We start from the raw sequence: 70,800 nt of genomic DNA, 5'->3' as shown, positions 1-70,800 counted from the left end.
GAGAAAAGCCCACACTTAGAGCCAAACACGAAAGCCCTCTAAAATGTGAGTTATAAGCCTTAAAGTGGAACCACTTTCCACATACACTTAAAGAAAAGGGAGGCTGCCACAATTTGCCTAGGGTGAAGTGATCACGGGTAGCAAATACTGAAGGCAGTAGGAACCCCCCCCCCCAAAAAAAAAAAAAAAAAAAAAAAAAACCACCACCTTTAGAACCCTTTTTTCTTAACCTTTTATACCCAGATAAACACCCCTAGCCCCTGGGACTGTGTGTAAGGCATGAAACAAATGGAGCTTACTGGCTAGGAAGAAGTGTGAAAAAAAGCAGAAACCAGCTGGGCAGGAAAGTTAGAAGAAAATCGACCAGGGAAACATTCCAGGTCCAAAAAAAGGAAGGGATAAGGGTGGCAAAGCCACGAAAAAAAAAAAAAAAAAGAGAGAGGAAGAAAGAAAGAAAAGAAGAAAATGGTCAGAGATTTGACCACACAAAAAAAATGAAGGAATAAGGGTGGCGAAGCCACAAGAAGCCTACTAACCAGTTGGAAACTCAAGCCAGAAGCACCAGCTAAGAAAAGCAACTGATCAGAAGCCTGATGCACACAATCCCCCTTCATAAATTAAATAGAAGTTTTTGAACCTTAGAGCCTTAGGAACATCTACCCAAAACACTACAACCCAACAGCCCCGTTACAAGCCTTAAAGTCCTTCAGTAGCTGCACGTGAGATCTAAGTCCAAAGCAATTGTGGTTGAGCATGATGAGAGAATTCAGTCCTAACATTCCTGGTGAGGTGCGAGTGACTGAGTGAATCTAGTGGTTGACCGAGAGTGTGGGCGATCTTGACAAGCAGATGTACTGACTGGGAGAGAAAGAGGGGGGCGGCAGAAGTTCAAGGCTGTCTAAGGCCGGATTGCACCTGATCCCGAGGGGAGGGATGGTTGAAAATGTAGCCCAATCTGTTAGTGTTTTACGTATTTCTGTGTTTGTGTTTGTGTTTTCTTTCTTCTTCGTCGTTGTAGTCTAGAGTCCAGTTTTAGGTAGAGTCGGGCAGGGAAGTAACCAGGCTAGAATGCGACTTATTGCTTTTTGTTTGTTCTTCACGCTTGAGGGCAAGCATGTGGTAAGTGTGAGCAGTTTGATAAGTCGTATTCTAGGCCTCGGTTACTGGTCAGTATGACAGGTTTAAATGATTATATTTGCAAAGCAGTTGCTCAAAGTGTGCAGGATAAGTGTTCTGGCCAGTAGGGAAGTTCCGGAGTGTTCGGGTAGAAAAAGCGCCAGCATGGTCTCATACTGATCCGTATACGTGCTAAAACGGCTTGAGATGAAGAAGACGGATAGCTGGGACGGATTACCCACAATTAAGGGCAAAGAAGTCAAATTGCAGCGAGGATTTACCCTAAAAATCAAGGGTAGCCTCCCTATAAAAGGTAGCCAAGTTGGAGAGAGAAGGAGCAGCCGGGGGGGGATAGACTTCAATTCACCATCATCCTTAGGTAGAGAGTTCTCTCGGTAATTTCAGTCTTTCAGCCGTGTCCACTTCTTGCCTCGCCGAGCCATGATCACCTGACGTTCAGAATGTTCCCGAGTTCCAGTCATCGTCCGTTCCAGTTAGCTAGATCGTAGTTCCAGTCAGAGATTTTATCGCCCGGAGTGGCAAACAATCTTTAAATTGCTTTCGTAGTTTAATTAGTTCTCCGTCTTTACGTTGGATTTCTGTTACATTTTGGGATTTTGTTGTTTTGAAATGCTTGCTTTGGATATCCGAACGTGTTAATGCTATGAAGTTGATTTCCGTTTCGTTCATTGTAGTGTTCTTTTCTTTCCTTGTCTAGTTAGCTTAGATCTAAGATTTCTCGGTGTTTTAAGTGCTAAATCTCTAAATTCTGTTACGTAACAAATTTCTTTAGGATAGGTAAACATGTACTATTTGATCTGGAAGTAGATCGTTGCATGCAAGGCTTCGTTTTATTTTCTGAATCGATCTTTCATGTTGACCAGCATGCAGAAGTCCAGTTTCAGCGTTTGATTTCAGATTTGATTTCTTAGTTTTAGATCTGTGTTCGCGAGTTGTTAATCTGCGTTTGCCGGGTTGGATCTGGAATTGTTATCTGAGTTTAAGTTGTGTTGTTGGAGAAGACGATGTCTACATCCAGATTGGGGACCACCTTACTTTTATTTACTTTTGCTTTCTTTTGTCCTTCACCTCTGGTTGTACCTGCAGATCTGTCAGCCTAGTCACCACTACCTCCACTACACTCTGAATATTCTGTTTAGCCAAAAATAGAAATACCGTCCTTTCCAAACAATTTCTGTTACACCATGTCCCCTCATTTCCACGTACACAGTTGCATTCCATGATCTGCTCCCCCATCCTAGTCAGTAGGACGCCACCCTTTAATTACTCGCCTAGGTAGAAACTCAACCCGAGCGTGGTAGCTAACCAACCCTCCAAAACATCACCGCAGTAGTTTAAACGCACCATCTCTGTGGGATTCGACCCTTACCTCCACTATACTGATCAGTAGAAGTGGGTTGAGGAATCTTTGAAGACGAGGTCTAGGCTTAGTTAGGATCTTTATCCTACCAGTAGGATATATCCTCACTTGAACGACACCTACGCACCTCGTAACCTCTTCACCTATCAGCCAGTTGGATTAATACCATAGTGCTCGATAACGTTACTCCCTTCAGTCGATTATAAACTGACAATGACATAACATTTATAGAAGCTCCCAGATCACACATTGCATGCTCGATTTTTACATCTCCTATAGTTATAGGCAAAGTGAACATACCGGGATCGGCTCTCTTGGGCGGTAGCTTTTCCTGCACAATTGCTGACGCTATCCCTTCCACCATGATCTTTCCATCCTTCCTGACCTTCCCGGCTATGAACTCCTTGACAAATTTTCCAAGTGGGGGTAGCTTCACGGCTTGGAGAAATGGTATGGTGACATCTAGCCTCCCAAAAATCGACATGTAATCCACTAGGTTTTCCATCTTCCTCTTGGTCACGAAACGGTAAGGGAATGGTTTTTTTCCTTTCTCCTCTTCAACCGGTTTTTCAACAGCCTTTCCAGTGTCTCTCTGGAGCACATTCGGGGTTGGAGCCTCCTTCGTGGGTTCCGTTTCCTTAAGAGAGTCTCTCCTGGGTAGTACGCCTTTGGTTTCATCTTTTTCCAATGGCGTTTTATCCGAAAAGAACGGATCTTGTATCTGAGGTAGGGGTCGGTTTAGCTCTTTTTCCAAGTCGACGTCTTTCAGCAACTTGGTCCCACTAGGCTCTCCACTGGTTTTCTTCGGTTGGGGTCCATTATAAGTGGTACCGGACCGCAAGGTGACCTTGCTCACGTTTGCCTTCTCAGGCACATGGACTGTAGACGGGAGTTTCTCTGAGTTGTCTTTCAATTCACCCATCGAACTCGCCAGCTGAGCTAACTGTCTATTCATCATATCCATGTTCTCCTTATGCTCCTTCTGGGCATTCTGCATCCCCTGCACTACTTCATTATTGGACTGCAACTCACCCTTGATACTTTGCTGCGAAGCGAGCAATTCTCCCATTATGTCCTCCATAGATCTCCTCGACCTGGTAGGATATTGGGACTGATTTGGCCCTTGGTGATTGTTATACTGGGGGTTTTGGTTGGGTTGGTAATTTTGGAAGTTTTGCTGGTTCTGGTTAGGTGGGTAGTGGTTATACTGGCCAGGAGGGTTGTACTGGTCTTGGTGATATTGATTCTGGTTCTGGCTTTGGAACTGGTTCTGGCTTTGGAACTGGTTCTGGTTCTGCTGATGTTGGGAACCTTGATTATGCTGATTCTGGTAATTTTGGAATTTCCTCTGGTGGGGTGGTACATAAATAGGGTTCGAGTTCTGGTTCTGTGGGTTTTGGTTGTGGTGTTGTTGATTGTGGGTTTGTTGGTTTCTTCCTGACCAGTTGAATTGGTGGTCGGGAAATGCTGGGCCACGGTTGGAATATTTGTTCAGGTGGGGGTTGTAAGGGTTCTGACCTTAACCTTGGTTCTGATTTTGGTTCCCATCACCCCATTAAAAATTTGGATAGTCATTCCATGGTGCGTCCCACTGTCTTCCTGGATCCAATTCCCACTAGAGTTATAGTACCATGCAACATTGACTTGCTCCATGTTGATGAAGTCATTCGGCTGATCGTAAGTTGGCCTTTGACTTCCCTGCTTTGCATCCTTGTAGCTCCCAGTTGGGGAAGGTGGTGGTGCGTTCTTCTCGATCGCGCTCAGGAGTGCCTTTTTCTTCTCTTCCATTTTCAAATCCATCTTCTGCTCTATCTTCTGCTCCTGGTCAGTAGACGAAGCACTCGCAATTCTTTCTCTGCTGTAGCCATCCCTTGAATTGTCGTACTCCTTCTTTGCGCTCAAAAGCTTCCCTAGGATCTTTTTCACTTCACTGACCCTCAATTGTGTGAAGCTTCCTCCTGACGACGAGTTTGCCAAGTCATTTGTTACATTGTTCATCCCCTCATAAAAGATATGATGTATCTTTATATCGGCCATACGATGGTTCGGACATGCATCCAAAAGACTCATATACTTCGCCCAATAATCACTCAAGGGTTCATCGTAACCTTGCTTCACACTGGTTATCTCTCTCTTCAGCGCACTCATCTTAGATGACGGAAAAAATTCGCCTAAGAAGGCTGACTTGAAATCGGCCCAACTCTTAATGGAGTCGGGTGGCAGGCGTATGAACCATGTGTTGGCCTCCCCTTTCAGGACGAACGGCAAAGCTTTCAATCTGTAGTCATCCTCGGTTGCCCCAGCTGGCCTTCTCTGTGCCCTACAAATTTTACAGAACTCATGAAGGAATTCCTAAGGGCCTTCATAGCTTTTCCCACAGTACATGGGCAGGATTGCAATAACATGGGGCTTCACATCACAAGTCGTCTGTCCTGGGGTGACAACTATAGCTTGCGGCGGTTCTCCTTCGGTATGCGCGTTCAGCGTCCCTATCTCCGGTCTTCATCTATATGGGCAGCCATTATCCTTGGGTTACCCTCCAACTGTAGCACATGTTCTGGTATTCCTCCTTCTATGGTGTCTTGCTCTTCGTCACTACTCGTGCCTAGGTCAGAAAGGGCTGTCGACAGGCCAGAACGAGTGGTCACGAGTATAGTCCCTCGTTGAAGTATCTTCGGTCTCCAATGGTCAGGAGCCGAACTGCTTCTCATAAACTAAAAAAAAAGAAAAGAGAAAAGTTATACACAATATGTACGCCAAAGTATCACACACAAGAACAGTAAATAACGCCATTTATTCCCCGTCAACGGCGCCATTTGATAGAGCAGGTTTGTGCAGATGTCGCGTCAAGCAAATGATGTGTCCTACTGATCATGATGGACGTCCCAGCTAAGCCTGAACCTGGTATCAATAATTCCTCAACCCACTTCTACTGACTAGTATAGTGGATGTAAGGGTCGAATCCCACAGAGATGAATGCGCTTTGGTAATTGTGGTGATATTCTGGAAAGGTTGGTTAGCTACCACGCTTTGGGTTGAGATTCTAACTAGACTGGAAATTAAGGTGGTACTCTACTGACTAGGAGGTGTGAGAGATGATTGATAAGCAGCTGTGTATGTGAGAGTGGGAGAACATTATGTTTCAGGAAATATGTGGAAGGTACGGCATTACTATAAAAGGCTAAACGGAATATCAGAGAATAAGTGGTAGTTAGGTGTCTAGGCTGACAAATCTGTAGAGTACCAGCAGAAAAAGTAGAGAAAAGTAAATGACAAAAGCAAAAAGTAACTAAAAAACAAAAGTGGTCCCAAACTTGGATGTGGATGTCTTCTTCTTCAACATGAATAAACTCAGAATAACAAACCCAGATTCATGGACGAGAAATGAAGATTAACAACTTCACAAGAACAGATCTACAATCTAAACTCCAAATCAAAAGATTAAACTAACAAAACTGAAATTACGCTTATTGGGTAACATGCAAGGTGGCAGAAATCACGTAGATTAGGCTTTCAAACTTACCATTTCAGATCTAAAATCTAACAGCTATCTAAATTCAGAACTCAGATTTATCAATGCGGAAATGAAAACATGCTCGCAACACTTAGAAATTACAGTAACAACTAGATCTAAGCTATCTAGGTAGAAAGAAATTGAATCAAACAGAAAATGATGCACAAAGACAACTTCATTACATAAAAGGTGTTTGGATCTAAACGAAATACTTCAAAAGCAAACGGAAATTAAAAGTGCAACAGGTCCAACGTAAGGAAACACTTAAAGATTAACTAAGAAAGCAAATAAAGATTATTTTGCCACTCCGGGCGATGAAACTGCTAACACTACGAAACACGCTGGCTGGAACGAGATAATGCGGAACTCCGACGAACTGGTGAACTTCAGGTGACCATGGCTGAGGCGAGGAATGAGAAGATGTAGGACAAAGCTGAAGGAATTGATCTACCGAGAGAGAATTCTACTAAGTGTAGAGCTCCTAAAGTTGATTCCCTATGATCGATTTCTTTTTTTTTTCTTCTCTCCAAGTGGCTTCCTTTTATAGGGAGGCCTGCCCTTGATATTTAGAGTAGACTCTCTTCGCAAAATTACCCTTTTGCCCTTACTTGTGGCTGATCTTCCCAGCAATCATTCTTCTCCATCTCGAGCCTTTTTGGCATGCATACTGGTCAGTATAGCAACATTCTGATGCCCTTTTCACCTGAGTTATTCGATACCTTTCCTTCTGACTAGAACCCTTTCCCTGCACACTTTAGCAACTGTTTTGCAGATATATTCCAATTATGCACATTATATGACCAGTTTCCAAGGCCTAGAATACGACTTATCAATATGCCAAGCACATAAATAGTGCTCGCTTATATCAATAAAAATAAAATGAAATATATTGATGCTATAGATTTAAGACTATCCGAAAATTGTTGGAATGTTTCATGAATATATTTTTTTTGGGAATTCGAAAATAAATCGAAAAACACTGCATATATATTTTATGGTATATTTTATGATACAAAATTGTTGAAGTATTTATGAAAATATTTTTTTTTTGGGAATGTCGAGCATAAGTCCCGTGGTCGGAATATTCCAAGCACGTACATAGTGCTCGCTACATCTATAAAAGTAAATCGCCTACAATGCATATACTATTTTATGATATATAATTGTTGGAAAAATGCAAATATATATTTTTTTTGAATGCCGAGCACCTAATAGGTACTCGCTATTTCTAAAAAATATTTATCCGAACTAGCATGACATATATTGAATATTTATACAAGTCTTCTTTTCCCGACCACATTTGAGGTGGTCGGCTTATTCCTAACACACATATATTGCTCGCAATATCTATAAAAAAACGAATCCATTTCCTATGAGAAAGTTGTTTCAACCATATTCTTTTTTTCGCAATGCCGAGCACTGGTGGGGTGGTCGGGATAAGCCGAGCACCTAAAAGGTACTCGCTATTTCTGAAAAATATTTATCCAAAAGCATGGCATGTATTGAATATTTTTTCCCGAGCACATTTGGAGTGGTCGGAATGTTTCGAGCACAACTTGAGCCAACTTTAATTGCTACGCCGAGCACATTGACCGTGCTCGTATTACTCGCAAGTTAACGCCTCAGCTAATGATATTGCCGACCACCATCAATTGTGGTCGGTATGGTTCCGAGCACAGTTTAAAGTACTCGCTATTTTCTGAGCACAAATTAAGTGTGCTCGCCATTGGTGCTTGGTAAACAATCTTTTTTTTGTTGTGAGTATTTTTGAAATGTTACTATAATTTAATTATCTTAATTATCCGAAGTTATGACAAAACCGGCAATGTAAAATAAAATATTTAAAAAAATTCTAAATGCAAGCCTGATTAGAGCTTGATCAGGAGCTGTAGTTATATGCATCCACCCAAATTGATGATGCATACACGATACCAACTGACACATAATAAAACCAGATGGTGGGAGTCATGATTCTTAGTATGCGGGGGTATTTTGATGTCAATCCAGTTGCCAATGAGCAAATTGTAAACAGTCCCCCAAATAATGCAAAAAAATAGCTGCAAAAATTGGTTCTTATCGACGCACAGATGCAGAATCGTCCCTTTGCCTCCAATTTTTGCAGCTAATTTTTTGGTATTATTTGGGGGAGTGTTTTCAATTTGCTCATTGGCAACTGGATTATCATCAAAATGCCCTCGCATAGTAAAAATCATGACTCCCGCCTTGTGGTTCTATTATTTGTTGGTTGGTATTGCCTATGCATCATCAATTTGGGTGATGCATACATCTACAGCTCTACCCATGCTTGCGTTTGGTGTTATTTTAAATATTTTATTTTACATTGTCGGCTTTATCATAATTTTTCTTAAAACTAAATACTTTTACAAGGGTGGCTTGTTAAATTTACTTCAAAAAATTTTCTAGAAATAAAAACATGCCACTATGGTTTGATAAACAAAAAATATACAGTATAAAAAATGTTATCAAATTATCTATAAAAAAAATGTTATCAAATTGTTGCATATCAAGTAGTACAGGTTATCAGATGGCGCCTTAGGTATGTTATCTTCCTTCTCTTGGCTCCGGAATGTCATATACTTTCTGATTTTTTTTCTTAAATGCATGCAAGCTCTTTAATGAACTACTACGTGTTTATTTTGATTTTTGTATGTCATTTTCATGTGGTGCATTTGTATAAGAATTTCCAGTAGTATTAAACACGAATACCGAAAATCTCTACTACAATCGAACTTTCGATATACCATCGCATCGACCCCAAAACTATATTGGCTTCTCCCTGACTTTGGACTGAAAAGGCAAAAAGAATTGGCTAAAGATGAATGATCCTATCCTAGCCCTAATAAAAATTGTAGAAGCCAACAATTCCCTACCTTCTTTCTCTTTCAAATTGATGTCCGACGATGTTGCATTGCCGAAGTCTTTTGTTTGAGTTTTGAGAGAGAATCGAGTGATAGATAATTGATTTGAATTCTATATTTTTGATTGTTGAGTTCGAAAATTGTGATTCTTGATTTGTGATGGAAATTAACGAATTTAATTATTGTGTCGTTCAAGTGGAGTCTTGTTGTATGATTTATATTGTTTGTTTTTATTTGAAGTTTGTGACTTATATTGGCAACTTGTGTGAAGAAATTAATGAAAAAAATTAATATTTTGGTATCTAATAGGAGTAGTATTTTTTATGCATGTGATTGTGAATTTTTAAGCTAATAGATAAGTTTATTGTGAAAAAGCCTTGAATTTTTATTGACTTTTTTTAATTTGCTTTTGAAACAAGGATGTGAGCTGCAGCCCGTCCGTCCGTGCCATCGGCGCGGCACCGCTGTCCGCCGCTGGCACGACGCTGCTCGATGCATCGAGCACGTCTGTGCCAGCGAGCAGCATATGTGGCAGGCGGTGATTGGCCAATGGCATAGTCGTTGACAATTTGATTTTTTTTAAAAAATCAGATTTTAATTAAAAAATCAGATTAAAAATAAAAAAAAAATATTTTCCCACTTCCCAAAAAATTATATCCGTTTTCTACCCACTTTAATTTATTTTTCAATTTTTTCCCCCAAAAATACACATTTTCATCTATAAATACCCTCACTTTCACACCCAAAAATGCACACCACACTACACAATTCTCATCTACATTCTCTCATTTCCATTCTCAATTCTCAATCTTTCTTCCACTCCTACAATATAACAGTGTCCGGCCACGGCGATCACTCCCCGGCTCCCACGGTTGGAACCCCGAGTGGTTCGGTTCACAACTGTTTCCTAGTCCGGAAACGGAATATTCGGCCCCTCCTCAAACCCAAGGTTCGGAAGTTCCGGGTGGCTACCGGCCTTACCCGATCGACGACCAAGATGCCCCCGAAGGGCAATACGGGTGGACACCCGAGCCTAGAGCGAGGTCGAGCGGCCCCTCCCAAACTCCGACTCCTCCTACTCGCGGTGTCCGCACACCATACACTCCGGTGGAGATGGAGCAATTGTTCAAAGCGTGCTTGTCAATCTCCGAAGATCCGGAGGTTGGTACGAACCAATTCGGCGATCATTATTGGTGGCGCATCTGTCGCCGGTACAATGAAAACCGGTCGGCTGGAACAATCCAGCGCAACAAGAGTATGGTGCGCAACTCCATATACAGAGCCAACGAAGAAATCCAAAAGTTTCAGGGGTATTACCTCCAGGAAGAATGGTCGGCGGAGAGCGGCCGGAGCGAGGTCGACATCATCAGTTCTGCCTTGTCGACCTACCAATCCATGAACTACAAGCCGTTCAAGTACCTCAACATTTGGCAGGAGACGCGGTCGCATCCGAAGTATAGGGGAGGCGTAACATCCTCCTCTAGCGGCTCCTCCAAACGGTCAAGGTCGGTATCCCTATCTGACGCCGGCTCTGAAGACGTGGCTAGCCAACTTGTAGGAGCTAACTTGAGTAGCTCCGACGCCGGCCCGAGTGGTTCCCAACGCCGACCGCAAGGAAGGAAGAAGGCGGCGGCCAACCGCCGTCGCGCCGCGACTCCATCCGCCCCCGATCCCGAACCCGCTCCCGTTCCCTATGTGCCACCTCAACCCCCCACCAACTCGTTGTAGGGGGTTTTGGCCTAACTCAATTTGGCCGATAGGTCAAATATGACCCCCGAGCAACTTCGATCGCATGTGGCGATGATACGGGGTCTCCAAAGAACGTTGGGGGTATTGCCGGATGATGACTAGTCTTCCCCGGATGTAATTTTTACGCTTAAATTGTGTAATTTTTATTTTTTAGTAGTTTAATTATGTAATTTTCATTTTTTAGGATTTTAATTATGTAATTTTTAGTTTTTAGGATTTTAATTATGTAATTTTTATTTTTTAGGAATTTAATTATGTAATTTTTAGTTTTATTGTAATTTGTAATATTATTCCGGGTATTTTTAATGAATTTTAATTTTGTGGAAATGTTTTTATTTAAATTGAATAATAGAATGATGGAACCTTTGTGCTCGTCCTTGCGGAAGAGCACGGATGTGAGTGTTGTGCTCTTGCCTAAGAGCAGGCAGAAAAAGTGGGGTCGGGCCTATATCCGTGCTCGCTAGCAAGAGCACGGATGTGGATGCTCTAAGAATCAACTATTTCTTCCTACTACCTCAATTCCACAAATAAATTAATTAGTTTTACAATTTTGGGTCGTCCACGAAAATTAGACTAAGTCTAAATATGGAAAATTTTCAATAAATAATAATCCTACACATTATTTATAATATGGACCCCACAATCTACTAACACTCATTCCACACATTTTCCCTCTCTCTTAATATTTCATTTTATCTCTTACTTTACCAATTCTACATTAAAACTTGTACTATCATTTATAATTTTGTTTATTTTTTATGGACGGAGATAGTACTACTTAAATAATTATATAAATATTATATTTATTGTTGATTCGTCCGACCCCACGTTAAACATTTTCTGCATCCATCTTTGTTTAAGATTACGGTGGATGATGGTGATCGCATTTTCACATATACTCGTGATCATCCACATAGTATGTATAAATATTTAGTGATCCCATAAGCCATAAAGAGTGATGGCTTTCGGTAGTGATGATGATCGAATTGATAAGCTCATTTCGCAAGCCTTGTGGATGAGTTGTGTGCCGAGATAAACCGCGAACTGGAATGATGCAGGCAGGTAGAGTTGGAGGCTGCGGTCCCTCGACCAATCCAGCATCGACGGACAGTGATCCGCGACCACATCAGGGCTGCCCAACGGCTGGTTGCTAGCTACTTTGTCGAGGAGCCGCAGTGGGGACCTGCGGTTTTCCGTCGGCGTTTTAGAATGCAGTTAGATCTTTTCGTGTACATTGTGTCGGCGTTGACAGCGCGTTACATGTACTTCCAGCAGCGATCTGATGCCAACGATAGGCATGTATCGTATGTCGTAAATCCAAAGTTGTTTTTTGAATTTACAAAGTAATTTTCTAATGTTTGTTTGATCTTTGTACCATGTCAATTGTATTTTTTTTAATCAATATTGTTTGACTACCTTGAATTCCTTTTGAAGATTAACTAAGAAAATTAAGTACTCCACCAGTGTCGGTAGATTGAGGTTAAAGATTTTGATGGTAACGCGATCGTGCTTGGTTGCCAATAAAGAATAAGTTTAGTCAGTAGTGTTGACTAGTAGTATAAATGAAAATGAAAGGAATTGCAGCAAGAATGGAAAGCAAACAAAAAACGTCTAGAAAAATACTCTTGAACTTTATTGAAAATTCAAAGAATATTTTAGATGTTTTACCTTCTAGAACAATCATAAAAAAAGAGTATGAGCAAACAAAGCATGGGTATTTTATTATTTTATGTTATACTCGATCGTTCTATCAAAGAATTGAAGATGATCCATTTTCATATTTAGTCTGTACAAATAAAGATCCATCGTTATTAAGAATAATTTTTTTATTATTTTATTCTCTCAACACAAATCATCATTGGTTGGACGTAGAGGGTACTCCTATATTTTCCACTTTAGAAAATAAAAAATTGAAAGAGACATTTTTTTTTCTATAAAGAAGAAGCCAATCTCAATCCTTAGTCATTCCGTCACAACTTTACTAGAGAGAAACAATTCTCTTTTCTTGACTCTCTTAAATCCGCCATGGCCGGAGCAGCCGGGACCACCATCCTCGCATTCACCATTCTCACCCTTTCATCCCTTCTCCTTCCCACAAACTCGGATCAGTTCTCAAGAAAACTGAACAAACGAGAAATGGGGATATCAACGAAGCGAGAGAAGCTAAGCCACCTCCACTTCTACTTCCACGACATCGTCAGCGGCCGCAACCCCACCGCCGTTATTGTGGCCGAGGCCGCCGCTACCAACTCCTCCGCCACCGGCTTCGGCATGGTGGTGATGATAGACGACCCCCTCACCACCGGCCCCAACGTGAGCTCCAAGATCGTGGGCCGGGCTCAGGGGCTCTACGGCTCTGCCGACTTGACTGAGTTCGGCCTTCTGATGGCGCTCAATTTCGTGTTTTTGGAGGGAAAATTCAACGGCAGCACGCTGAGCGTGCTGGGCCGGAACGCGGCGATGGCTGCCGTGAGGGAGATGCCGATCGTCGGAGGCAGCGGCGTGTTCCGGTTTGCGAGAGGGTATGCTCAGGCGAGGACTCATTTCATTAACATGAAAACAGGGGACGCTATTGTGGAATATAATGTCTATGTTTTGCATTATTGACCATCTTTTTTTCCTTTGTTGTTTTAATTTTCTTTAGTAGTCTTACATGTGTTTGGACTTTGGACTTTGGACTTTGGAGTCATACCAAAATTGTAACGAATAATCTTGTCTTGTTTGTTGGACTAATAAGATTGTTGGATGTTAATTTTCCGGAGTACCAAATGAATATGATAAAATTAACGTGAATAAATACAATCGTAATGGGTAATGTGTATACATATTTATAAGTTGTGGATTTAATTACAAACATCTCATGTATAGTAGTGGTTATATGATTATCAGTCTATGATTGATTAAATTGTAAGATTATTTTAGTTGGAGAGGATTGTTATCATTCATTATCATATAATTATTTATCTATAAGATTAAATTGTGAGATTCAATTTCAGAACCAAACATCATACATGTTTAATCATAAGATATAATCTTTTAAATCGTGCTGCTTATACTATAGTATTGCGTTGGTATTATGGATTTATATTAAAATGATGAAGCATATTATGAATGGGGAAAGATGGTTATGTGATCGAGTAAAGTGGTGACTGGTGAGCTACACTGGAAAAATAAATGATGCACTTAATGTACCGTTCATCTTTTTCTTATTTTCTTTTTATTTTCATTTTTTAATTGAATTTTGTATTATTACTAGAAATTTATTGCACTAAATTAGGGTGTTTAATTATTTTTGGAATGGATAAATCGTGTTATACTTGCTCAATATGGTTAAAGGTATACAGTGTTTCAAATAATTTTTAATTCTGATATTTTATGATATCCTGCGAGTGAGAGACATGTATGATAAGGAATTTTCAGTCAGTGATCCGAATATTTTCTAATTCATTTAATTATTATCGGAGCTGTATAAATTAATATTGTGAGCAGGTTTGTTTAGTGTACATGTTCTTGTCCCATTATCATAAAAATGTGTTCATGATTGAGCTGTTGATTAAAATTTAAAGTGGGGTTGATAGGAGTATCAAAGTAAGCTATATCGATCGGGCCGTGGCTTAAGACAATGCATATAATTAATTAAACTTAACTTTTATGGTATAAAGTTATTAATTATGTTGGAAATTTAATTTCAATATTAACATGATATTATTAATTTCCCTAAAAAGTACTTAGGACATCAAAAATACCCTAAAAGTAAAAAAGGTCACACATTCCACTACCTAACTCCATTTATTATACCACACATTCAAACACTTCCTTAAAACTCGTTCCTGCTCAAAGAGTGACTCCTAATTGGTCCTAATCGGGGACGGAGGGAGTATTTATTTTCTTGCATACTGTGAGCCTCGTAAGTCGTAAGCAGTAGGTTGGGTTGGAATTTTGCAACTTATCCCACCGACAAACTCCAATAATTGACTGAGCAGGTCACTAGTCATACGTTCCCACGAAATAAACAAAAAGGACACAAAAGCAGAGCTATTAAATAGAGAAAGGAATTCATACTAAAACTTTTACTGTAATGAATATTTATGAGTAGGATAAAGTATGGTTTGAGTAATAATACTATTCGATTTCTAACATACTGGGTCAAAAATGACATCTTCAAACCATAAAGAAAGAGGAATGAAAATGAGTAATATTCTTTTTTAAACAATTAAAGTTGTCTCCTCAGTTATTTTTTCCTTTGGAGGTGATCTTTGCAATATTATGTGAGCTGAAGTGTGTATAAGAACAATGTATTTGACTCACTTTTTTCCCTATTTTAAGTTTCTAACCCTTATTTTACTCACTTTTCCCTATTTTAAGCCTAATCATTCTTCTTCTTGATACGATATTGTTTCCGTGTGTCGTTCCACGTCTCTCGTCTAGGGTCTTTTTGTGTTTTATGTCCAAATATATTTCATATCTGTGTACTTGTGTCCATTTTATTTGTGAAGAGTGAGAATTGTATCTCGTTGGAATTCTAAGAAAAGACGACTTAACTAATTATTAAAGGTCCAAATAAGAAAACAAGAATCCACAAATAGATATACAATTATTACACCATATCTACCTATTATACAAGGTATAGATATACAAGAATCAGATATATAAAGCGTTATAATAAATATAAATACATATAAGGCTTAATATCACACAACAGAGATGTGAAAAGGTCTCGGCCTTTACTAAGGATCTCAACATGTGAGACAACTAGTTAATCGCATCCACAGTGGTGCGGATGTCTCGGCGGACATCCCAAAACACCTAATGCCACGTCATAAGGACTTCCCATTGCACAGTGGCGGACATCCCCAAGGACATCCCGACGGACTTCCCACAATAATAAAAATTCACAAATTCACCAAATTAAACAATTTACTGAATTAAAATTCCGCCACGATTACGGAATAAAAAATTCATTAAACAAAAAAAGAAAGGTACATTTCAACAAAAAAAACTAAGAAAAGTACACTTCAATAAATACAATTTCCATCAACGGCGACCCCTCCGCTGCCATACTTCTTCAATTATATCATTATGAAGTCGAATATGGGCTTGTTTTTGGCGCATGTCGGCAAATGCACGGACTCGCTCGACCTCGTCATGGGGTATCCACATACGTACATTGCCGGTGGCCATGTCGTGGCTTGGACCCGCAGCATCAGCATCATCATTGGCCCAATCCGTCAGTGCTGGACCTTCATCTTCGACAATCATGTTATGCATGATAATGCATGAGTACATCATATCGGCGATGCTGTCAGCATACCACAGCCGTGATGGACCCTTCACTGCCGCCCATCGAGCCTGGAGCACACCAAATGCCCGCTCCACATTCTTGCACGCTGCCTCCCGACGACCCGCAAAATATACCTTCTTTTCTTCTGTTGGGCATCTGATCGTCTTCACAAAGACTAGCCACATAGGGTATATCCCATCAGCCAAATAATAGCTCATGTTGTGCTGGTTGCCGTTGGCGACGAAATTGACGGCCGGACCGACGCCCATGCACTGGTCCTTGAAAAGGGGCGACGACTGGAGGACGTTGATGTCGTTGTTCGACCCGGCTACTCCAAAATAGGCATGCCAAATCCACAGTCGACAGTCAGCTACCGCTTCAAGGATCATCGTGGGATTCTTGCCCTTGAAACCCGTAGTGTACACCCCTTTCCAGGCAGCGGGGCAGTTCTTCCACCCCCAATGCATACAATCTATGCTGCCTAGCATCCCCGGAAACCCGTGCTGAGTCCCGTGCATATCCAGCAGAGCCTGACAATCTTCGGGGGTAGGCTTCCAAAGATACTTATCCCCAAATTTCTCCCTAACGTCTTGAAAAAAATACTTTAGGCAATCGCGGGCACTCGTCTCGCTGATGTGGAGGTACTCATCGAACATGTCAGCCGCGCCTCTGTATGCCAGCTGCCTGATTGCGGCAGTGCACTTCTGAATCGGAGTGTGGCCGGGTTTACCAGCCGCATCCTCCCGCACCCTGAAATACTCGTATCGACGCTCTAAAGCGCCCACGATATGCAGAAAGAGCGGACAATGCATCCTAAAACGTCGTCGGAACATGTTCTCCCCAAATCGTGGCTCCGGAGCGAAGTAATCCTCGTACAACTGACGGTGTGCAGCGAGGTGGTCCCGGGGTACTATAGATCGACGATGGATGGGTCGAGGTACCGCCGACGCCAAGGCCGCATGTATCTCTCTCTCTGTTGCCTCCCGCACACATGCATGAATTCGCCTCATTATGTCATCATATCCCCCACCACTACCACCCACACCGCTACCGCTCGCACCAAAGCCACTACCAGCCATTCTGGATATATAAAAGAAGCGTAGAGAGAGAGATACTCGTTAATACAAGTGATGCGAATGAAATGAAGTTCAACAAGCCGTATTTATAGAATTTTCAAAAAAAATATAAAATAATCGGGACTTCCGCGCGGACGTCCGCAAGGACATCGCGACGGACGTCCTGGGAACGCCGCGGAACTCCGGTGTCCGCAGCGGATGTCCGTATCCGCGTCACAGCTGCGCAATGGCGGATGTGTTAGAAATAATGGGAAGAAATTCTCAAGCCGTGTACAGGCGGTACTCTAACTATTACAATCAAAAGGAAACTTGCAACAAAAAGAGGAATGAAAATTACAACGGAAATAAAGCAAACCAAATTTATAAGTCGAGTCGAGGAAAGCCCTCTTTCCGCAAGACAAATTACGCCCCGGCTAGTGCTCACGGAATGGCGTATTGCCCCCAAAGATAAAACGACTTCCTCCTAGCGTGTAGAAGCACCTCAAACCCACTAGGCACCGGCGAACTTGATAGAGTTCCGAGAATCGAGCTAGACAATGCTCCTAAGATGCACACTATGATGTAGAGACCTTAGAGAGAAAAGATGATGATGTTTGTTGTTGGTGTTCGTCTCTCTACAACTCCGTGCCTTTTATAGGCATCAAATGTGGACATGGAAGGTCATGGAATTAACCACCATAAACCACAAAATTAACACAAGAACATGAAACACCAAAGGACATGAAAGTGAAAGGTTTGAAACCTTTCAAATGTCACACGTTTCCAACAATCCCCCACATTGGTTAGAGCATTGCAAGCTCAAACCAACACAAGACGTGTATGCATGCATGCAGACTCTTTGCTCAATTCTCGAGAAACAATATTGCATTTGGAATAGTAGCTTGGGGCTTTGAACTTTCCATAGTCAACACTATCGGGCATACCGGCGGCCTGGTGGACGTGATGCCTTGAACCATTCCTCCTTGGTGTATATCGAGACAATAATATTGATACAATATTATTTACAAACTCATCAGTTCTCACGTTTGTGTCCTTTACTGGCCATGGAACACCACTTTGGATTCATAAGTGATTCACATGTTGAAGCGGCCCACACTTCTTCACTTACATAGGTGATTCTTTTCTAGGTATCCTGCAATACTCACCTCCTCGAGGTTTCTAAGAATCATTAAAAGTCAAAACTTAGCCTCTTACCACAAGCAGGTTACAACACTCAATGCTTTCTAAAGAATGGGCGAAGATAAAAAATCTTCCGAGTGTTACAACTAGATTCATATAGCTTCGTTTTCCCATTGAACCAAGCCCATGGGATCTCCAATCGTATGGTTGGGTTACCACTATAATCATCTTTTAAGATGTGGTTTTCAGTCCCATTCCTTTTAGCAATTTATGCATTTGATCACGGTTTAAACCTTTTGTTAACGGATCCGCTAAGTTATCAACTGACCTTACATAGTCAACTGTGATAACACCACTTGTGATCAATTGCCTGATGGTATTATGTCGCCGACGAATATGTCGAGACTTACCGTTGTATAAGCCACTATGTGCTCTCCCTATAGCTGCTTGGCTATCACAGTATATCACTACTGTCGGCACTGGCTTCTTCCAACATGGAATACATTCTAGGAAATTTCTGAGCCACTCGGCTTCTTCCCCTGCTTTATCCAATGCAATAAACTCAGATTCCATGGTGGAACGAGCAATACACGTCTGTTTCGTTGATTTCCACGAAACAGCACCACCCCCAACAATGATTACATAACCACTCGTCGAGAACAAGTCTTTTGAATCAGAGATCCAATTTGCATCACAACACCCTTCAAGTACTTGGGGATATCTTGTGTACAGCAGCTCAAAGTTAAGAGTATACTTCAAGTATCTCAAAACCCTACGCAGAGCTTTCCAATGTTCCTTGCTTGGGTTGCTCGTAAATCGGCTCAGCTTATTCACCGTACACGCAAGATCTGGTCGGGTGCAGTTTGTGATAAACATCAAACTCCCTATGATCCTTGCATATTCTTCTTGAGCTACAGGCTCACCCGTGTGCTTACTCAAATGCACGTTGGGTTTCAATGGAGTCTTAGCTGGCTCACAATCGAATGAGTGAAATTTCTTTAGCACTTTCTCAATATAATGAGATTGTGTCAGAGCAATTCCCTCATGATTCCTTTTAATTTTGATTCCGAGAATCACATCAGCTAAACCCATATCTTTCATGTCGAAATTTCTCTTCAACATGTTTTTGGTTTCATTGATAATGGCACTATTGCTGCCCGTAATCAACATATCATCTACATAAAGACACACAATAACGAAACCGTTATCTGTGTTCTTAATGTAAACACACTTATCGCACTCATTGATAGTGAAACCATTTGCCAACATCACGTTGTCAAATTTTAAATGTCATTGTAATGGTGCTTGCTTCAACCCATATAATGACTTTACCAGTTTGCATACTTTACGCTCTTGCCCAGGCACAACAAACCCTTCGGGTTGTTCCATATATATTTCTTCTTCCAGATCACCATTCAGAAACGCAGTTTTCACATCCATTTGGTGAATCTCAAGATTGTGCAAAGCAGCAATCGCAAGAAGCACCCGAATGGAAATTATTCTCGTAACAGGTGAATAGGTATCAAAAAAGTCATGCTCTTCTTTCTGCTTAAAGCCTTGGACAACTAGGCGAGCTTTGTACTTATATATAGTACCATCGGGCTTATATTTCATTTTCAGAATCCACTTGCACCCTAAAGTCTTACAGCCTTCAGGCAAGTCTACTAACACCCAGGTGTTATTTCTCATGATGGATTCAATCTCACTGTTGATAGCTTCTTGCCACCACGCTGCGTCTGGGCCAGACAAAGCTTCCGCCACTGACTTTGGTTCGTCATCCAACATAAAAGTTATGAAGTCGGGACCAAATGTCTTAGCAACTTTAACCCTTTTACCACGTCTTGGTTCTATATTCTCAGGACTTGACATCGTTCTTTTTGGAGGATTAGAACTAGTTGACTCATCCATCATTCTTTCACTAGAACGATCTTCCTGCTTCTTGCAAGGGTACACATTCTCAAAAAATATAGCATTTCTTGACTCAATTGTTGTTCCTTCAGCCACGCCAGGTGCAGCTGACCTATGGACTAGGAAACGATATGCACTACGATTAAGTGCATGGCCAATAAAGATGCAATCGACTGTTTTAGGGCCTATTGCAACTTGTTTCGGAGGAGGCACTTCTACCTTCGCTAAGCACCCCCACACTTTGAGGTATGAATACGAAGGTTTCTTGCCTTTCCACAACTCATAGGGAGTTACATCCCTATTTTTTAGTGGAATTTTGTTCAGGATATGATTCGTTGTTAACACAGCCTCCCCCCACATGTTCTGGGATAAACCAGAATTCATCAACAGAGCATTCATCATCTCTTTAAGTGCTTGATTTTTTTGTTCAGCAACACCATTTGACTGGGGAGAATATGGAGCCGTTGTTTGGTGAATTATACCACTTGCATGACATAATTCTGCAAACGGCGCTACATACTCACCACCTCTATCACTTCGAACACACTTAATTCGACAATTAAGTTGATTTTCAACTTCATTTTTGAAGTCTTTGAACGCTTCAATTGCCTCATCTTTACTTCTTAATAAGTAAAGGTAACAATACCTTGTGCAATCATCTATAAATGTGATGAAGTACTTTTTACCACCTCTTGTTTGCACAAATTTCAAATCACATACGTCTGTATGGATCAATTCAAGAGGTTTTGTGCTTCGCTCTACCGAATGGAACGGCAGTTTAGCCATTTTGGCTTCAACACACACTTCACATCTTTCTTGTGAGTTAAACTTATCTACTTTTAGTAAATTAAGATTTACTAATCTTTTTATAGCATTTAGATTTACATGTCCCAATCTATTGTGCCATAAGTCATAGCTTTCAAGCAAATAAGAGGATGTGTCATTTTCCTTATTGCTTATTCCTTTTCCACGGTGAATGACCGTAACATTCAGCTCAAAAAGCCCATTCACTAGGTGACCTTCACCTATGAACTTTTCATACTTGGTCAATATAACCTTTTCACACTCAAATTCTAGTGAAAATCCATGATTTACTAGAAGTGAGCCTGACACCAAATTATTTCGGATGTCTGGGACATGCAGTACATCCCTAAGGGTAAGAACTTTTCCAGATCCTAATTTTAGGAACACATTACCCACACCAACCACCTTAGAAGAGGCTTGGTTTCCCATACGTACTTTTCTACCTCCAACAGATTTGTAGGTAGAAAAAACGCTTCTTTCGGAGCACACATGACATGTGGCACCTGTATCAACAAACCATTCATTTGGATTGTTACCATGGTTCACATCGGAGACCCTTGCGATCACCTCGTGATCTTTGTTGTTTATAATAACACGTTCAAATAATTTGCACAATATTGTCTCCAACAATAAGTACACAATTATATTGAACCATATGTGCATTGGTATATTCAACAACCCATGCATCCAAATTATTACTACCAAGTCAAAATTGGTCTTGCTTGTCAACTGACAAACGATAAACACAATTCTCAAGAGAATAGATCTCAAGGAATTAACCATTTCGTAGCTCATGAACATTGGTACTGTTCGTTTCTTCATTCCAGCTTTGGTGCTCATGTTTCCTCCAACTTCAATTGGTATAATCCTGTCTTAGAAGAGTACACTAATTTGTCTTGCGATTGTTAGAAATAATGGGAAGAAATTCTCAAGCCGTGTACAGGCGGTACTCTAACTATTACAATCAAAAGGAAACTTGCAACAAAAAGAGGAATGAAAATTACAACGGAAATAAAGCAAACCAAATTTATAAGTCGAGTCGAGGAAAGCCCTCTTTCCGCAAGACAAATTAAGCCCCGGCTAGTGCTCACGGAATGGCGTATTGCCCCCAAAGATAAAACGACTTCCTCCTAGCGTGTAGAAGCACCTCAAACCCGCTAGGCACCGGCGAACTTGATGGAGTTCCGAGAATCGAGCTAGACAATGCTCCTAAGATGCACACTATGATGTAGAGACCTTAGAGAGAAAAGATGATGATGTTTGTTGTTGGTGTTCATCTCTCTACAACTCCGTGCCTTTTATAGGCATCAAATGTGGACATGGAAGGTCATGGAATTAACCACCATAAACCACAAAATTAACACAAGAACATGAAACACCAAAGGACATGAAAGTGAAAGGTTTGAAACCTTTCAAATGTCACACGTTTCCAACAGGACGTCCCGCGCAGAACTCTGGCACGCCGGCCGGACATCCGCCGGGACGGGCGCCATTGTGGATGCTCTTAACTCTGCTCGCCAACCCATTGACAAACAGTACACACGTCCGCACGCACCGACATGTTATAAGGCATAAGCCTCTCATAGCCCCTCAGAAATCCTAGTTCCTCGAAGACCTTCAATTCCACAAGTAACTAATCATGCAATCCTCGAAACTTGATTGCCTTCTAATGGAACAATCTATTTCACACACTCACAACGAAAAATAAGTGAGATGATTTGATCAAGAGGACTCAAAAAAATAAGTTTCTTATCTAGGTCGAGATGATTTTCAAGTAAAAAAAAGAGAGAACCAAAGAGTGAGGGATAAAAGATTCGAAAAAAATCGAGAAAGTAAGCCTTTGGGCCAACACTAGGAGTGGTTACTAGGTCATTAGGTGGGATAGTATCATAGTTGGGTCACGAGTTTGGGGTTGTTGGAGTTGGGCTGCTACAAACAACTTAAACCTTTAACTTAATAGCCACTAAATATCCCACAAAGGAAAAACAAAATTATTCAAATTTTATTAAATTAATTTGGTAAAATATTATTGGAATATGCATGTTTTTCATCAGCCAAACAATATTGTATTGATTTCCACCGCTTTTAACTAAGTGGATAAATATGACTAGATTAATAGTTTTATTTATAGTACTATAATAATAAAAAAAAAGGTAAATATTTGTTGAGGCATTGCTTGATTTATTTGTTTTTAGCTCCACATGCCATAAGTTTTTCCTTTCTAATCTTGATATGATAGTTTATAGTAATAGTTCTACTATTTAAGACAATTAATCCGCATTATCAATATTAAAAGGCCAAGAAAGAAAATCAAGGCCCGGTTACAATGAGGCCGATATGCCCTTTAAATAAGTAATAAATTTAAAGGACATTAATTTGCAGGCCCAATTTACGGAATTGTTTTCTACAACTAAACTATTTTTATACCCCTGTTATGCCTAAATCAAAAAGAACTTATGCAGTTATGCCCATTTTTACTTTGTGCTACATCATCTTCATCACTCCTACTCTTATTTTTATTTTATTAATTTATCATTTTCTATTTTATATACTCCACATGACTAAAACTTGCATAGGCACTAACTAATGCGCATATGCACAATGCTCATATTCTCCGGTCCCCTGCCTCATCTGGCGTGTCCCTCACCGCGTCCGCCTCCATAGCCTGCCGCCGTCGCCCCCCTACTTTAACGTCCTGCCTTTGCCGTTGCACCATCCAATATAATCGAGAGAGGAAGGGAGAGACACAATGTCTAGCTTTATTTAAGATTTTGGATCGGATTCCGGTTTAGTACCTGCGCAACTGTGCTCATAGTGAGTGCGCGGTCACAAGAATACATCTCTACGTGCATCATCCAAGTAATTGATTTGTGTCATATGCTACTTTTGTTTTTAGACAATATTAAAATATCATCGATTTTTATGTATCAATATTCTCTATACTCCCATTTGTGGTATTAAATATTTAAAGCAATGAAAACACAACTTTAAAGCAATAGTTGAGAAATTGGTAAAAGAAAAAGAAAAAGAAAAAGAAAAAGAAAAGAACAAGAAAGATATCTTGAAATACAGAAAAGGAATCAACTCAAAATTTTACTGCTCAAACTTGAACATGACAATTTGAAATCTAAACAAACTTTTACTCGAACTTCATTTTGATTGTTAAAACGTAGGAGTACTAAATAAACGTGAATGTGGTCATCATTTTCAAAATCCAAATTAGTAATAAAAATGATGTCCACGCCATTTACTCATTTAATTGTAGTAATTTGACGTCATTAAATATAAATTATATTACCAATAAACGTTATTCATTTAAAGAAAATAATACTGTGTCGTTATATTTTGAGGTTTAACTTGATAGAAATCTATGGGTTCCATCATAAAACCAATTGGTGATAGGAGGAGAGGCCCATAAGACTTATATAGTGGATTAAGCTCTTTGTGTACAACTATGTGAGATATTATTATATTCATTTTTATGTTTCAATTGCCAACATAACTTTTGTTTGTAAGTTAACTTCATGAATAGTGTCATAGAGATATGATCCATTATATCAAATATTCACTACTACATGTATGTATAAAGAATCATATAATCCTAAGCAACCTTCAAAAGTAACTTATTCTTAATAATTTCACAAGTCACCTCAAAAATAAAAATAAATAAATATTAAAGAGTCCTAATTTCCTGCACTCTTCGCATATACCCTTCTTTTTGCAAATAGGAGTCTCATTTATTTTCGATACGGGTTCTAAGACAATGTTAAGATCAACGGGTGAGAATATAGACTCACTTATAGGGGAAGTGTTATATGTATTCACAGGTGGCGGCACGTTACCCCCACTCGTCTCAACGGGGATATCCTCATAAGCATCAAAGTTAATGCCAGTATTCTCCTGCTCATTAAAAGCAGGCTCTGCTTCAGCGTCCACATCATCATTAGCAAAGGGATTGACTTCCCTATCCCTGCCACCCCAACCACCTCTCCCTCCCCAACCCCCACCACCACCATACCCTTGTCGTCCATAATCAGACCTAACACCACCCCACCGAGACCCACTAGTGGGTCCACCAGAACCAGGCCTATTGTTAAAAGACTGCGGTCCACCAACTGATGCAGCATGTGGCTCGGATGCCGGAAGTCTGTTCCTAAGGTGTGGGGGAACATAAGCAGGCTTAGCGGCAACCAATGGCCGTTCATTCCCACCACTTGTCCCAGCATTATCCGATGATCCACCAACCGAGTTCTCAACAGCATCTGCCCATGAAGACCTCATTTTTCCCAGCAATTCTTCAAAAATATGTTCCCAGCTCTTAAAGATGGTAATCGAGAGAGGTGTATCAAGATTGGTAAGACATAATTTATGTAAAGAGTAGATAGGAAAAAGTTTGTATTTTCTTGTGTATTCCAAATGTTCATCACCCTAGAATTTATAGGGTGAATGATAAAGTTCTAGTACACTAATAAATGTAATTGGTACTCTACACAACTTAGGAACTCTCCATAAAGAATGTGGGCGGCATAATGAATGTGGGCGGCATATTAATGTCGTCTACTTTTCCAACACTCCCCCTCAAGTTGAGTAACGGTATCCCCGATACTTAACTTGCCAAGGAATTCTTTGAATTTTGTAGGACTCAGCGCTTTGGTGAGAATGTCTGCCAGTTGTTCTTCGGATCGGATAAATGGGAACTCGATAATCCCGCTTTCAAGTTTCTCTTTGATAAAGTGACGATCGACCTCAACATGTTTAGTCCTGTCATGCTGTACGGGATTTTCTGAAATGCTGATTGCAGCTTTATTGTCACAGAAAAGCTGACTTCTCCGTGTCGGTGGGAATCCAATTTCTGTTAATAATCTTCGAAGCCAGAGTATCTCCATTAGACCGCTTCTGATCCCTCGAAATTCAGCTTCTGCACTTGATAAGGCAACCACTTTCTGCTTCTTGCTCCTCCAAGTGACTAAATTACCCCCAACAAAGGTAAAATATCCTCCAGTTGATTTTCTATCAACTGGATTGCTTGCCCAATCTGCATCGGTGTATCCATCAATTTCCAAATCTTTCTTCTTTTCTAAGAATACCCCATAACTGGTTGTTCCCTTTAAATATCTCACAATTCTCATGACAGCATCCATATGGTCTTCCTGAGGCTGATGCATGAATTGACTGACGACTCCAACTGCATATGTGATGTCGGGCCTGGTATGAGAAAGATAGATAAGTTTACCTACTAACCGTTGATATCTTTCACGGTCTGTAGGCTTAGCTCCATCCACTATCTTCAATCCATGGTTGGGTATCATTGGAGTTTCAGCAGGCTTGCAGTCTAGTAGTCCCGTTTCAGCTAGCATGTCAAGTACATACTTCTTTTTCCTTAGGAATATTCCGTGCTTGGATCTCAACACTTCAATTCCTAGGAAGTACTTTAAAGCTCCCAAGTCCTTCATTTCAAACTCTCTGAAAAGATTCTCCTTTAGATTTTGGATCTCTTCGGCATCATCTCCTGTTATGATCATGTCGTCAACATAGATTATTAGACATGTCATTTTGCCGTTCCTCTTCTTTAGGAATAGTGTGTGATCTGAATGGCTCTGTTTGAAGCCATGTTTGAACATTGCCTGGCAAAATCTTCCAAACCACACTCTAGGGGATTGCTTTAACCCATAAAGGGTCTTTCTCAGTCTGCACACCTGTCCTTTTCCAAATTCTTCACAAAAACCTGGGGGGACCTCCATGTAGACTTCCTTGTCTTTCTCAAGTTCTCCATGAAGAAAAGCATTTGTAACATCAAACTGGTATAATGGCCATTCCTTACATGCAGCTACAGATAGAAGTGCTCTCACTGTATTTAGTTTGGCCACAGGGGAGAAAGTTTCTTCGTAGTCTACTCCATACACCTGAGTATATCCCTTAGCAACCAATCTTGCCTTGTATCTCTCGATTGAACCATCTGCACGTCTTTTTATGGTGAAGATCCAACGACATCCTACTGGTTTCTTTCCCGGAGGTAGAGTACACTTCTCCCACGTTTCATTTTTTATCAAGGCATCAATCTCCTTCTTCATTGCTTCCCTCCAGTGCTTGTGTTTCATTGCCTCTTCGAAGGACTGTGGAATCTCTTCTTCTTCATAAAGTGCAGCTTCGAATGCCCTAGCCATTTCGGTGAGGTGTCCCAGGGTAAGATTTGCAACACAGTATCTAGATTTCCGCCCTTTCCAGTCTGGCGAATATCTCCGAGGAGGAATGCCCCTTGTACTTCTTTGGGGCAATCTGTCGTGCCCTGTTTCTTGTTCCGTCGGTGGCTCATTTGTATCACTTCTGTTTTCCATGTCACTGTCAGTGGTTTCAAGTAGGGTACCAATATTGGGATCAGAAGCATTTACCTCAGGATTCAAGGACTGGTCAGATAGCTTGGCAGTGTCCTGAACCGGCATGTTCTGTTCCTGTGGATTTGACTGCCCGGTGGTACTGCTAACTTCCTCTGTTGGACCGATTTCTATAACAGGATTTTGGTCTGGTAGGGTAGTTTGGTTGTTTTCCCCCTGACTGTCCTTCCCCTGAATGGTTTCTCCCCACAGAGGTAGCCAATTTAGTGCGTCACTGTTTGGATTTTCCGTCTCACTCTCCCCCTGACCGCTAGATTGGCTATAGAAGTATTCACTCTCAACAAAGTCACAGTTCATAGTAACATACATTCGATCTGTTGACGGGTCATAACATCTATACCCTTTTTGATTTTTTCCATAACCCAAGAAGACACATTTGACTGCACAAGGTGAGAATTTGTCACGGTCATGTTTGGGGATGTGGACAAACACGGTACAACCAAAAATTTTGGGGTCGAGATAGAAGGACGATGGTACCGAGTTTTGGGAAGAGAAGACCTCTAGAGGAGTTTTGAAGTTAAGGATCCCTGTGGGAAGACGATTTAAGAGATGGCACCGGTCATGTTTTGATTCAATGAGGAGGGCACGGGTGATTTCTAGGATATATCGATTTTTCCGCTCGGCTACCCCATTTTGTTCTGGTGTATAGGCACATGAAGTTTGGTGGAAAAGGCAATTTTCAGTGAAGAAAGATGTCATCTTAGAGTTCACGTATTCCCTCCCATTATCCGTTCTAAGGATTTGAATTCTAGAGTTATATTGGGTTTGGACAAGACGATAGAACTCAGTAAATTTCTCAAAAACTTCTGATTTTGTTTTCAAAAAATAAATCTAAGTCATACGCGAAAAATCATCAACAAACAACAAAAAATATCGAAAACCTTGTCCTCCAGTAACCGGAGTAGGGCCCCACACATCAGAGTGAACCAAAGCAAAAGGGGATTTTTCTCTAGTTTTGTTTAATTTGAAGGAATGTCTATGACTCTTTGCTAAAACACAAGTTTCACAATTCAAAACATGCGTAGAAGAAACTAACTCAGGAAAGAGTAGACGAAGATAACCTATGGATGGATGCCCTAACCGGCGATGCAAGAGCCAAATCTGTCTGTCAGTTAGTCCGTGAGTTAGCATCGCAGTACTCTGTTGGGCTATCTCATCCACATAGTACAATCCATATCGCTCAGTGCCACGCCCAACTATCGTTCCCGTCTTGATATCCTGTAACATACAAAAATGAGGCTGCATTAGCAATTTGCAGTTGAGATCTCTTGTTACATGACTAACAGACAAAAGTTTGTGGGATAATGAAGGAACATAAAGACAGTTCGAGAGGCGAAGTGTTGGTGAGATAGTGACAGTTCCCGCCCCCTCTACTTGTGCTAACTCCCCACTAGCTGTTTGGACAAAATTTTTTGTGGATTGAGAAATATCGAGGAAGTCCGATGCATCAAAGGACATGGTATCGGTTGCCCCACAGTCAAAAATCCAATGGTAGTCTTTAGGACCTATGTTTGAGGAAGATGAGTACGCTAAAGCTTGGAATGTGTTTGTACAAGTAATGGAAGGCTGAAATTCAAAATGTTGGGGTGTATTTTCATTTTTCTCAAAAGTTCGGGGTGTATTTTCGGAAATTCGGACACAAGGGGGTTTTTTCTGCAATTTTTTGGTCAACTGGGGCGGATTTGGTAATATCAGAATTGACTTGGAGGGGTTTTGGTAGGGATTTTTTGGGTGGGGTTTATTTTGGGATTTTCTCAAACTTGAGGGGCTTATTTGCAAACTGTTTTTAGAAAACTCCAAAATCGGACACTCCATCCTAGTCGCCTCCCCTTCATTCTCCTTCACTTCTTCCCCCTTTCCCATCGCAAAGCCGCCGCCGCCGTTGATGCTCTTCCTCCTCAAAGCTGTCGAAGCTGCGGGCGCAGGCGGCGACTGCGCCACCGCAGCTGCTACACTCGCCTTCGGTACAGGTACGATTCCAGCAGCTTTCTCCACATCCTCCTTATGCTGCTTCGCCAATTTCTTCGCAAACGACGTCGCCACCACCTTCCTCGGTGCCGAAGCAGCTGCAATCGGAGCAGCAGGAGCCGGAGATTCAGCTATCAAAATAGCAGGAGTCGACGGAGGAGGTTTAGCCGCCGACGCTCCTTTGCCCTCTGAGAGTTCTAGCGTCGGCGCCGCCAGCTGCTGACTGAATACTCCGAGACGTCGATTGGAAGGAGGTAGAGGGTTTAGGGTGGTAGGATCGCCACTGCTGATCTTCTTCGGAGTAGTGGCAGATTCGCCGCTGCAATCGTCGATCTGCTGCATCAGCCGCTTCTCCCCCTACTGCCAAGCGTGCCTGTGGCTGTCGAAAATCTCCACGACTCTGGCGTTGGCCTTGGAGTCTTTCCTCCTTGAGTGGAGCTGCTTCAGCTGCTCCTCCGCTTGCTTTAGCCTAAAGGTGAGAACTTTATTCTGGGTTTGGTAATTGGAGAGTAATTGGATTGAGTTCTTGGGCAAGAACCCCAGGAAGATTGTGAAGCTCAGGCCAAGATAGGTGGAAAGGAAATGGAAGCTTTCTACTTTTCCAACACCAGCTAGTGCAAAAAGAATCTGCGATCCCAGAGACTGTTAGTAAACAAAAATTCCAACACTCAAAAAGCTCCTTTTCTTTTCCAAATGCACCACTTGAACCATATCGATCTCACATATCGAAAATTATAAAAGCAAAAAATAAGGAAAAAAACAATTTCAATTCTCCTCGTCTCTCCGAGTCAAATTAAGCACGAAAACAGCTCACCACTTCGAAAATGTAAGCAAAACAAAAGTTAATAAGATTCATACAGCTGGAAAAAAATGCACGGGCAAAAAGATTTTAAAAAATCGACTTTCTTTTCCCCCTTCACACACATACCGGAGGAGAAGAAGAAGAAGAAGAAGAAGAAGAATTCTCAAAAACTCGGATTGAATATGCAGAATGCAGAGACACAAAGCAACAAAATGAATGCATGCGGAAGAGAAAACGCAGTAGACATCGAAGTGCGTGTAAATGGAGGAAGTACCTGAGGTAGATCAGCAAAAGATTTGAGTTTGGAAGAGAGACGGTGACAGCAGAATTATTGAAAACCCTAGATACCAAACAGTAATAAAATTGAAAATCGAGGAGAAAATATAGCAGAATAGTAGGATTTGGGGATTGTTTTATTAGAGCATCCATAATGGCGGCGAGCGGACCGGCTAGCCGATTCCCGACGCTGGTCGGTTTGCTCGCCGAACCATTGCAGGCGGCGAGCGGTAATTCGACGAGAAAATCGGCGAGCGCACGCCGATTTTCGGGCGCTGGCTGATCCGCTCGCCGGTCGACTGGCTGCCATTGCAGGTTCCCGATCGGCCAGCCCATTTTTTTAAAAAAATTTCGAAACACTATATATACGCGATTTGCACGTCATTTTCATTCGCATCACTTGTTTTAACGAGTTTTCTCTCTATCTTAATTTATGTACAAGATCAACAACGCGAAATGAGTAATGCGGGTGGTAGTAGTGGTGGGGATGCTGAGGAGTACGAACGGCAAATGAACGAAGAGTTGGAGGCCTATACGTCCAGTGAGATAAACCGGTTGATACAAAGGGCCTTGCAGTCGGCGGTACTTCGACCTCGACCCGTTGTCCACCGCCGAGCAATGATTGAACGGGATCACGTAGCTGCACATCAGCGGCTATATGAAGACTACTTCGCACAGGAGCCGCGGTTTAACGCCAACCTTTTCAGGCGGTGTTTTAGGATGAGCATGGCCATGTTTATGCGTAATGCTGACGCTTTGGAGCATCAATATCTGTGTTTCCGCTTCAGGCACGATGCGGCTGGCAGACCCGGCCACACACCTATTCAAAAGTGCACTGCGGCAATCAGGCAGTTGGCCTACGGAGGCGCGACAGACATGTGGGACGAGTACCTCCACATTGGTGAGACGACTGCCCTTGAATGTATGAAGTATTTATGTCAGGGCGTGGTTGAAATATTCCGTGATCAGTACCTTCGAAGCCTTACCCCCGAAGACTGCCAGGAGCTGATGCAGATGCACGGGGAGAAGCATGGGTTCCCGGGTATGTTAGGCAGCATAGATTGTATGCATTGGGAGTGGAAGAACTGTCCCGCTGCCTGGAAGGGGTTCTACACGACCAGCTACAAGGGAAAGAATCCCACGATGATCCTCGAGGCCGTAGTTGATTACCGGCTGTGGATTTGGCATGCGTATTATGGGGTAGCCGGGTCGAACAACGACCTCAACGTCCTCAACTCGTCGCCCCTTTTCAACGAGCAGTGCCAGGGCGTCGGTCCGGCCATCAGTTTTGTCGCCAACGACAACCAGCATGATATGGGCTACTACTTGGCGGATGGGATATAACCTAGGTGGCTCGTTGTGACGCCCCGGATTTTAATCCTTTTATTTTTGATTACGTCGGATTTATTAGCTCGAGTAATTTTCATTTAGCAAACGTGTAGACGTGTGATTCGATTGTAATCTCCGACGTTGAATCGAATTAAGTATTTTGTTGAGAAGGAAAAATTTAAGTGCAACAAAGATTCTTATTTCAATAGCAAGATTGAAATAAATGATATTGGAAATGATAGAGGAAATCAAATGCACATATTACATGCCTCGTTTTCTGCACTTTGAAGACAAAATAACAACTAATCCTACACTACACCTTGTGGAAGGCCAACATCACTTAGTGACTAAACTAGAGCTTAGTCAAGAGCTACACAAAGCCTAATGTCTAACCAATTGTTAAAGCTAGCAATAAAGTAAGTGTGTGAGGTAGTAGATTCTTCTCTTCCTCCCCTCCATCTCTCTCGAAAATCCCTCCACCAAGCTCCAAGAAGGCAGCCACTTACCTGCAAGGAATACACCCAAGAAAGGGGTTAGAAAATAGACTCACAAATAAAGGGAAAAGAGGCACAAGCTCAATTAGAGATGATGAATAGTAGAGCTATATAGGTCAGCCATTAGGCTGCAAATTAGAGCTAAGAACAGCTCCTTCCCAAGGTTTCATCTAGAGGAGAAAGCCAACAAATGTACACGGTGAGGCATGCTCACTATGCAACTCAAAGAAGACAACCCTTTGCCATCACCAAAGCTAAGAAAACAGTCAAAAGGGCAGCCCAAGACTTGCATCAAATAGGTAAGATTCCCTTAATCAATAAGCTCAAAAGGGGGCTGAGCTTGACACCGAAAATAGGAGCCCAATGCCCCATGAGCTGCCACAAGAAGCCAAAGGAAGGGCTTATAAATACCGCCACCTTCTCCCCACTCCACACACATATTCTGCCAAGTTCTCTCGCAAGGCAAGGGAGTGCAGCGGAGTGAGGAGCGGCGGCGCGGAGCAGCGGCAGTGAGAAGGGCAGGCCGAAAGAGTTCATCGATCAAGGTAATCCCCTCAACGACCCCTCTTCGCATCATATAGAGCAACCACTCGAGTATCAAGAACATAGAAAACATAGAGATATCACCAACGATTAGACACTGTAACCTTAGTAGATCAATCGAGTTCATGCACCAATAATCCCAATATCACATAACTACTGCTCAACTCACAGTAGCAACCAAGGAGCAAAAATTCAATTTGGATCACAACTAGACAAAGTCCCTAATCACCAAATACTGCCGTAACCCGATAACAAGAAAACGAACGGGGAAAGAGGGGAAGGGACTTAGCTTAGGCGACGGAGCCCCAGAGAGCTGACGGGGATGGCGACGGAGGAGCTGCTGGGCAGCTGGACCGTCTGGGCTCGGCATGGCGCTCGGCGGAGGAATGATGGCTACTGCCCGGTGAGGCATCGCCGCTGGAACGGAGAGCTCGGCGGAGCCCGGCGTCCGTCGAGGCGGCATCTCGTCGGAGCGAGAGAGGGTAGAGGCGACGCCTCCCCCGAGTCGGTAACCCGCCGTGAAGAGAGGGAAGACGCCGGAGGAAGACGTGAACGACGGCGACTAATTCTCGCCGGAGTGGCGACGAGATGAGGGAGATGGAAGGGGAATTTGCGGTTGAAATGAGGGATGAATAAATGGGATTTGGGGATTTTTGATTCTTGAAGGAAGAGAGAGAGATTAGAGCCGAGAATTAAGAGAGAGAGGTAGGCTCACTTGTTGTTGGGCCACAAATTAAATTCAAAGTTGGGCCACTAAATTAATTCGAGATTGGGCCGATTTCAAGTTAATTAAGAGGATTTGGGCCTGGAATTTAAATGGAGGAAATTAGTGGACTTGGAATTTAATTTTATGTGAACGGAATTTAATTAAGGGTTGAGTTGGAGCTTAATTAATTAATTCCCGATTAAATTACTAAGTTTCCGAATATGGAAGAATGTTGAAGTTGGAGACGCGAAGGGTCGACCGGCGTTGCCCCGCGACGCCATGGGCGGCCTTAAGAAAAATCCGAAGAAGAAGGATTTTAAGGAGGGATTTTAAGAATCCATATATTTTTGAGATAATAGAATTTCTCCAAGATAAGTAAAGCGAATAATTAAATGCGGCCGCATGATATAGCCGAGTTAGGATTTAAGGAAAAATCCTATAGGCCGAGACTAAGAGATAGATGCTATCCTATAGGTGCATGCATTCTTTTCACAGAAAAATAGTTCAAGTACTAATTAGCGTGTTACGCTATTTATTTCTAAAGGAGAATTATTTCAAGGGCAAGTGAGGCCAAACGAGGATTTTAATTGGAGATAAGCATACCAGGCGGACTTTCTTTTAATATCCAGCACTATAGTGTGGATATAAAGCAAATATTTTGAAGTTATGAAATACCATTTTTCTCAAAAATGGTGATGTGATTTATTTTAAGGTTGTTGTCATGCCATAAAATGTTTATTTTCGAGACCTGTCTGTGAGGGCTATATGCCGGGAGTTTGGTGATGGCAAAAATTTGGTATTTAATTCGGTTTCCAATAGGACCGCAAATCCTATTCGGAGTTACGTGCACGAGCGCTGTGAGCCATCCTAGAGAGAGGTTGGCCGGCGAGGGTGCTTGTTGAAGACGGCCACCTTCACGGCACACTGGATTCTCAGACATGGAGGAATACATCGAGAACTTAGATTGAAGTCGGATTTTTAAGATCACAGAAGAATTTAGTATGCTCGGGCCTTTTAAGAAAACCCCCGTGTGATACTGTTGATGGATGACAACTTATAATTGTATGTTTTGTTTTCGGCACTTGTCCACTGAGTACTCCTGTACTCACCCCTACATGTATTTATAAATGTGCAGGTTGAACGTCAAGATGGAGAAGATTTGATCGGAGTCAATGCTATTAAATAATCGTGTGGACTTCTCGACGATTCGTGTCTTCATACACGAAGTCGTTCAGTAGGGACCTATTCCGCTGTGTTTTGTTGAATGAGAATAGTAATGTCTCATCATTGAACTCTGATTCAGTTGACATGTCAAATTATTCTATTCTGAGATCGTATCAGATACTTAACTGTTATTTTGGTAATATCACCTTTGGCCTTCGGCAAGTTCTTCAGATTCTACCCCTTTTCTATCCCCGCTTCTTTAATCCCCCATTAGTCGCGAATTACTCAATCTTGTTATCCTTAACGAGAATTGGGTCGTGACACCCGTCTTTGTGAAGACGATCAGATGCGCATCAGATGAGATGAGGCCTACTTTGCGGAACGGCAGGAGTCGGCGCGCAAGGACGTGGAACGCGCATTTGGTGTGCTCCAGTCTCGATGGGCGGCAATTAGGGGTCCAACGCGTTTGTGGCGTGTCGACTGCATTGCTAATATAATGTACGTCTGTATTATCATGCACAACATGATTGTCGAAGATGAAGGTGTATAACTGACTAGTTGGGTCAACGACGATAATGAAGTCGGTCCAAGCCACGGCGTGGCCGCCCCCAACGTACGAAGCGGGGTACCTCACGATGAAGCCGGCAGCCTCCAAGCACATGCCGACATGCGCTAAGTGGATGCTCATATTCGACTCCAAAGGATTTAATTGAAGAGTTGTGGGCGCGGAGGACTGTACGACGTTATTTTTTTTTTAATTATGTAGTTTTTTTAATCTACCTTTTTAAATTATGTAATTTTTTTTAATTAATGTACTTTTTTTAAATTAAATATTATTATTGAATTTTCCCGTATTTGTGTCGTAAATTTAATTCCGTATTTTGTGTGAGTGTTAATTATTTATTTTTTATAATTTTGTTTATTGTGGCTAGCCTATTGCTTGTCCAGTTGTTTGTCCTGATGATGTGACAAGATGATTTTTTAGTGCTGATGATGTGACAGGAGGAGTTTGTGACTAAGCTATGTCTGGCCTATGGCTGAGCTATTGCTATTGGAGATGTGGCCTATTGCTATTGGAGATGGTCTCACATCATGGTTTTTACTTTTACCCGCTTCTTCTGCTTTCAAATTCCACCGGTAAACTGTAGTGAAAAATCGCTCCTCCTACTTCAAATTTCAATGCGTATGAGGATTTGAATCATATGGTTGATTGCATACTTTTGTAATTTACATTGAAAACTTTTGATTGAATAATTGTATAACTTGTGCCTTGTAGAGTGTGAATGCATATGCATAATAGTATTAAATTAAATGTAATTTAATGAGGATTTCAATAAAAAAATCTTAATTGTATTGCTTTTGATGAATGAATTTGTAAAAAAAATACTAATATTATTCATTTATAACTAGATCGACATTGTGATGCACTTCATATATAATGTTCAAGTGAATTTCAAATTTGCAAATAGTTATTGTTTAATGAGGTGTATGATACAGACCGTGCAGTGGTGTGATGAACAAGTGCAATATATATAATGGTGTAAATGATATAGAAAAAATATCTATAATTTTTAATTGTTTATGTGCATGTAATACAATTGTCAATCGGACCATTTGACCTATCAATGATCTATTCGCGGGTATATAATGAACATAGAAAACCTAAATCTACATCATCCATTTTTATCTAATGGTCCACATTTTGCTTAGTTTTGATATAAATTTTGGATTTACGTTAACTTTAACTCAACCCTATATACACTAGTATATGGTAATTTGACTATACGTGACCCCATTAAAAAAATAGATGGTGGAAATTTAATTATTACATGTTCATTATCCACACACAAATAGGGCATTGCATACAAAAATGTTTCGACTGACAATTGTATTATATATACATGTACTATATTCCACATTGTAATTGAGCCATTAAACCACTGCAACAAATTCCATTAAATCACAATTGTCATTTTCATTATTGCAAATTCAAAAACACACTTCATTGGGCATTATATAATTGAATTTAATTATTACTTACATTGACCTACGGCATTAAACCAAAGCAATGAAGAACATTATATCGTAGATTGTTATAGATATATACAAATTATATTTTTTTTGCAAATTTATTCGTCTGAATATATTCTATTGATACTTAGTTAAAATCCTTATAAAATTACCTTTAATCTAATACTACTATATTGTATGTGATAATATAACTTAAATCGAGAGTTATGCAAAATTTTATTTTTTTGAGGTTTTTTGAAATATTTGAGTATTGTTAATTGTCATTGAAAGTGGCATGCGAGTGTAAAGATTCGAAATATGTACAACATTACAACAACAAATTATTTATCAACATCGCACTATAAAATTATTTAAATTCGTCAACATCGTTGATTATTCCATAACTAAAAAAGAATTGATTCATTAATTTACTTTTTATGCAAAAAAAATAAATCTCATAAACATGTCATGCGACACAATTTAAGCTATCAATCACTCTGATTTAAGAGCTCTAGTTTGATATTAGTTTTGGTGTGAGAAATGATTATATGTTTTTTTCACTTTCATATATATATGTGTATTGTCATATTCAAATGTAAACAACTTTTTCATACATCTGAAGTAGGACTAAAATATGGAACGGATAGAATTGATGTCATGTGGTATTCGAATTTCATCAGTGCTAACCGTCAAGAATAATTATGTCATTACTTACTACATTATCAATTGTGGTATCTCGTGATTCTTGCTATATTTGGCATAATTAACACAATTTGACTGATAATAATATAATTTTCATTGTTATAATATTATAGATTCAATATTTATTATGAAGTCATGTGGGACATTGAAACTAAAACTTCTCAATAGTTTTTTTTAGATGTCATAATATTACTATTTGAACTGGCCCAATTAACTTGAAATTATAGATTATAGTAATAAATCACGGATAAGAAAATGCAAAGCTTATCGAGAAGAACATATGTTATTCCTAGGTTTGAAAAGGCTTGGCAAATTAAGATTTAGATAACTTTTAGGGGAAGATTAGTAGCATTGAGCAGCCCATATTACAATTGGAATTGGAAATTCTTGCAATAATCAGGTTTGTGTCTCACTTTCCATGCATTCAAATTGAAGACTTGCAGAGAAATAAAAGAAACATATCAGACTCAATTTCAAAGTCTTGATGTATCTTATTTTTGACATTTATCAATTAATAATTGAATAACATGAAATCATCACATAACCTTGAAGGTTTAATTATATTATTGATTACAAATGAGTCAATTTGTGCAAATGAAAGAAGATTTTTGCTGAATAGTAAGTGGTCAAAAGTCGTGTTCGGTTGTTCCATGAGACTGTTTCATACTATCAAGTTGCGAAAATTAAATAAGTATTGTAATCGAATGAAAATTATGCTCCAAAGTCCACCGCATACAACTCAAATGCTGACAATTTCTGAGCCAATTTGAAAATTCTTCAACAATCTTGATTTCTTCGCCTCTTATTGTTATTTCTCCATACCTAGTGCTTTTTCAGGAGAAAGAGAGAGAGAGGGAAAGGGGAGAGAGATGGAAAGCATAACAACAGGGTGGCAAGTAATTTCATTATGTGGGGTAGCACTTTGGATTGTGATTTCTTCAAAGTTGAAGGTGACTCAAAAGCTCAGATCTTGTACACAGCCATGGATCTGTCAACGTGTGATTTCTGGAACTCCCATTGTTATTAGGATTCAGGTTTGTTATCTGAGGTGTGTTTTTCTTGAAGAAATATGGCTAAAGATTGTATTTTTACTGTATTTTTTTCTGGGCTTTTGCAGAAATACCAGCACAGATGTTTGGATGCATTTTTTTCTGGGTTATCTTGTGTTGTTTCTGTACCTTTTTATACTGCCTTTCTTCCCCTGCTTTTCTGGGTAAGCTCTCTCATGCCCCTTTATATGCAAGGTTGTGTGTATCTGATTTGAGTATTTATGTAGTGATTTGAGAGAATTACAAAAAATTGGCTGTTGGTTTTGTGAAAAGTTCCTTTCCTGGGGGCTAATGCTATTGGTTTTGTGTTATGTATAGACTGGGCATTGCAAATTGGCTAGGCAAATGACACTCTTGATAGCTTTCTGTGATTATACTGGAAACTGCATAAAGGTGACTTATTTTGTTATCCATAAAATTAGATGTGCTTCTATAATTTGTGGTGCTGTTTCTGATTCAATTCATGACTATGTGCTTGCTTATAGGATGTGGTTTCAGCACCTAGACCCCAAACTCCACCTGTCAGAAGAATAACAGCCACCAAGGACGAGGAAGATAATGCGATGGAATACGGATTCCCATCGTCGCACACTCTTAATACTGTCTGCTTGTCGGGGTATTGAGATTTTCTCGCATTTGTTTCCTAAGTATTGCATTTTGTCATTTAAATTGCCCTGATGCTAACTTAGGAAAAAGAAGAAAGGGATATGTTCTGATTCTCAAATATGTAGCTGACTATTTTCTCTGGAGTCTGATCTTAAAGTCAATTTTACATGTTCACATGCCAACGCCTCGTAGGTTGGCTATCCGCTGCTGGTTAAATCTCATTGTGTGTTTATATAGGTACCTTTTACACTACGTTCTTGACTACAGTGAAAGCAATGATCTCTCCATTAGAGTGGCTGGAATCATTCTGGCTTGTCTGGTTGTTGGTCTCATTGGTTTTGGTAAGTTTCTAAATATTGTGTGAAATTTGTAATGTTTTTTCATATAGTTTAAAATCATCAATTACTCCCATTAAAAGATCACACCATCATTTGGAGAGATTTCCTTCAATCAATTATTTACGTTTATACAGATAGGTGCTTGCTGTACATCAAACAATGAGAATTCAAGGCAACAATTAGTCTTAGGGCAGTTTATGTTTGAACGGGGCCAAACCACTTTTTCATTCTTCTCTCCTTTTCAATTCTGCCACGTAGTTCAAACGCTTGACCTGATGCCTTCGTCCTTTATTACATTGCCAGGAAGGATATACCTCGGGATGCACAGCTTGATCGATATTATTGGTGGTCTGGCTTTGGGACTAGGAATCTTGGCAATTTGGCTTTCTGTGTCAGAATACATAGATAATTTTGTAGTTTCTGGTCAAAATGGTAAGTGTGATGGTTCCCTTTTCCAGAGCATGCACGTGCACCAATCAATTTGAGGAAATTACTAGCAAGCACCATAAAAAAGCAAGAAAATAAATCCTTGCAAAAATGGAGCAGAGGTTAACATCAGTTACTGGAGATAAGGCAAAAATTTATAGAGAAATGATGATTTTAGTAAATATTCAGTGGTAATGTTACTGCTTGGATGATGGACCTAAGTTGTCCCTGTTCTTTCAAAATTTTAAGAACTGCATCTCTCTCTGTGCAGTTGTATCTTTCTGGGCCGCCTTATGCTTCTTGTTACTGTTTGCATACCCCACTCCTGAAGTTCCAACACCAAGTTTTGAGTATCACACAGCCTTCAATGGCGTTTCCCTGGGTATTGTAAGTGTGGCTTTCCTTTTTCTAGTGTGAATTTGTGAATGTGTGTGATAGACCCTTAATCTATCGTAAACGAAAACTAGAGCACACGATCGGAAAATTAGAGTGAAAATAAAAGAATGAGAAAAAGGGTTTGATCTTTGTTTCTCAATGATTTATGACCTCTAATGGTCCTATTATTTATAGGATTCTGACCCTTGATTCAACTCTCTTTTCTACATGGGAAAGAATCAAGAAGAAACCCGAGGATAATAAGAAAAACTAATCTAATAATATCTTACCTTTTGGGTAAGATAAGGTGTTTCTAACAAATCCAAAACTTAACTAATAACAATAAAAGGTAACTAAAAGATATCGATTAATGCAATCAGCCGGTGATAGGGACGTTGTCGGCCTTCCTTGCTCGGAGTCCCTATCAGTGTGTTATATCTGTTGAGATCTATTTGAATTGTCTGGGTATAATGGGATTTATGTAGCATGAAAGGATCTCTGAGCTAGATCATCCCATTGTTGCGCTAGCAAACTATTGATTCTTACACTTGCGTAATCAGCAAAACAACCTGATGAAATTGCCATTTTACACTTTCAGCTTTTTGTTTTCTATCTCAAGTCTTGAGTCTCTTTGCAAGTATCATTAACAGGAAATTGTATGACCCAGGTGATAGGAATCCACCAGACGTTCAATCAGTTTCACCATGAGGATGTCGCTCGTGTATTTTCCCCTCAGCTTGCACTTCCTGCCTTTGTGGGTAGACTACTACTAGGAATCCCGACAATCCTTCTTGTGAAGTTCTGCAGCAAGGCTCTTGCCAAATGGATTCTTCCAATTTTTTCAAATACTTTGGGAATCCCAGTAAGATCAACAAGCTATATACCTAACTTAAATGGAACCGATAAGAAATCTGATATATTGAAGCAGTCCGGTTATCTCCAGAAAATGTTCTCCAAGCAGACGTCATTTGATGTCGATACCGGCATCAGGCTCCTTCAGTATGCTGGTCTTGCCTGGTCTGTTGTTGATCTTGTACCTTCAATGTTCTTTCACATAGGATTGTAACGCCATAATACTGATGTATAATAGCAGCTGCATTTTTCTTTATTATCTTTCTACTTAGTTTTGTCTTTGCGTTTCCCAGGTAGGGTAGTGGTGGTGGTGGTGGTGGTGGTGGTGATTGATGATTAAATAGGCTGTATGGGTATTGCCAAAGCTACTGGCATTGCTATATTCTTATTGTATAGAGACATCTTCAAAATTTATTGCAAATTATGATCCATTAAGGTGGAAGTTGTTGTTATATTTCGCATTCTGAAAACTCTTCCAATATAATCCTTTTTCATCTGAAGCTCCATGGTACGTATGCAAGAGAAGTTGATATGCTGAGTTCTCCATCAATGAGGGCCCAAGGTATATTCCATTTTCTCTTCTTTTTCACTTGTATTGTCCTGATATTTCAACCTGTCATCAACTAGAAATTGGAATACCTAACATTGGCTTGTGCATCTTCTCTCAATCAGAGTTGCTGTATTCTTGTTGGACTGCGATTTTGGTAACAGTTTGTTTGCAGGATCCATTCCTATCTAGTCAAAGCATTTTTTCTAGAAATTTAGGTGTTATATCATCTTCATGCATATTCATTGTTAATCGAACTGATGAAGCCTTATACATACGTGCTACTAAAAGTCTTAAATGATGTTGAGCTTCTAAAACATTGATTATTTCATTGCCTTGGCAGATATCAGAAACTGGAGAATGTATTAGTACAATTTATCCTAAACGGACGAGTGACTGTTCTATAAATATTTTGTGAACTGGCAAATTGCTGGCCTCTTCTTAGTGGATTGTACATAAAACATGAATAGAAATAGAGACAAAGAAAACACCCTTTTACAGTTGGCTACAGAAACTAATGATAAGTCTTTTGTGAGACTGAAGTTGCATTAACTCTTGCCTCTTCCCTTCATGACATGCCTCCTTAACCCTGGAATGTGCACGTTAACGATGTAGTCTTTCCAGTTGATGTTCTCCACATCAAATCCAAATTGTTGTCTCTCTTCCTTCGACATGCATCCCATCAATCTCTGGGTGTTTCTGTTGTCGAACCTGCCATTTTACATGACTTTTTACTATTAATATCAAGCATCGAAGAAACACAGGATAACATCGAGATTTAGTTGATTTTTACCTTCCGCCATAGAATGTGTATGATTCATAGATACTTGCTAGATAATTTGCTTGTTCCACTGATTTTCTGCAGATGAATTCGAGCTTTTGAGACAATTTCCCATCAAGGTTGGCCAGAGCTCCTAATCCCGTTCTATTGATTGTGTCCCTCCGCAGGTGGTTGGAGAAATCGTCAGTAGAGCTGAACAGCTTCATTTTTGGAACACAAACTGGAGTACCAGTTGAATCCATGACGGGAGAGGAACTTAAGTGTTCATGGAGCAATTTGGCTAGGTCCCTAAAAACTAATGGGTTGACAACAGATGATGCCACCTGATAGATGCTACACTCTGGTTTCCCAACTGTCCCGTGCTTTGCCATGGCTGCTAAGGTTGCGTTAACAACCATATCAGCTGGAACCTAAAGCAAGTCATTCTTTCAGTTACCTGATATGAAGTCCCAAACAGGTACCAGACTTTTATGTCTTTAAACTACTTAGAAATCAATATAGGTTACTCACTACATCAAGAACTCCATTGGGGTCGACAAGGAATCCTGTGAGCTGCCCCTTTCCGTATTGCAATATGATAGGATCCATCATTCTGGTGGTCATATATTTTGGTTAGTAGACATTGAAAAACTAAATTAAAATATTGCAGAATTCTTCAGCAGACGTACCTGTTTCCTTTCATCCATCCAGGGTATGGTTCTTTATGCGTGCTCTCGATGACACTGGGTCTAATCACAACTACTGGTACATCGCCCCTTAAATTATCTATCATCATTTCTCCCATAGCCTTTGTGAATATTCACGTATCTTGCCATCCAAATTTCTTAGCCCTGGATGAACACACGCATGTTTTCGTTATCTAATAAAGGATGACTAGACGAGAGTTTGATATCCTTTGCTTTTCATGATAAATTGAGTTTACCTCTGCATCCCTAATTCTTTCATTGCCTGAAGCAGCGGATCATCTCCAAGTGTTTTCTTTGCATCCACAACTATCTTTATTTCATCTTCGACACTCAATTTGGGGAGGGGGACTTGATGGTTTCCGTTGACAGTCTCACCTACTATAGTTTCACCAATGCATAAAGGCTTTTCCATGATTCTGCCTTGCCGTTGTCCATTTACATAAGCTGTTACAAATAAAATGGAAATAAGCATGATGGAGGTTTCATAATTAAACCCCGACGAAGAAAGTGTGAAACTTGTTAGGTATATACCTATAATATGCAAATGTAACAGACTAGAATGAGTTTGGGAAGGAAGTTAGAAGTTGTTTACTATATTAGGACACATCATTACTTGCACAATGAGATTAAACTACTTTTTACTTTCCTGTTAATACTTGCACGAAGAGCTTCAGTTTCAGGCATTGTGTGGCGAAGCTCATGAGTCGAGTCGAGTAGGGCCGCCTGTGTTTATGTCAAGGGCTGTATCGTACCTGAGATCATAAAATCATTTAAGTACTTGAAAAATCATCAGTAACCTTAGAACTGAATGAGATCAACAACTAGTATGGATTTCATAACCTTTAATCAAAAGTGGTATTTGCTGCAGAATTTATGATAACATCAACCCCTCTGGTCATGAACTCAGCTGCATCTTCATCTAATCCGAGATTAGTTTCGCAGACATTTCCAACCACAGGAATTAACTTACTCAACATGAAAGGTTGATATGATTTTCCGTGAATTTGTTTCAGATTCTTGAACAGCTCGGCATTGATGATCTACAACACACACGTATCAGAAGCTTATACAGAAAAAAGAAGTTGATGAGAGAGAGAGAGAGCGAGAAGAAAGGAACGCTCTCCATACTTCGTTTTTCAATCTCTCTTCTACAGCTTCTTTGTTCTTGGCCTTGATCACAACAAATATCTTATGAACATCAGGAGCCGTCCGCAGCATTTTCTCGATGAGGACTGAAAAATCATGCAAGGGACAGCTGGAGGAGTTAAACGACGTTTCTGAGGAATCTGAAGAGGTAAGAAAAGACAACGATACCTTTGCCAAGAAATCCAGTTGCACCAGTGATGAGGAAGGTCTTCCCTCTTAGAAATTTGACAATGCCGATACCCTCTTTGTTGCTGTTAGGGCTCAAGACTAGGCTCCCGGTTTCCATCCCTTGATCTTGGGTGATCACGGCCGACGACGTCTCTGTGAGAACAGAAGAGATCCCGGTAGACTTGATGGCATGACTACCAGTTTGGCAGCAGACCATGCTTCTCCGACCGTGCGTAGAAAGCCTCGTGTGGTTGAACTTGGCAGCATAGGAGATGGAGGAATTCAGAGAGAGAACCTCCATTGCTGCAGAGGTGAAAATTAGTAAAAAAAGGATGCTAGGTGAGATGAAGCTCTTTTGATGAGGAAAAGGTTGGTTGGGAAAAGTTAACTATTCTTTTTTCAGTTTTTATTTTTTTCTTGCAACAAACCATTATTAAAGATGTGAGTTTGGTTAGATTAAGAGGGGTGTGAATGAATTTTTAATGATTTTAAGGAGTGGAGATGAGAATTAGGAGGATAAGGAGAATGCCCCCTCTCCACATATGTTCATTTGGAAACCACTGATTTGGTGGAAAGTTGATATTTTATTATTTATCTATTTCATCTCATGCACCAGAATATTTAACTGAGTAAGACCAGAGTAAAGGGTGTGAGGTGCTGATTAGCTTTTTCAATCTTAACAAAATCACATTGCAAATTTCTCCATCTTTAATTATGTTGGATACAGAAAATATTCAAGGTTGTATTTTTAGTTGAGAAATTATTCCAGAATATGGGTCCCAGTTCGCTGGCCTTTCGAAATTTGGGATTAAATTCCTTTCAAAATATGGATTGAAAAATGCGAATTTTTTAGAATAAGGATTTTTTGGCTATTTCTTTTTTTTTCTCTCTTCTTTTTCTTATTATTTCTCGCCCAAATTATATAAATGGACAAAACTATCCTACAAAATCTCAATTCAGAGCTGCACCACTTTACACCATCTTCCCATGTAAATTTTTTTGGCAAGCGAGGAATTGCTATGCGAATTGCTGCTGATTTTTGTTGCGGTGATATTTCTTCTCCATCTGAATATCCTTGATTGTCTCTTCTTTGTCGCGAGTTCTCTAGAATTGTAGAGTATTTATTGCGTAGTGTTCAATTTAAGCATGGGAAACAGAATTTTGTTTTAATTTGAATTTGTAGCTGTTTGAATTGCAGCTGAATTATACGCTAACTTGAGAATTTTTTTCCTATAAATTTTGTTTAATTTTAACTGGATATTCCTGTTTTTTATGTGGGGTAGTTTGGTCCATTCATATTTTTTTTGAGGGAAATAATAAGAAAATACGAGAAAAACAAAAAAAATCCTTATTTTGAAAAATTTGCATGAACCCTATATATTCGGAAAGGTGAGCGAATTTAATCTCAAATTTTGAAAAAACAATGAATTGAGACTCATATTCCGAAATTTCTCTTTTTATTTATGGGAAGAGCCTTTGTCTTCAAGTTGACAAGGTGGTGCAACATAAAAGGGTGAAAATTATTAAGTACAAAGAATTCCTATTTTAAATGAAAAGAAAACAACCTTTGTATTTTAATAAAACTAGTATTAACCCACGTGCGATGCACGACGGAATATATTTTCATCATACAGTTTTAAGTTATTAATTAATTAAAATAAGAAATAATATAACTATGTAAGATTGAAAATTGTAAGATTGAAAATAGAAAAATATACTATAAATAACAATTTATTAAATATACGCTCCTCCATTCATTTTACACTTAAAAGAAATAAAATTACTATTTAAATGGAACCAAGACAAATACAATTATTTGGACAACGAAGAAGAGAGTATCAAGTGTTGACAATTTTGAAAAATATGTTTAAAACAATTATTCATATCTCTCTATCAAAATAATGTAAATAACAATTTTAACAAAGTAATGAATCAAAAACTCATAATACTCAAAATGTCAAATTTATTTGACCATAAAAATATTCAAATGATAAACTACATAAAAATAATATTACATTAATTGGTTTAATTAGCATTATTACATTAATGAATAAGGATATCCCTTTTGAATGTTGGAGCTTTTATCTTTATTTATTGCATTTTTAAACGTGGCTTGTTGGAACATTATCTAGATAATTTTTTATGCTAATTTACAATTCTCAATACTGCAAATTCTCTTTTTGTAAAAATATATACTTATATATTTTATTCAGCATGATCACCTATAGATAAGATAATTAGATTCTCCATATAAAATCAGTTGTATCAGGTAATAATTATGTGCTAAATCCTAATTTCAGCAATAGTATTTTTAGTAAATCAAAATTTGGTAGCGGACTATTTTATTTTGTTTAAACAACTAATTGTTTGATCGACTCGATTTTCCTATGTTTAATTATCTCATTGCAAATATACATATATGGTCTAGTTAAAATATACATGAATTTGTTAATTCATCATGTATAGGTGATCAAATACAATTTTTATTAACACCACTTAATATAATAATAGAGGCAGTGACAATATAAATATACAAAAATAATAAATTATGTAAAGATGAAAATAAATATTATGCAAGTCTCGAATTAAGAATGTTATGATTCTTCCCTCTCTAAGAATTGTAAGAAATATTGGGATAAAAGTCTTGAACCATATACAGACGCAGTACTCTAACTATTGCAATCAAAAGAAAAAAAACAACAATAAATGAAATGGAAATTACAATAAAAATTATAAAATAAACTGAACTATATAAGTCTAGTTGAGAAATCCCCTATTTCTGCAAGACGAATTGCATTACGGTTAATGCTCTCGGATTGACGTATTATCCTCAAAAATGAAATCCTCCTAACGTATATAACATCTTAAACCTGCTAGGCACCGATGAACTTGATGGGGCTCCAAAAATTGAGTATTACAATGTTCCTAAAATGTACAATAAAATGTTGAGAGCTTGAGAGAGAATGAAGAATGCTTTTGTTGGTGTATGATTCATCCACAACTTTATGCCTTTTATAGGCACAAAATTACTCCATGAGAGATCGTGAATTAAAACATCATAAATTATAAAATTAAGACAATAGAGATTACAAATTTTGTTTAATGCTTATTATCTTATTTAAAAGATTTGTAACCGCCGATTAGTTATTGTAGTGCTTGAATTAGTCAAATTGCTTATTAAAATATCTAAATAAATATGTAAAATATTTTCATTTTCCAAAACTCCCCTTTTATTATATGTATATGCATAAATAGTAATCGATTATGATAATCGGAAGGAATTAAGATAACATGTACATATTTAGAACTTTAGATATCCATTGTAAGATTATTACATTTATATAATTAATTTCTTAAACAATTAAAGAGTACTATATTTATATGTAATTATTCATAAATTTAACACAAAATATACTACTCTCCCAGTCTCACAATAAGAGTCATATTTAACTTATATCATAAATGATATTTAGGCCTCACATTTCACCAACTTATTCCACTCACATTTTATTATTATAAAACTAATATATATAAGTAGGACTCACTTTCCACTAATTTATTTAACTCACTTTTCTTTACATTTTATTAAAACTCATGCCCAAACCAAATATGACTTATATTGAGGGACTGATAGAGTATAACATTTAGTATTAGATGAATTATATGTGACATATTTTGAATTATGGTATAGTGGTCTAAAGAATTTGTTAAATGCTCATTATCCCATTTAAAAATTTGTAACCGCCGGATTTTCATTGTTGTACTTTTAAGAATTAGTCAAAGTGCTCATTAAAATATCCAAATAAATATTTATGAGAGTTACATATAAATAATCAAATTGATCCCCTAACTTATAAATATTATAAAATGAGGGCAAAACTTATATATAAACCAGTCTTTTATATATATATATATATAGATACTACTACTCCACATTGCATGTTTTATCTGTTAGGTGGCGGAAGTGGCAAGGATTAACTGTTAGCATGTTTTAAAATCTGTATGATTTTCTATGATACATTTATTTACATTACATGATAACATCATAGTAAAATATATGGCATGGGTTGTCCACAAATTTATTTCCATGACTCTTTATAATTATAGGGATGGTCTGAAAAAATAAAAAGTATATTGATTAATTGAATCATTAGATTAATTATATTGATAAGAAGTAAAAATACAACTAAGAGTAATGTAATTGGACGATAGTATATCTATGATAAGTAGTCAGTTCTATACCATTTGCATGTCTATCATGTATGCTATTGTCGTAGATGAATTTTGAGTGCACAGCCTTCCACCACCTCTTAAGCAATAAAAGGTGGGGGATAGAGTAGATTGGTTGTGGGTAATGGTTATGGGTATACCAGAATCCAAAAATTAGTTAAAAAATAGAAATATTATCATTCAACCTTAATTATTAGTAATTTGGCAAAATTAAAAGTACTCCGTATACAATTATATGCAAAAACCTACATACAAGGTCATGGAAATGGAAGACGATGTTAAACTCTCTGGTGTTTCATGCAAATGACTCTCATATTGAGACCACGTTTACACTGGCACGGTGCCCTTCTGTGGAGACACAAGGAGAATATAATTGGACAAAGTTTCTGTTCGCGATGCTCTTTTGTTGTGTCGTGGTCAAGATGGATTTTAACCGTGTGGAGTTGATACGAGACCTGTCTTCTATATCAACGGTTAAAAAAAAACTACATGGAAATTTCGGACAACCTTATCAACAACAATCAACTTGAGCATCATTAATCATTGTTTATTAGTGGATTGCTGTATTAATACACAAAAATCAACATCTTTCACCTACTCATCTATTTCATTTATTCAAGACTTTCATTAGCAAATATGGCAATGGTCATAGTATTGATTAAATTTCTTTTGGACACATTATTAGTTATATTAAATTATTAATAGAGTTAAGAGTTGACATTGTGTAGAACCAAAATTGAGATCCCATCAAATTCATGTCCAACATCATTCATAGAAACTTTCTATGTTTGCATTACACCGTGTTCGAGAATCAACTATAGAAAACATCCAACACCATCACTCCCATCCAATTTCTCTAAAAAAAGGATCTTATGCAGCTCTTGTTTCTCTCATGAAGATTATCCATCAGATCGAGCATCATCCTTCCCTTCCAATTTCAATGGGAAAAAACAAGTGAAATCTCTCACTAAAATAGTTGCGTTGTTCCAGGAATTTCTCGAAGGTTACAAGTCTCCTTATGCTGACGGCGATGAAGCAGATCCGTTGGAGACGCGCATCTCTATTGCAGTTTATGCGGCTGAAGATGTCATCGAATCTCACATTGTGGATCAAATTATTCCTGGACTCTATCTAGATAAAAGGGATCGGATTGGGTTCTTCAATTGCTTTCGAGGTCTAAAGGAGCATGTAGAATTATGGTTCATATGCAAGAGGCCCAACTGTGTTAGTCCCGGGCCCAATATTCACTGCCCATCTATGCTGACCCAGCTCCTAACCCTAGTTGCGTGTCAGTGTGTGATTGGGTGTTGTTTCTCTTTCATATATATATACTCCCTCTCTTCTGAACCGCCTCACTTTTTACTCTCATTCTCACTCTCTACTCTCTCGGTGTAACTGCTTCTTCTTCCTTACAATCTAGGGTTTCTTCCCTGAGATTGGGTTGTCTTCTCTCTGTGAAAGCTTGAGAGATCTTACCTCTTCTTTTGTCTCTGGCGTGAGTGCAAGGTGTGAGGTAGTGTGAGGCTGTGTGTGGACACCTTTGGTTTCTGGTCTTGTCACTTAGACTAGTTGTTGGCTTCTGGTTGGAAGGAGATCATCCGAGAGTTGAGTGTTGTTGTTGTAGCCGGTGTGAAGCGGTTGGCTGAGTATATGGTATGCGGTGGTGGATCTAGGGCCGGTGTGACTTGCCTTGATTGACTGCGGTCAATCTGTGTTCTCCCTTGGTGCAAATCGGAGTTGGCTGGATAGTTGAGGGCCGTTTATATAGATCTGTGTAGTTGTATCTGGTGCAACTTGAGCCACATCAAAACTTTGTTTTCTCCGTTTATCTTTGATTCTATTTGATTACTTTATTGCTTTGATAATTGTCTTGAAGTTACTAATCCTTTACTTAGTGTTTCAGGATTGTCTTCTTGGGGTACCCTGAAGGGGTTAAAGGGTACAGGGTTTGGCTTAGAGATGAGCCAGGGTTCAGAGTTGCTATTAGCAGAAATGTTATCTTTAATGAGTCTGAGTTTCCTTGTCTCTCTAATTCTGCTACCTCTGAGGCTTCAGACTCCACTGGTGAGGTGGAGGTAACTTCAAGTGAGGTAGAGGTGACATCAAGTGAGGTGGAGAGGCCTCTGATCCAGGAGCTGGTTCCTACTCCAGATCACCCTCAACCTGTTATTGAAGATGCAGATATCAACAATCCAATCCTCCAATTAGGGAACAAGTTCCAGTTTCTAATGATCAATGTGTAGCCCCACAACATGATCTGACTGATTACATTTTGTGTAGGGACAGGGAAAGAAGAACAGTCAACAAGCCTATGAGACTTGCTGATGAAATGAACTTGGTTGCCATGGCCTTTAATGTACATGAAGCTGATGGGGATGAGCCTCAGTCATACAAACAGGCTCTCAAGTCAATGTTTTACCCCAAATGGCTCTTAGCTATGGAAGAAGAGATGAAGTCTTTGATTTATAATAAGACTTGGATTCTTGTTCCTGAACCTACTGATTGTACTATTGTTGAGTGTAGATGGCTATTCAAGTTGAAACAGGAGGTCAATGGCCCTAGGTACAAGGCCAGACTTGTAGCCAAAGGGTTCACTCAACAAGATGGGGTGGATTACACTGAGATCTTTGCCCCTGTGGTGAAATTTACAACTGTGCGGTTGTTACTTGCGTTGTGTGATATTTTCAACTGGGAACTCAAGAAAATGGATGTCAAGACAACCTTCCTGCATGGTGATCTTTACAAGCCCATATACATGAGGCAGCCTGAGGGATTTGTGGATCCTAAATTCCCTAACCATGTTTGTCAATTGAAGAAATCTCTATATGGTTTGAAACAATCACCAAGTAGATGGAACATCAAGTTTGATCAATGCATGCAATCCTTTGGTTTCATTAGGAGTGCTTTTGATCACTGTTTATATTATAAAAATCTTGATTATGCTCCTACTTTTCTTCTCTTGTATGTTGATGATATGCTTATCATGAGTCCTAGTCTTAATACTGTTAAACATGTGCAGGATATGCTTTGTTCTAACTTTGATATGAAGGACTTAGAAGATGCACAGAAGATTCTGGGAATTGGTATTGTTAGAGACATAAAGAACTCCCAGATGACTTTGCACCAGAGTTCCTATGTGAAGAAAATATTAAGCAAGTTTAGTATGGCTGATGCTAAGCCATGTACTGTTCCTTTGGAAGCTCACTTTGTTCTTAGTAAAGATCAGTGTCTTAAGAATGAAGATAGGTTAAGAAAATGAAGAACATTCCATACTCTAATGCCATAGGATCAGTGATGTATCTGATGGTGAGTACAAGGCCAGACATAGCCTACTCCATCTCTTGCCTATCAAGATACATGTCCAATCCAGGACCACCTCACTGGGAAGCCTTGAAATGGCTGCTCAGATATCTTAAGCATACTGCCCATTATGGTTTACATTTTTCTAAATATTCAGATATGACTAATCTGTGTGGTTTTGTAGACTCAAATTATGCTAATGATAGGGACAAGAGGAAGTCAACAACATCTTATGTCTTCACTCTAGGTGGTTCTTGTGTAAGCTGGAAGTCACAATTGCAACATATTGTGGTTCTCTCTACTACTGAGTCAGAGTACATTGCTATCACTGAAGCAATGAAAGAGGCCCTCTGGTTAAAAGGGGTTGTGAGTGAACTGAGGTTCCTCAAGCAGCCCATTGTTGTATACTCTGACAGCCAGTCAACTATTCAAGTGTGCAAGAATCTTGTGTTTCATGACAGGACAAAGCACATTGATGTCAGGTTTCACTTCATCCGAGATGTTGTGGAGAAAGGTGAAGTATTGCTAGAGAAAATTCACACAGACTCCAATCCAACAGATATAGGTAAATCTGGTACTCAGGTTGAATTTCCTTTGATTGTGTTGTTTACTTTGTTTGGTTTTCCTTGCAAAGGTTTTAAAACCCAATCTGTGGGATTGATGCTTACTAATGTCTGAAGACATTGTAGGCATCTTCTTGGCAATGATAAAATACACATGATCAAGTCCAAGTCTTCTCCTGATAAGGCCCAAGGTAGAGAATGTAGAATTATGGTCAATATGCAGGAGTCCCAAGTGTGTTAGTCCCGGGCCCAATATCCACTGTCCATCTATGCTGACCCAACTCCTAACCCTAGCTACGTGTCAGTGTGTGATTGGGTGTTGTTTATATATATATATATATATATATATATATATATATACTCCATCTCTTCTGAACCGCCTCACTTTTTACTCTCATTCTTACTCTCTATTCTCTCGGTGTAACTGCTTCTTCTTCCTTACAATCTAGGGTTTCTTCCCTGAGATTGGGTTGCCTTCTCTCTGTGAAAGCTTGAGAGATATTACCTCTTCCTTTGTCTCTGGCGTGAGTGCAAGGTGTGAGGTAGTGTGAGGCTGTGTGTGGAAACCTCTGGTTTCTGGTCTTGTCACTTAGACTAGTTGTTGGTTTCTGGTTGGAAGGAGATCCTCCGAGAGTTGAGTGTTGTTGTTGTTGTTGTAGCCGGTGTGAAGCGGTTGGCTGAGTATATGGTGTGCGGTGGTGGATCTAGGGTTCCGGTGTGACTTGCCTTGATTGACTGCGGTCAATCTGTGTTCTCCCTTGGTGCAAATCGGAGTTGGCTGGATAGTTGAGGGCCGGTTATATAGATCTGTGTAGTTGTACCTGGTGCAACTTGAGCCACATCAAAACTTTGTTTTCTCCGTTTATCTTTGATTCTATTCGATTACTTTACTACTTTGATAATTGTCTTGAAGTTACTAATCCTTTACTTAGTGTTTCAGGATTGTTTGCTACAACTTGCAGCTCTAGTAATAGTTTTTGTATCAGATCTGTAATATGAGGGTTGATCTCCTCAGAATTGTATTAGCTATACCCAGATTATATCAAGCCTTCGGCTGATCTATATCTAACCGAGCCCAAAAATTATGGCCCAAAAAAAATCACTTCAACAGACTTGTATAAGAGTCTGGTGAAGGTGATAAAAGATTTGGATTTGATCAAGAAAGAAGTGATTGCGATCGTTGCAGTCAAAGATCAGCTGCAGAGACAAGTCTCTACATCGGCTAGTTTCTCAACATCTTCGAATAAGTTGATGTCGTGTTTTAACTCATGGAGATCGTTGCAATCAAATATGGAAATTGTTGCAGTCAAATATCAGCCAAGGAGACAAGTCTCAACATCTGTTGGTTCCTCCTCTAGGCTGAACAACACAACCATGGTGGGCTCTGATGATGTGATGCTTCAGCTCATGGAGAACCTCACTTATGGAGAACCGGGTCGCCAAGTCATTCCAATAGTAGGAATGGCAGGAATTGGTAAGACCACTCTTGCCACTAATGTTTATGCAAAACCACGTATTGCTCACCATTTTGATATATGTGATTGGGTTACAATTTCTCAACAATATAACACACAAGAACTTCTTTCTAAAATTCTATCTCAAGTCAATAAGGAAGAGAAAGAACGGGTGAGTAAAATAAACGAAGATGAAATTGGATTGCTACTCCACAAACATTTATCGTATAGGAGATATCTAATTGTACTGGATGATATGTGGACTATTGAGGCATGGGAGGAGATACAATGCTATTTTCCTGACTATGGTAATGGTAGTCGGATAGTTGTCACAACTAGGTTATCGAATTTGGGATCTCAATTGGATAGCAATTTTGGCATTGAAATAAAATTTATGGATGATGAAAGTAGTTGGGATTTGTTCTGCAAAATTGTGTTTAGGGAAAAAAATCGCCCGTTGGAATTGGAGCAGATTGGAAAGAAGATTGTAAAGAGTTGCAGAGGACTTCCATTATCAATTGTTGTGATGGGAGGTCTTTTGGAAAAATTGGAACGAACTGAAGAATGTTGGGAATCACTAGTGAATTCACAGAATAATGAACATTGCTTGAAAATATTGAAGTTGAGCTACAAACATTTCCCCGTGTATCTTAAGCCGTGCTTTCTATATATGGGAACATATGAGGAGGATAGTCAGATTCGAGTCTTAACAATAATCAAGATATGGGTTTCCGAAGGATTTTTAAAACCAACGAGCGGCAAGGGATTGGAAACAATTGCAAGGGAGTATTTAGACGAACTAGTTGATAGAAATCTAGTTCTTGTTTACAAGTTTGGGAAAACTGGAAATATGAAGTACTGCAAAATCCATGATTTGTTTAGAGACCTTTGCTTGAGAGAAGCTCGAAAAGAGAGGTTTTATCATGTGGTTGGGAAGCTTAGTCCTCAAGGCACGTGTAGCCAACGGCGTGTAGTTATTCCAAGAAGAATTTCAAAGAAGGAAGTCATTGATTCCATGATATCCACATCATATTCCCATTCTTGTATAAGTGATCGTAAAATAGTTCCAATGTTATATCAGACTTACGATTATTGAGGACATTAAAAGCATGATGAAGATTTCTATGGAGGATATGCATATACCATGGGGAAATTGTATGGATTAGTTAATTTAAGGCTTCTTATTTTTATTGCTCATAGGTTGTTTGACCAAATTCCTTCTTCAATTAATCTCTTATGGAGTCTTGAGACAATAATTGTGTCTAGTCCTGAAATAGAAGTTAATGTACCAGTTGAAATTTGGAAAATACCTCAACTTAGGCATGTTTATTTCCATCTCATGTTTGGAAGACTGCATCTCCCAGATATACAGAGTGACAGTATTGTCATTATGGAGAATCTACAAACCCTCAAAGGAGTAAAGAATTTCAAGTTTGATGAGATGATGGTTCGTAGAATTCCCAATATCAGGAAATTGAGAGTAATTGAGGATATTGGCTCTCGCGATGATGACTATTGTGTCCACAACATCAAACGTCTGCAAAAGCTGGAATCTCTTCATTGCTATTGCAACAGTGGTTTTTCACGAAAGCTTACCTTTCCACACTCTCTCAAGAGTCTTAACTCTTTCAATCAACGATGGTAGAATGGAAGATATATTGGAAAAGTTAAGTAGATTACCTCTTCTTCAAAAGCTCAAGCTATATGATGGACATTTCACAACAGGCAAATGGGAAACAATGGAAGGCCAGTTCCTCAGTCTCAAATATTTGTCACTTTCATACTGTCATAAATTGGAATGTTGGATGATGGAGAGCTCCCACTTCCCATGCCTCGAGCACGTTCATCTTTTTAACTTGACAGATTTGAAGGAGATACCTGTAGAATTTGGTGGAATTCCGACACTGAAATCCGTGGTCTTAGAATTTTGCAGCGAATCAGCAGTAAAGAGTGCAAAGAGAATGGTAGAGGAACAAGAGGAATTACAAGGAGAAGAAGAACTATCCTTTAAAGTTGCAGTTAGGCTCGGAGCAGAGAACCAAGAGCTGCAAAGCTTAGCAAATCCCAACTTTCAAGTCACTGCACGCTAGCTAGTGACTGGTAGGTTACCTTTGATTGTCAATAATAATTAATCAGTTGTTTTGTGTTGTTTGTGTTTGGTTCATGGGATTGAATCTCATGACTTAATCTCATGGGATAGTCATTGGAAAATTAGTCGTAGTCAACCCCCTCCTATTAAATAATCTCACAACTTAATCGTAGATTATATTTTGCTACTATTTTATCTAGTAAACCAAACACCACCTTAGAGCATTCTTCAAAGAAAGATGTAAATAAAGAGGTAGATAAAAACAACAATTGAATTGACCATTATGTAAATCAAACCAATTATCTTCGATCCTATCATTACCCTTTCGATGCAAATCAAAACTTTTGATGTCGTGATCAGCCATAATGTATTTACCATTCACCCATAGCCACTCTAAAATTTGACCTATTCATACAATTTATGATTTCAACAAGAGTAAAGGTCAATTTTTGTACTAAGTATATGACCAAAATACGAATTTAGTCCAAAACATTTACTTTTTGAAAAACAGGTTCATAACAAATGAAATCCTTGTCGGAGTGGCCCTTTTTACGGTTCCGTAAAAAAACTTACGGTCATGACACTGTGCTATTAGCGTTGACCATTAGTTTTTGACAGAACCGTCCAAAAAATGACTACTTCGGCGACATTTTCATTTGTTATGGACCCGTTTTCTAAAAAGTGAATGTTTTGGGTCAAATTCGTATTTTGGTTATATATTTAGGACTAAAATTAAATTTTACTCTTTCAATAAAAGTGATGTTAAGTAGGTAGTCAGTCTTAGTCCACAATTTATCGTAAAATTTAGTAATTAGTAAAAAATATTAACTTCAAATAATTATCAACATTGAAGCATATGCAAGTGAAATATAGCTAGGGATGTCAATCGGGCCGGCCCACCGGGTTGCGGGTCAATCGGGTGCGGGCTAATCGGGTTGATATTTTTTCGGGTTATAAAAGTTCAGCCCTAACCCTAAACGCTCGGGTTTCGGGCTGGCCCAGCGGGTTAATCAGGTTGCTACCGATAAAATTAACATGCTATCAATCCAATAAATAATGACAAAAATTAGTTATATTTATAAAATATAAATATTTAATTATGATAAATTTGAGATATATACTTAAACTTAAACACAAACATGATCAAATACTAATATTTGAGATTTGTGTAAAATAAAATATAAATTTAAATATTTTAAAGCATGTTTTAAACATGTTTTACAAATTTAAATATTTGTTAATGAATTAGAAGTTTCTAATTTATTTATTTATTATTATATTAATAAAAATTTAATATATAATTTATATAGTTAATACAAAATTGAATGTTATTTTTTTAGTTATCTATATTATAAAAATAATTAATGAAATTGTCCAATTAGGAGTCAAACAAATAGAATAATAGAAATTTTATCGGGTTTTCGGGTCTGACCCTAACAGGTTGCGGGTTAATCGGGTCTTAGTTTTATCGAGCTAGAAAATTTCAACCCTAACCCTATAAATTTGGCTGGTTATTCGGGTCAGCCCACGGATTGCGGGCTGCATTGACATCCCTAAATATAGCAACAAATATATTTAGTGCGAAGACTTAATTTCTATTATGCTGACTAATTGTGGAAAAGTTCATTAGAGTAGAAGTATATTCGATGCGATGACTTGATGATTCTAATCCAGACTAATTGTTGATTCGACAAAATTTATTGCAACCCCTCGAATATGCCAAAATCCCAATATTCAGTTTCCGTTTCCGGAATCAAATGCTTATAACTTTACAATACATTGAAATGATTACCTGCATAAATTATGCTTAAGGTTATTAACTTATTATTCAATTTGCAAGAGTTAGTCTATTAAAGATACGTTTCAGTGTTCCAAATAATCTTTTTGAAAGTTATATTGGGAAAAGACAAATGGATGTAATCAATTATCAATATGCAATAGAACATGTAATAGTAACATGTATGTAAGACGGTTTATCATTAATATTTTTTACTTTCACTATTAAAATATTTCAATACCTTCAATAAACGAATCAAATTGCCTCAACAAAGAAGTTATTGGAAACTTGGAATATCAAAATTTAAATCCATATTTATTACTGTTATTATGATTATTATTATTCTGATTATATAAACTACTAGTAATTCTCAATAGTAAAATCCAGTATATTACATGCATACAGATTAGTGAATTACTCACCATAAATCCTTGAATATTTTATTTAATCGAGCCCGAAATTTTAAATGGCACTTCCACCATTGACCCGAATAATCTGCCCGTTTACCCACTGACCCGCATCAGTTGCCAGAAACCCAACCACCGGCGCCACGTCATCCGTCTCTCCAAGCCGCCCAAACGGGCACTCTGCCACCGCCTTCTCTATCGCCTCCTCCGACTTTCCGGCGAAAAACATGTCCGTCGCCACCGCTCCCGGTGCCACAGCGTTCGCAGTTATCCCCGTCCCCTTCAGTTCCTTCGCCAAAATCTTCACCATCGCCTCCACCGCCGCCTTCGACGCCGCGTAAGCCACATAACCTGGCTTCAGCGACGCCACCACCGAGGTAGACAAGCATATGATCCTACCCCCACCGCCGCGCTTTATCCTGTCAACGATCGGTTCAATTTCCATCTCAATCGAACGAATCAATCAATCAACACAGTTAAAATCCAAAACTCACAGCGATCGATCGATCAATCGGTTACCTGTTGGCAGCTTCTTTGCAGCACAGGAAGGCGCCTCGCGTGTTGATTGCGATGGTTTTGTCGAAATCGTGGACGTCGGTGCCGGCGAGCGAGGGGTATTTCGGATCCAGCACGCCGGCCGAGTTGACGAGGATGTGAATCTCTGAGTAGAAGGTCGATTCCGCGGCGTCGAAGAGCGATTTGACCTGCTCCGGAACGGAGATATCGGCTTGGAAGGTGGCAGCGCGGACGTCGGAGGCTGAATTGATTTCGGCGGCAAGGGAATCAGCGAGGGCGGAGTTGGAGGAGTAGTTGATGAGAACTCTGGCCCCGAGGGAAGCTAAGTGGAGAGCAATGGCGCGGCCGATTCCACGTGAAGCGCCGGTGACGATAGCGACTCTATCCTTGAGTGGTTGCGTGTTAGCCATGGAATTCAAACTGAGTGAGTAGTGATACTGAGACGTGTGACCCTGATTTCTGCGGCAGTAGCAATCAATTAAATTGAATCAGAATCAGTATCAGTATCAGTATCATTAGGGCTAGGTAAACTGTTCTTCGGTAATCGATTAATCAATAATTGACTCTATCTCTGTAATCGATTAACCGATAATTGAGCCAAAACCAGTCGATTATTAGTTAACTGATAACCAAAATTAACAGTGCTTGATTTTATTCCAGTTATGTTTTGAATAAAGTTGGTTATCAGTTTTAACCTAGGGAAAAAAAAGTAAGAGAGAAGGAAAAAAAAAGTAAGAAATGAGTAGTATTAGTGAAATGCGTGAGTTCATATTATTAGTAATGTTTAATTGCGTTAGGGAGCAAATGTGAGATCTTTTTCAAACTTGGTCTATTTTTCGTCGACGGAGGGAGTATTAACCTTTAAGTGAGCAATTTTTCCAATCTGCCCTAAATACAAATTTTTTTGGTAGATTTTGATCCTAGGTGGCTAGCCATGAAATCTATGTGGCTTAGTCTAATTTATTCATGAAGCGACGTCGCTCTGATACTCTAATTCTTGAATTCGTCAATGGATAATATATATGCCTAATATGTTACAAATATGTCTTGTAGATCTATTGGGGTTAAAGTTTGTGATTTTCAAGATCACTTTTAAAAGTTCATAGAAAATACCAGAATTTGCTTAACGGATTTTCAAGACCAATGTTTCTTCTTTTCTTTTATTAATTTATTCAAAATTGTAGTATGAAGTTATCTTTAGGCGTTACTAACATGACCAATATGAAAACCAATTATAAGTTGGATGATAAAAACCTTGAAATTGAAGAAAGAAAACTGACTGCAAAATATTGGATTGAGAAAGATTTACAAATTTTAACAAAGAAAAAAAAAAGTAAACAAAAAGTAAAAAAAGTTTTAAATAAATACAGTTTTAGTTAAGTTTCTATTACCAATTTTAAAATATGTTAAATATATTATTTTTATAAAACATCTAAGATTTTAATTCTTTACAGGAAATTTGAATTTAAAATGAACTAAACAATAGTATAAAAATGAACTATAGTTAATTTTAAAATCTGAATTAAATAGACGCAATGATATTTCTACTAAGGTTTTGAATATAGTACTACTTAATATATTTGAGGCCCATAGTAATACGGGCTAAAGAGCTATAGACAAAGTGGCCCAACCCAATAACTCCTCTTAAAACCTGCGATTAGGGTTTGTATCCCTCTCTATTCAGCTCGCTGCTCTCTGCAATAACCCAACGCCGTCGACATTCCTCAAGGTTTTACTCTTATCTCTCTTGCTTTCACGCTACTAATTTCCATTTTGTATGCTCAAAAGTATCGATTTTGACGAGACCAGGTGAATCGGGAAGAAATGGCGGAAGCTGTCGTAGCTGCTGTTGCTCCTCCTGTGATCGAGGAGGACAAGATTCACACCGGCGTTTTGCTCTTCAACCGTTGGACCTATGACGAAGTCCAGGTCATTCGTTGTTTAACAATGTCCTCGCTCCTCCTTGTCTATTTACTCCACTTCTTTTGTGCTTTTGTTTGGCTTTATGCATTTATCGTGCAAATTTGCTTTCGATTGTTTGACCTCTATCTCTTAGTCACATTAGGAATTGTTATTCGATTTAGTTATTCAAAGGAATAGGAATATTAGGATGGAATTAAATGTCATTCATAAACCTTAATTTTTTGGAATTAATTCCATCCCTGGATAATTTTAGAATTAATTCCACTATTTTGGAATGTTTATATAGTCAATATATCCATAAAAAAACTAGCTTCTGGTATGGACTCTTGCTCTACATGAAATTCCTTTCAGTTATTGATTAATTCATTTGCTTGTGCTCATTTATCTCCTACAGATCAGTGATATCTCTGTGGAAGATTACATCACTGCCACTGCAGCCAAGCATCCCACCTTCATGCCTCACACGGCTGGAAGGTACCAAGCTAGACGCTTCAGGAAGGCTCAGTGCCCCATCATTGAGAGACTTACCAACTCTCTCATGATGCACGGCCGCAACAACGGAAAGAAGCTCATGGCTGTTAGGATTATTAAGCATGCCATGGAGATCATCCATTTGTTGACTGACCTCAACCCAATCCAAGTCATTGTTGATGCAGTTATCAACAGGTTTGCCAATTTCCTGCTCACACACATAACTTATCGATCAATTGGAAGCAGTTTGAGTATGTATGTATATCTTTGTCTATATTGTTTTAGCTCACCCGAACCTTATGTGCAGTGGGCCGAGGGAAGATGCTACCCGTATTGGGTCAGCTGGAGTGGTGAGAAGACAGGCTGTTGATATCTCTCCACTGCGTCGAGTCAATCAGGCTATTTATCTGCTCACCACTGGTGCTCGTGAGAGTTCCTTCAGAAACGTCAAGACTATTGCCGAGTGCCTTGCTGATGAACTAATCAATGCGGCCAAAGGTTCTTCAAACAGGTGAGCAACCCTCAATCTCAATCTCTATCTCATCACTTTTTGATTCTAATCTAATTTGTAAATTTGTTTGTATTGACAGCTACGCAATAAAGAAGAAGGATGAGATTGAGAGAGTTGCTAAGGCTAACCGTTAAGAGTGGAAGCATCAACAAAACATTTTCCTAGAATACATGCCGAACCAGAATTTATTTTTGTCTTTAATGTTCATTTTTGTTGAGATATTAGAACTTATTTTTATGTTCTTGCATATCTTTCATCAAGTATAATTTGGGTTCGTTTTAAGGTGTTGGCAAGCAAGGAATTTGATGCAGTTGGTTTGAGTTATCATATCTTTAATGTGGACAACCTTTTAGTTTCACTTAATTAGTTGAATAAGGGAACACAGAAGTGAGATGTGAGTATAACATAAGTTGAGATATAATACAGGTTCCATAGATAAAGCAGCAATATTAGCATAAGTAACACGCAACATGGTGCTACATTTACGACAGAATATGCATTCACGCAACACCAAGATGCAAACAATAGCACACTAACAGTTCAGTAGTTACGCTTGCAACGCAACTGGACAATGTTTTTTCTCTTTATCTCTACTTGAAAATGAATCACCGGAATTTGAAAGGAGTTGACAAAGAACTGAAGAAAAAAACAGATTTGCTGATAAACGATTGGATCTATCCAGAGCTTTTAATAATCTTCTCCTCCTTCCTCCTCTTCCACATCTTCGGAAGCCACTTCCTCGTAGTCCCTTTCAAGGGCAGCAAGATCCTCACGTGCTTCTGAGAATTCACCTTCCTCCATACCTTCACCCACATACCAGTGCACAAATGCTCGCTTGGAATACATAAGATCGAATTTGTGGTTGATTCGGGAGAAAACTTCAGCTACAGCTGTGTTGTTGCTGATCATGCACACTGCGCGCTTCACCTGTGCAAGATCACCCCCTGGCACCACTGTCGGTGCCTGGTAATTGATGCCGCATTTGAAACCAGTTGGGCACCTGCAAACATCGAGTGTTGTTTTTTGACCCATTTTAGCAAAAATCACCCATCACCCTAAGTGCAACACAAATCATAATCATTTGGAAATTTAATCTAGGAAATTACCAGTCAACAAATTGAATTGTCCTCTTTGTTTTGATAGTAGCAACAGCAGCATTAACATCCTTTGGAACAACATCGCCACGATACATCAAACAACATGCCATGTACTTCCCATGTCGTGGATCACACTTTGCCATCATACTCGAAGGTTCAAATACTGCATTTGTGATCTCAGGAACAGATATCTGCTCATGGTAAGCTTTAGCTGCGGAAATTACTGGTGCATAAGAGGAAAGCATGAAATGAATACGAGGGTAAGGCACAAGATTGGTTTGAAACTCAGTGATGTCCACATTAATGGCTCCATCAAATCGCAAGGAAGTGGTCAAGGATGAGATAACTTGTGAGATCAAGCGGTTTAGGTTTGTATAAGATGGCCTCTCAATGTCCAAGGATCTCCTGCAAATATCATATATAGCTTCATTGTCCAAAAGCACCACTACATCTGTATGTTCTAGAAGGGAGTGAGTGGACAAAACGCTGTTATAAGGCTCCACCACTGCAGTAGAAACCTGGAAGCACATGGATAATTATGTCAGTCCAATCTGAAAGAATCTGTTGGGGTATAAATGCACAGGCATCAGCTTGTAATTAAAAATTAATGATAACCACCAAAGGAAACAACAATTGCATGAGTGATCAATGATGCAAAATTCCAATCACAAACATTTTGGTAAATAAGTCAAGATGAATAACCTGGGGAGATGGGAATATACTAAAGCCAAGTTTCGATTTTTTTCCGTAATCTACAGACAAACGCTCGAGAAGCAGTGACCCCAGGCCAGAGCCAGTTCCACCACCAACAGCATTGAATACCAGAAAGCCCTGCAATCCAGTGCAGTTGTCTGCCAGCTTCCGGACTCGATCAAGGCATAGATCAATTATGTCTTTACCAACTGCAGTATGTTTTACAAATATACTGTATTTAACAAAAATCACAGCAGAGTTGGGCTAAAACAACACTTGATAAAAATTCATGAAACAAAATGTTACCAGTGTAATGTCCTCTTGCAAAGTTATTTGCCGCATCCTCCTTTCCAGAAATGAGCTGCTCGGGGTGAAAGAGTTGTCTGTACGTCCCAGTCCTAACTTCGTCGATAACAGTGGGTTCGAGATCAACAAAAATAGCACGAGGCACGTGCTTGCCACCACGCGTTTCGCTGAAGAAGGTGTTGAAGGAATCGTTTGCGACTCCAACAGATGTGTCACTGCACGTTACGAGCAACAATTTCATCACATATACAAGATAAAAAAAACAGAGACAATCGCATTACGCCAAAACAGAGTAGAATACAAAGAATTACGAACAGGATTAAAAAAACGAAGATCGCGCACAGCAATATACTCAAATAAGGTCAACTTACCATTGATCACATTCATAATGCAATTTAAGAAGTTATAGACCTAAGCAAACAGTAACGACAACGATCTCCACAGCGTGAAATGCAAGTTCATGAAGGAAATTGCCGCATACAAGCAAGTATTTAAGCCGAGACAAAAGCATGAGAAGCGAACTATCCGAAGTAAAACAAACAATTAAGCCGATCATTCATCATTTATAAGGATGCTGAAAACAGAGATTTGAGGATCTAAGAATTCCGAAGCGACAAAAATCATTGACTCGCAGCATGTAAAATAAAAAAAAGTAGAGAAAAAAAGTAAAATAAGAAACCTAGGCATCATTCCATCGGGCTGGATGCCGTGTTCGAGGCAATAAAGCTCCCAGCAAGAATTTCCGACCTGAATTCCGGCTTGACCGATGTGTATGCTTATGATCTCTCTCATCTCTCCGATAAGGATTCTCGCCTGGTTGTGGATAACCTTTCGATTATGTGCGGAGAGGAGAGAGAGAATTCTGTTACAGTTGTGGAAGAGAAGGAGAAATGAAATGCAGTCTACCTTGGTGGAGAGAGAGAGAGGGAAGGGGATTTTTGTCAAATGTGATGAAGGGAGGGGGGACCACAGGTTTTAGTGGGCCCATACAGCTGGCCATCCTGTGCTTTGCTGTTATCGTCTCTTGTACAACCGCACTATCCAATTGGGATATTATCATAATTTTATTATTATTAATATTACTACTATTATTATTTGCAGGCTGGCCTGCCCGATTTAATTATTTATTTATAGAAATTGTATCAATTTTATGAACTAAAGATGGGCCGACAATAATAGATAGTTGAATTATTAGCCAATAAAAGTTAATATGTTGGCGCTGTAAAATAAGAGTCATTGTTGCATTTAATAAACTAGTGTTACCATCTGTGCTATGTACGGGATAAAAAAATTTCAAAGAATGAAGATATATTTACAGCTAAATAGATTAAAATAAAGAATAAAGAGAAAATAATACTCCATCTGTTTCATAGTAGTGGAGGCATTTCTTTCCGGCACGGAGATTTAGAAAAAATGTGTTAAGTGAGTTAAGTAAAGGAAGAATAAAGTAGGAAATGAAAAAGGTAGAGAGATGAAGAGAGAATAAAATAAGAGAGAGTAAAGTAAGTGAGAAGAAATGTGTTGACTTTTACTAAAAAGGGAAATGACTCCACTATTATGGAACGTACCAAAATAGCAAAATGACTCTACTACTATGGAACGGAGGGAGTATAAAATATATTTCTTTTAAGAATATGAATTAATTAAATATAGTACTCCATTATTAAGATTATAAACAATTAAAAACATTATAAACAACAACAAGTAGATATTTGTAATTCTCTCAACCCAATATAATGAAACATTTCATCTTCAACATACTATTGAATTATACAATTTTAATACTATCAATTATAGGTGTAGTAACATACTTCATCCGTCCCACAAAAATATATGCATTTCATTTTCAGAAAGTTATCCCAATTTATTACTCTTATATATCAACTTATTTACTACTTATACCATCATTAAACACTACTAATAATGTGGGTTCCACTATTCACTAAGAGCATCCACAGTGGTGCGGAATTCCCCGCGAAATTCCCAAAAACACCTCCTGCCACGTCATAAGGAATTCCCACTGCACTGCCACGTCATAAGGAATTCTCACTGCACAGTGGCGGAATTCCCGAAGGAATTCCCACAATTTAAAAAATTCACAAATTAAACAATTTCCGGAAGTAAGAAATTTACGGAATTAAATAGTCGACACAAATAGGGAAAAATATTCCATTAATAAAAAAAAGAAAAGTACATTTCACCAAATTAAAAAAAATACATTTCAATAATGCTTCACCCCCACATCAACGACGACCCCTCTGCTGCCATACTTCTTCAATAATATCGTTCTGGAGTCGAACATGGGCTTATTTTTAGCGCATGTCGGCGAATGCACGGACTCGATCGATATCGTCGTGGGGTATCCCCATGCAGACATTGTCAGTGGCCACGCCGTGGCTTGGACCCGCAACATCAGCGTCCTCGTTGGTCCACTCAGTCAATGTTGGACCTTCATCTTCGACAATCATGTTGTGCATGATAATACATGCGTACATGATGTCGGCGATGCTGTCAATATACCACAGCCGTGCGGGACCCTTCACAGCCGCCCATCGACCCTGTAGCACTCCGAATGCCCACTCCACATCCTTGCGCGCTGCCTCCTGACGTTGCGCAAAGTATATCTTCTTTTCATCTGCTGGGCACCTGATCGTCATCACAAAGACGGGCCACATCGGGTATATCACATCCGCCAAATAATAGCTCATGTTGTGCTGGTTGCCGTTGGCGATGAAGTTGACGGCCGGACCGAAGCCCATGCACTGGTCGTTGAAAAGGGGCGACGACCTGGAGGACGTTGATGTCGTTGTTCGACCCGGCTACTCCAAAATATGCATGTCAAATCCACAGCCGGTAGTCAGCTACCACTTCAAGGATCATCGTGTGATTCTTGGCCTTGAAACCAGTAGTGTACATCCCTTTCCAGGCAGCAGGGCAGTTCTTCCATTCCCAGTGCATACAATCTATGCTGCCTAACATCCCCGGAAACTCGTGTTGATTCCCGTGCATATCCAGCAGAGCCTGACAATCTTCGGGGGTAGGCTTCCGAAGATACCTATCCCCGAAAATCTCTCTAACGCCCTGACAAAAATACTTCAGGCAATCGCGTGCAGTCGTCTCGCCGATGTGGAGGTACTCGTCGAACATGTCGGTCGAACCTCCGTATGCCAACTGCCTAATTGCGGCAGTGCACTTCTGAATTGGCGTGTGGCCGGGTTTACCAGCCGCATCCTCCCGCACCCTAAAATACCCGTATCGACGCTCCAAAGCGCCCACGATACGCATAAAGAGCGGCCGATGAATCTTAAACCGTCACCGGAATAGGTTCTCCCCAAACCGTGGCTCCGGCGCAAAGTAATCCTCGTACAACCGCCTGTGGGCAGCGAGGTGATCCCGGGAGACTAACGATGGATGGGTCGAGGCACCGCCGGCGCCGCGGCCGCTTGTTCCTCCCTCTCAGCGGCCTCCCGCACACGTGCGTGTATCATCCACATCATGTGTTCGTAATGCCCACCACCACCACTACCGGCCATTACGAATATATAAAAGAAATTTAGAGAGAGAGAAACTTGTTAATATAAATGGTGCGAATGAAATGAAATTCAACGGGATGTATATATAGGAACCGAAAAAAACATTTAATGCATTAAACGGGAATTCCGCGCGAAATTCCCCGCCGAATTCCGTCGATGGACGCGAAACTGCGAATTCCTTCGCGAAATTCCGTATCCGTGGAAGGGACGCGCAATGGCGGACGTCCACCACGGAATTCCCGCACGCCGGTGGGAATTCCGCCATTGCGGATGCTCTAACACTACTTTAACTATCTTTCCCCTCCTCTCTCCCTTACTTTACAAATTTTGTCTTAATTCTGATGTCATATCAATCGCCTATATTTATATGGGACGAAGGGAGTAAAATTAAAAAATAATAATAAAAAGGACATGCGTAAATTATATGAGGACTGAAGGCTGACCATTGATAGGGTGATAGGGAATCCCGCATATGAGTCAACATTTTTGTTCCAAAGACATATTGTATTGCCCGATCTAAGAGCTGGAACTCCTATTTGCATAATCCAAAGACATCTCATAAGAGAATCAATCCAATTTGACCGAAGCAGTGCACGAAACTACAGCCAGTCGCAGTTGTTGTTCATGAAGAAACCATTGTTCTTTAATACGTTATTTCGAGGAAGCTTACTCTTTACATACCGATGATGTAGACTTTGTCCTTAGATCGATGCTAGAATAAGATATACAAATAAAGTAAAATGTATTCCTAAATACAAAAGACAAAAAAAGAAAATTATTTGAACGAATATATAGTTCATGATTTCATTCGATCAACAAATCATAGGTATTCATAAGTGCAAAAAAATCCTTAGAAAAAGAAAAACAAACCAGTAGTTCATAAATTTTCAAAAACATCTTTATAAACAACATTATCATAGAATCACTTCTACTATCATCAACATCATCATCTTTATAAAAAAATTGTAGGAATATATAAATAATAGTACTAAGCAGTAGAAAATATTTAATTTGTGATTTAATGCAACAGAAACAATAATGAAACTTTTTATAACGTAAAACGATGTTGAAACTTATTATACTCATGTCCACCAAAAGTTGATGTCAGTCTAAACAAAATTGACGAAATGTAACGCGAACAAAACTTTTTGTATAGTATTATTTATACTTTCAAACTTTTTGCACCTAGAAAATACACAAAATAAAATATTGGAATAATCATAAAGATTATACTATATTATGCTCTGGTTCATCAATTCTAATATATCCAACTCTTTGTAAAAAAATCAGTTATACTTTAATAAGGAAAGCAAATAATCTATTTATGACTCTGATTATCATTAATTGATCTAAATTGATTTCTTCATTTCTTAAAGAGACTCTAATTGTAGTTTCTGGATCACACATATATTCTCATTCCAATATCAACATTAAATTAAATAATAATAAAAAGTATAAAACATTTTGCGTAAATAAGAAGTAGTATAATTAGCCTGTGATTAATAATTTTGGGTTTATGAAACAATATTAGTTTTGTAATGAGATGGTATGAGTAATATGAGGTAATTACATTATCGGTACAATAATAGTGGAGTACGTTTTATTTCTTTCAATTGTTATAAAAAGTTTAAAGTTGATATAAATAATACTAATTCAGCTTTTTTACAAGGGAGACATTTATTTTGAGAAAATAAAATATAGTAGGAAAGTCTAAAGATAATAAAATAAGAGAGTGTGATTGTAGTATATTTTTTATTAAAAAAATGACTTAATTTAGGTAGGATGGTGGGAGTACACAGAGTTTTATTTAAGTTTATTTTAAAATATTTCGCCATCCATATTTACGCACCTGATGTACAAAACATGAAAAAAAAATTAAACTTCTTGTACCAATATAAAATAATAATAAAATATTTATAGCAAAATACAATAACGATGAAAATTGTTAACTCCCCAAACATGAAATAATGATGGAAGTTTTTATACTCAACATAAACAAAGAGTTAACAACAGTTAAAAATAGATGATAAAATGTACTAATAAAATGCAAATTACAACTTTTACTATTAATTATGCCAATTTTAATATTTGTATACTAATACCAGCATGAAACGATGAATAGATAATAATTAACCCTAATATGGTTGGGCTCCTATAATCAATTCCGCATAAAATGATTGGGCTCCTTATAATCAATTTCCTGCTGTATACTGGTGGCCCAATTTATCGTTATACTTAGTCATTGGCCCATTGTTACTCACTTCTATTTAGATAATGAGCTATATATCAAATAAATAAACACACTTAACTTCTTAAATGGCAACCATTAAATTGTGTTTCTTTGCCTAAATTACATGGCTGCATTCCAGTTGGGCAATGGACATAACTTGTTAGTCCATAAAAAAATGTATTATTATATTTCTTCATACACAAAAAATAAATTTATTTTCTCATTTTTGTTTTTCCATCAAAATTAGTCATATACTAAAAATAAAAAGTTTCTTTTACTTTATTGTTCTTTAATTATCTCTCTTATCTCATAAGACTATTTTTCCTAGACGAGCATATATATTGTGAGGTTGTGACTCGTGACAAAATTAACATGTGATACAGTATTATTGCCTATTATATTCTAGCAAAATCGCCTATCAGAGCCATCGTTAACCATTGTTCCTTAAGGTGTATTCTCAAAATTTGGTATTATTGGTATACGTTTTTTTAGCTTGAGTTGCTATTTAAGATTTCAAAAGAAGACCACTCCGTGGAATAAATACAACACAAATATTTGTAATTGATTAATTGTATATATAAAAATCAATGTAGGAGAGAAAGAAAAAGAAATAGATATTGGAGAAGTCTATTTTTCTATAGGAGAGCGATTTTTAATTCATTTATGTGTGAATTAAAGTTAGAGGTGAATAGAAGTTTGGAGAGTGTAGTTGTACACGTAACATGGGGAGCGTGGTTAGGTTACGTAGTTCTGGCGTGGTCCATCACTATTTAATCGCACCACTTTGCAACCCCTCATTTTCTATACTCATTTTTTAAATCTCAATAACCATCCATACCAATCAATTAATGTTATACTATTAATTTCTCATAATCTTGCCTCAATACAAGAAATTTTTATCTTATTTTATAGTCAAATTCAATTAGTATAACATAAATTAAATGTTCAATTAAATCGAATGAATTAACAAAACATCTCAAATTGGAAAATATGAATTCTCATGTAGTACTACTATTATTAAAGGTGTGGGAGAATACGAACCCGAAATATATTCTTCATGGAAGATAACTATAGTCGGTTAAGAAAGAGAATGGATAGGTCCCAAATTGGATATGTATAATTGCATACCAAAAGAATCAAGTTGGAAGACGTCATGAATAAAGAAAATGGAAAAATGAAGAAAAATATTTTCAAACATATTTAGTTTAGTTAGGGTTTGGCTAATAATGTTGGATTCTTCATAGCATCTCTCTTTCTATCTCAACATGTCATAATCTTCTATCCCCACCTTCTTCGGAGCATAATTCATGAGCTGTTCAAGATTTAAAAAAAATGAGAATCTTCACTTTTTCTCAACAATACCTAGCATGCTTGATTCTACAATACATCACTTTTTTTTATTATTAATATAACTATCTTAACATCATGTGTACTTTCAACAATAAAATGTTCTAGAACGAGATTAGTAGTGTAATAAGTAATACATGTTGGAATTAATTGTTATTGGTTAATG

General features: G+C 38.9%; 7 protein-coding genes and 1 pseudogene across 7 annotated transcripts; 4 read left to right on the top strand and 4 right to left on the bottom strand.

The window, feature by feature from the left end:
* The first annotated feature begins 12,588 nt into the window (after nt 1–12,588).
* LOC121767288 (dirigent protein 22-like) lies at nt 12,589–13,391 on the top strand. The gene has a single exon (XM_042163529.1). The coding sequence runs from the start codon at nt 12,665–12,667 to the stop codon at nt 13,244–13,246; it is 582 nt and encodes a 193-aa protein (XP_042019463.1). The 5' UTR covers nt 12,589–12,664; the 3' UTR covers nt 13,247–13,391.
* Nucleotides 13,392–25,469: 12,078 nt separating this feature from the next.
* Nucleotides 25,470–29,529, bottom strand: LOC121766776. Its single transcript, XM_042163026.1, has 4 exons — nt 28,980–29,529; nt 26,929–27,599; nt 25,915–26,730; nt 25,470–25,679 (listed from the first exon to the last, which is right to left on the bottom strand). Exons 1-4 carry the CDS (start codon nt 29,527–29,529, stop codon nt 25,470–25,472), a joined length of 2,247 nt encoding a protein of 748 aa, XP_042018960.1.
* Nucleotides 29,530–37,911: 8,382 nt separating this feature from the next.
* LOC121768580 (lipid phosphate phosphatase delta-like) lies at nt 37,912–41,301 on the top strand. The gene is made up of 8 exons (XM_042165111.1): nt 37,912–38,247; nt 38,331–38,426; nt 38,581–38,655; nt 38,748–38,878; nt 39,106–39,209; nt 39,510–39,638; nt 39,904–40,019; nt 40,675–41,301. Exons 1-8 carry the CDS (start codon nt 38,083–38,085, stop codon nt 41,071–41,073), a joined length of 1,215 nt encoding a protein of 404 aa, XP_042021045.1. The 5' UTR covers nt 37,912–38,082; the 3' UTR covers nt 41,074–41,301.
* A 408-nt stretch (nt 41,302–41,709) lies between these two features.
* Nucleotides 41,710–44,488, bottom strand: LOC121768581 (annotated as a pseudogene).
* Nucleotides 44,489–51,711: 7,223 nt separating this feature from the next.
* On the top strand, nt 51,712–54,931 carry LOC121766775 (putative late blight resistance protein homolog R1B-19). The gene is made up of 4 exons (XM_042163024.1): nt 51,712–52,299; nt 52,730–52,822; nt 52,900–52,995; nt 53,307–54,931. Exons 1-4 carry the CDS (start codon nt 51,712–51,714, stop codon nt 54,828–54,830), a joined length of 2,301 nt encoding a protein of 766 aa, XP_042018958.1. The 3' UTR covers nt 54,831–54,931.
* A 3,017-nt stretch (nt 54,932–57,948) lies between these two features.
* LOC121767161 (NADPH-dependent aldehyde reductase-like protein, chloroplastic) lies at nt 57,949–59,031 on the bottom strand. Its single transcript, XM_042163369.1, has 2 exons — nt 58,527–59,031; nt 57,949–58,426 (listed from the first exon to the last, which is right to left on the bottom strand). The coding sequence occupies exons 1-2, from the start codon at nt 58,931–58,933 to the stop codon at nt 58,063–58,065; spliced, it is 771 nt and encodes a 256-aa protein (XP_042019303.1). The 5' UTR covers nt 58,934–59,031; the 3' UTR covers nt 57,949–58,062.
* Nucleotides 59,032–60,147: 1,116 nt separating this feature from the next.
* Nucleotides 60,148–61,710, top strand: LOC121768932 (40S ribosomal protein S5-like). Its single transcript, XM_042165542.1, has 5 exons — nt 60,148–60,252; nt 60,333–60,452; nt 60,841–61,112; nt 61,225–61,428; nt 61,508–61,710. The coding sequence occupies exons 2-5, from the start codon at nt 60,348–60,350 to the stop codon at nt 61,560–61,562; spliced, it is 636 nt and encodes a 211-aa protein (XP_042021476.1). The 5' UTR covers nt 60,148–60,252; nt 60,333–60,347; the 3' UTR covers nt 61,563–61,710.
* A 150-nt stretch (nt 61,711–61,860) lies between these two features.
* On the bottom strand, nt 61,861–64,446 carry LOC121768931 (tubulin alpha-5 chain-like). Its single transcript, XM_042165541.1, has 5 exons — nt 64,204–64,446; nt 63,525–63,739; nt 63,228–63,427; nt 62,535–63,043; nt 61,861–62,428 (listed from the first exon to the last, which is right to left on the bottom strand). Exons 1-5 carry the CDS (start codon nt 64,314–64,316, stop codon nt 62,116–62,118), a joined length of 1,350 nt encoding a protein of 449 aa, XP_042021475.1. The 5' UTR covers nt 64,317–64,446; the 3' UTR covers nt 61,861–62,115.
* Nucleotides 64,447–70,800: the final 6,354 nt, after the last annotated feature.

The sequence above is a fragment of the Salvia splendens genome, chromosome 15, assembly GCF_004379255.2.
Source record: "Salvia splendens isolate huo1 chromosome 15, SspV2, whole genome shotgun sequence".
NCBI classification, from domain to species: domain Eukaryota; kingdom Viridiplantae; phylum Streptophyta; class Magnoliopsida; order Lamiales; family Lamiaceae; genus Salvia; species Salvia splendens.
This window is presented reverse-complemented; position numbering and strand designations above follow the sequence as displayed.

Excerpts from the sequence above, each read along its gene's own strand:
- LOC121767288 (XM_042163529.1), top strand. The coding sequence starts at position 12,665 with ATGGCCGGAGCAGCCGGGACCACCATCCTCGCATTCACCATTCTCACC.
- LOC121766776 (XM_042163026.1), bottom strand. The coding sequence starts at position 29,529 with ATGCAGCAGATCGACGATTGCAGCGGCGAATCTGCCACTACTCCGAAG. Across the intron at positions 26,731-26,928 it reads TTCCACAGTCCTTCGAAGAG|GTGTATGGAGTAGACTACGA; the intron begins GCAATGAAACAC and ends GGATATACTCAG. Across the intron at positions 25,680-25,914 it reads AGGGAACAACCAGTTATGGG|AAATTGGATTCCCACCGACA; the intron begins GTATTCTTAGAA and ends GATTATTAACAG.
- LOC121768580 (XM_042165111.1), top strand. The coding sequence starts at position 38,083 with ATGGAAAGCATAACAACAGGGTGGCAAGTAATTTCATTATGTGGGGTA. Across the intron at positions 38,427-38,580 it reads TTCTTCCCCTGCTTTTCTGG|ACTGGGCATTGCAAATTGGC; the intron begins GTAAGCTCTCTC and ends TGTTATGTATAG. Across the intron at positions 38,879-39,105 it reads AATACTGTCTGCTTGTCGGG|GTACCTTTTACACTACGTTC; the intron begins GTATTGAGATTT and ends GTGTTTATATAG.
- LOC121766775 (XM_042163024.1), top strand. The coding sequence starts at position 51,712 with ATGTATCTGATGGTGAGTACAAGGCCAGACATAGCCTACTCCATCTCT. Across the intron at positions 52,300-52,729 it reads TAGGTAAATCTGGTACTCAG|GGTTTCTTCCCTGAGATTGG; the intron begins GTTGAATTTCCT and ends CTTACAATCTAG. Across the intron at positions 52,823-52,899 it reads GCGTGAGTGCAAGGTGTGAG|GAGATCCTCCGAGAGTTGAG; the intron begins GTAGTGTGAGGC and ends TCTGGTTGGAAG.
- LOC121767161 (XM_042163369.1), bottom strand. The coding sequence starts at position 58,933 with ATGGCTAACACGCAACCACTCAAGGATAGAGTCGCTATCGTCACCGGC. Across the intron at positions 58,427-58,526 it reads TGCAAAGAAGCTGCCAACAG|GATAAAGCGCGGCGGTGGGG; the intron begins GTAACCGATTGA and ends GATCGTTGACAG.
- LOC121768932 (XM_042165542.1), top strand. The coding sequence starts at position 60,348 with ATGGCGGAAGCTGTCGTAGCTGCTGTTGCTCCTCCTGTGATCGAGGAG. Across the intron at positions 60,453-60,840 it reads GGACCTATGACGAAGTCCAG|ATCAGTGATATCTCTGTGGA; the intron begins GTCATTCGTTGT and ends TATCTCCTACAG. Across the intron at positions 61,429-61,507 it reads GCCAAAGGTTCTTCAAACAG|CTACGCAATAAAGAAGAAGG; the intron begins GTGAGCAACCCT and ends TTGTATTGACAG.
- LOC121768931 (XM_042165541.1), bottom strand. The coding sequence starts at position 64,316 with ATGAGAGAGATCATAAGCATACACATCGGTCAAGCCGGAATTCAGGTC. Across the intron at positions 63,740-64,203 it reads CCCGATGGAATGATGCCTAG|TGACACATCTGTTGGAGTCG; the intron begins GTTTCTTATTTT and ends CGTAACGTGCAG. Across the intron at positions 63,428-63,524 it reads TGCAAGAGGACATTACACTG|TTGGTAAAGACATAATTGAT; the intron begins GTAACATTTTGT and ends AACATACTGCAG.